Raw genomic sequence first — 70,233 nt, forward strand, 5'->3', positions numbered from 1 at the left:
AAAGATCTACCATGAATAGTTAAAAATATAAGAAAATCTACCAGCACATGAGGGAAATAAATGATTATATTTGAGTCTAAAATTTGATATTTGAACAATCTAGAACATTTTCAAGATATCGCTGTGGTTTAAATTTTATATTACTTTTCTACATTGCAAAACTTAATGCAAATATAGAAAAACATTCAAAAGAGGTATTGGAAAAACATCCTGCAATTATGCATGTTTGATTACCCAAAATACCCTCTATTTTACGAAATTAATACAGAGTCTTGCTTGAAACCTTACGATGTCAAGTTCAGTGTAATCAATCATAATTAAAAATATCAAGAAAATTAGAAAAGAGTCTTGTCACTGTGCATATGCTTGGACGATCATTATTCATTTATTTATGTGGATTCCACGTTCTAAGAGACATGAACATGATAGATCCCCATTGGCTTTCCCTTTTAAGGTGTAGGGAATCACAACAACCACATCCTCTGAACATGGTTTTGTCTTATTTTCATCAAACATAAGGAAGCAGCGAGGCAGCAACCCATCTAGATGTTAGGGTCAGACACAAAAGGTAAAGGTTAAAGGGTATGGGAATTAACAATTAACAATGTGAAGAAGAAGAGCATCATATGCTAACCCAAAAGAAAATGCCAACCAACCTGGAAAGATGATGAATTGGAAACAAGGTAGGGACAAGATAGAGAAAAAGCTTTACTTTTAAAATGATGGGTCAAAGTCATTGAGTCAGCAAAAAGTAAGATCATACAGAGTAGCTTGGGAAAGAGCATTTAGGATAGTGTTAGAAAAGAAAATATCCTAAGGGTAATGTTCTTTCTCCCCCACTTTTTTTTGGAAAAGTTTTATCTTTAAATGTTAAAAATATTTTAATATAATTTCTATATAATAAAATTTACTTTTGTAAAAAATATATATATATAGATATACATATTATACCAAGAGGGCGAAAAAAATAAGTTTATAAACTTCTTGTAATCAACCTTGGTTACAACAATATTTTTCCCTAGAAAATAGGGTAAATTGAGTTGGATTTGGTGGGTTTGCCTCGATGAACTAATTGAAATTCTTTCATTGTCAGTGTTTGATCTCTCTCTCTCTCTCTTTAATTGATCCATGTAGCTGACCTCATTAAGTCGGGATAAAGTTGAATTTATTGTTATTATTACATCTTTAAAGGATTAGAAGTAACTATTGAACAGTTGACCTATGCGTTTTATCACAAGTAAAGAGAAATGAAGGGAATTTGAAACAATCGTAAGAGAATTTTCTAATATATTGTTACTCTTAAGGTGCAATATAAATTATAACTTTATTTTTTACTTTTTAGTATAAAGTAATTTTCTATCAATGAGAGTAAAACCATGTCATTTTATATGTGTACGCGAAAAACATATAAAACAATGATATCTCTTAAGAATAACATGATGGCGGGTAAGTTGTTTTCATATAAATTTAAAAATCTTGTTTACTTCTAACTTCAAAAAGTTTTGGGAATAAAAGAAGAGGCTATCAAAAGAAGATGACATGTTTTAAATACATCTATAGAAGTGTAATTTAGAAAATTTTTAATTTTAAGGAATTAATTAAAAATGTGAGAGTACATCCAAATATTTCATTTCTTATTGAAAACGTTTGATGTATTTTTGTGTTTATACCACTTACGACTTTTATGTGGTTGATGATTTGAAGACCTTTTCTTTTTAGTCATTTTTTTTAATAAGCAATACTAATAGTCAAACATTGACAATACTCTGAATTTTAGAGTTAAAATATGAGAAATTTTTAAGACTTTTGAGTTTTCAGCATTTTAAATTTAGGGGAGAGGTTTTGTGCACAAGTATGCACCCCTTTGAATTTTTCTCATTTTAAATTTAAGGGAGAGATTTTGTCCATAGTCGTACACACAACCATTGGATAGAGGCAAGGGGCCATGTACCAGACATGGTCACGCCCATCCAACATTTAAGTGCATGACAGTGCACACATCCTTCTGCCTTAAATTTACATGTTTTTTTTTTATATATATATATATTTATACTTTCATACATGAATTGATACATCAAAATACAAATAAAATATGCTTTTCATTTATAAATATATTAGATAAGGGAGTACAATACACCATCTTATAATTATTTTTAAAAAGAATAATCACTTAGTAATTTTTTAGAAACAAAATTAGATGCATATTTATTATTATTATTTTTTTTTGTGGGAAGACCAAAGCTTTTTTATTATAAATAAAATTCTTCTACATAGATTATTAGTTTTAAGAGTGTAATGATATATATATATATAATTTTTTTTTTGTATGAAAAAATTAATTTTCCTCCAAAATATGATAACAGTAATAACTAGTTAATCACATTTGTCTTTATGAATTAACCTAATAATATTTTAACTAGTAGTTTCCTAGTCATTGCAAATACTGAACGAGAACGATAAGGAGTGCATAACACAAAAAATTGCAAAGGGATGTGATTCGTCAAGCTGGGGTAAACAAAGCCATCCGACCCTATTGTATTAAGCTTTCGAAGAAACATCTAAAAAAAATAATAATAAAATAATAGTGATAATATGCTTGCCTTTTTTTTTTCCTTCTCTCTTGGATGAGAATAATGTACTTACTTACATGCATATAGTTAGAGCAAGAGCATCTAACTAGGAAAGTATGTGTTTGGGATTCCATACCATACCCACAAGATATTGGGATCAGCACTGCTCATTCTGAAAATAAAATATGAGCTAATTTATACTTATATGTAGCATAGGGTTGTGTGCCCACTAGCTTGTCCTTGAGAGTTCTAATTAACATTTTCTATTTGGACCTATATTAGTATATCTCATTTCTACCAAAAAAATATATATTAGTATATCTCATACATGGCTGTTATCCTAATAAATGTGCTCACATATGTCTGTCACGCATGTGTAACATGGAGAAAATATGACCAAGTGTACCTACCCCATTTAAAAAAAAATAAAATTCATGTACCTACCTATCTTAGAAGGGTCTTGTCTTGTACCAAATAAATAAATTAATATATAAATAATAAAGAAAAAGTAAGAAAGATAGGAAGAGTTGTTTTTTTTTCAAGCAGTTAGGCACTTTGAATTTGTAGATTAGAATAGTAATTGAATAATTATATGAAGGAATTTTATACCAATAAGATCTCTCTGATTGTATGATTAGTAAAATTTCACCTCTTATTGTATGTGGTCGAAAGTATCTCTTTTCAGTTCAATCTAACACTCAAATGTCGTGGCTTAAGAGGTTCTTTCTTTATCATGGATGAAAAGAACTTGATCCTAATTATACTTTATTAATAACATAATCAAATATGTAATCTGCCACCCCATTAATTAGTCTCTAGGTCTGGGTGATAATATTATATAATTGAATTTTTTGATTTATTGCTTTATAAGTGATTGGATGAGAATCTTAAAACAAATTTAATGTAACTGAAAAAGGGATGTTGAGATTGATGAATAGTAAACTTGAAAAAATTAAATAAGGAAAGAACAAATTAAAGATAAATTTGGAGTATCTTGGATACAAGAAAGTTGCGAGAAATTTCCTTGAGGTGGTATGAATATGTTACAAAGATCTTTGAATACTCCAGTATGAAAGAGTGATTTGATCCAAATTGAAAGAACTAAAAGCGTCGAACGTAGATCTATATTGATTATAAAAAAGTGGTGAAGAAAGATATGCATAGCTCAAGACTCAAAGATTTAAATCACGGCTTCATAATCATTTCCAGCCAATATCAATGCGTATTGGTTGATAAGGATCGTATTGGATGGTTTTACCTTGTCATTTTGAATAATACATACTAATATACCACTACCAGATAGCATTATCGTTTTAGGGTACCTATGATATTGTTACACATCGTATCAGTCCTCTACATTAAGGATATCAAAACCAAATCGAAACTCCGAAACAATGAGATTGTTTAATTAAACGAATTTAACCGAATTAAACTATTTAAAGTGACAATAAACCATTTAAAATGGGTTAATATAACATAGCAAGTTAAGTCAATCATGATTAGAATAAATAATTGTGGTAAGAATAAAGCAGTTCCACTAAAAATTATAAAAGACATTCAAATCTTTTGAAGAAAAAATTAAAACATATAAACCATTATAACCTTAAAAGACAAACATATAACAATAAACAATACAATTCAATGTTAAATTTACACACACACACACACACACACACACACACACATATATATATATATATATATATAAAGATGTATTTCTATCATATATGATATCCATTGAAGCAATTAATAATTTAAGATGACTATTAAATTTCAAATAATGATAGACAATTACAACATATTTTTAGACAATCAATGGTAAGAAAGAGACATCTCTTTAGTAAAATGTCTCTCTATCTTTCTCTCTAAGAGATTTAGTTACAAGCTATCGAGGATGGGTTCTTTAGTTTAGGAACCTTGAATGTGGATGAAAACAATCTTGAAGTCTCTGAAGAGGAAACGACATTGATGCACTTTCATTTTAAACTCTTTCTATAGCCTTGGTTACAACCAGAGAAATCTAGAGTTCAGAAGCTTATTAACGATAATACAATCACAATAATCAATTTCATCATTGTGTAATCAAAAATGATTTTCTTATAAGGTTCATAAAAACAACAATGTAATGCTTTCATGTAAGAGAGCATATCACAAAAATAGAAAATCAATTGAACATGATTGAAAAACTTGTAGAACATATTAATTCTTGGTATTAATGGTTTGCTTAATAGTTTCAACTATTTTATTCATAGATTCTTTTACTTGACAATTTTGGGTCACTTTGTTACAGATATCCAATGTTGAAGGAATCCCTTTTTAGCTATTTCTTTTTTAAGACAGATCTAAAGACAATCACATGCATCCAGTATAAAAAGTTTGTCCATTAAAAATTATTAGAACATCTAATGTAAGTCCTACGTGCTCAATTGAATCTCCAATTAAGCGGTGGTTGTTGGGAACTTATGACTCAAAGAGAAGTAAGAGTTGATCGGATTGCATGAAAATAAAATAAGGGATAGAATTGGAGATATCTCTGAATCTGAGATCCAACCAACTCTAAAGTGAAACCTTAGTAATTGCAACCCTCAAATACTCAAAATATATAATTTAACAGTATCCATAAACCAAATTAATACCGTAGTCACTATTACTTTTTTAAAACCAAAACACCGCCAATTCCATATAAGAAACAGAACTCACGAGGATCACATTATTGAAAGAATTTCTCAACATCTACAAAAGAAAAACAACAACATAAACATTAAAACCAATGAAGCAAAAAATCCTCAAAATAAGAATGAGAGAAGCAACGAAACAAAACCCAACCAGTGGTGAGAGCCTTGATTGTCCCAGCGTGCCTTCATCTGAAATCTTTAAAGACTTCTTCAACCGATCGAGGATTATGAAGTCCAAAGGTCCTTTCATACTTGAGACAAGTTAGAGGATTAACCCAACATTAGATACGATAAACCCATAAATGAACGAAGAAAATCGAACATTTAAAAAGTATGGATTAAAAGAAAAAAAAAAAACAAACAAGCAAACAAATTTTAGAAGATAAGAAGTGCATTATAGGATCAATGAGCGAAGATGAATACCTTAAATTAAATCATTGGATGGGAAAAGAAAAAGCTAAAAAAGTGTATAAGAAACCTTGCAATAGCTTACTTGGAGCCAAAGAAATAATAGAGAAAGGGAGCTCTTGGAGCTCTCTTAGAGTAGATTGTGGGCTTTGGGAGAGAAGACCAAAGAGGTGACACAACTCTTTGATTTTGTTACCTAATAAAGGGGAGAGAAGAGGGAAGATTTTATTTCCTAATGAAGGAGAGAGAAGAGGGAAGAATTTCTTTACTAATAAATAGGATAAGAGAAAGATTGGGAACGTGTATGAGAGAGAGAGAGAGAGAGAAATAACGGATGTTGGGTAGAGATAGGAACGTGTGTGAGAGAGAGAAAAAAATATTTCTGGTTTTGCTTTCTGATGGGTAGAGATAGGAACATGTGTGAGTAGGGGTGTCAACGGTCCGGGTTGGTGTGGTTTCGGTCCGGTTCCACCGGTTTCGGTGTGAGTTTGGAAGTGATCGAAATCGACCCATTAAGGATTTATCGGTTTCGGTCCGGTGTCGGCTTCGGTGCAGTTTGGGTTCGGGTTGGTACCGGTTTGGATTTATTAGGTTCATTTCGGTTTGGATCGGTTTTTTAAATCGGTATGGAGCCATTAGGAAACAACCAAATGATGAATTGTTGAACTTCGATTTCTTAAATCGATTTGTAACCGGGTTGATTTTTGTTTTGGTCTAGTTTGGATTCGATTTTCCATACAAATGTATACAAAACTATTCAAATTTTGATTTTTTTAATGAATTTTGGAGTGTTTCGGTTTCTTACTGGTTTGGTTTCGGTTTCGGTCTGGGTTTTGAGCCGATTTCGGTTTGGTTTCGGGTTCATCCGGTTTTCGGTGCGGTTCGGTTTGGTTTTGGGGTTACAATACTCGAAACCGAACCGAACCAATAAGGCTTCGGTTCGGTTCGGTTCGGTCCGAGTTGTTATCGGTTCGGTCCGGCCGGTTTTACCGGTTCGGTTTAGGAATTGACACCCCTATGTGTGAGAGAGAAAAAAATTTCTGATTTTGCTTTCTAATAAAGGGGAGACAAGAGGGAATATTTTATTTATTAATAAATAAAATAAGAAATGTTTCAAAAAATTAATAAATACATTGGGGGAGAGAGATTCTATTTCCTAATGAATGAGAGGGAAGCATTTCTTTACTAATAAATAGGATAAGAGAAAGATTGAGTGCAAATATTTTGAGCTATTGTTGTAAGAGACAAAAAATTGAAAAATCCTGAGATATTGTAGTTGATTTTTTTGTCTTATCTGTGGTATATATAAGGAAGAATTCCATACAGTAAAAACCTTTAAAGTCGATGAAAGATCATTGAAAGATACCGTTTTTATGCAATAAATCTCTCCATAATTTTGTGCCTATTTTTTTTATTCATTTAATATGCAATAATTATAATTAATGACACCCATTTCTCCTCCATGTTTAGAGAGAGAGTGAGAGTAAGAGAATTATAGAGAGAAAATACCCATTTCTTCCACGTTTAGATTTTGTAAGGGATGGAATGAAAGATTTTATGAGCGTTTTTTTTTTATTTTTATGGTATATCTCTCTATATTTACCTTTTTAATATTTCTATAATTATTTATAATTCTCTCTATGCAGAAACTCCCTCCATTGTGCTCCACGTTTTTTTTCTTTCAAAGAGGATGAGAGAGAGAGAGAGAGAGAGAGAGAGAGAGAGAGAGAGAGAGAGAGAGAGAGAGAGAGAGAGAGAGAGAGATTTAAGGAGGAATATTATATGCTTTTTTTTAATCATTTTTAGTATTTAATTAATTAATAATTATAATTAATTATTACTCTCTCCTTTCTCCTACACGTTTAGAAAGAGAGAGAAATAGAGAATTATGGAGAGTTTATTATTATTAATTTTTTTGTTGGTATATCTCTCTCCATAATTGTTCATTCCATCCTCATTCTCTATAATTCTCTCTATTTCTCTTTCCACTCTCCCTCTTTCTCCTCCACGTTTAGAGAGAGAGAGACAGAGTAAGACTTATATAATTTATTATTATTATTTATTTTACCATTTTGAGGGGTGAGATGATGAGTGGGTTTTGGGTTTATAATTTTATGCCTTTTTAATACTTAATAATAATTATAATTATATGCCTTTTTAATACTCCACTCTTCCCTTTTCTCCTCCATGTTTAGAGTGGGAGAGAGTGGGAATTATAGAGTTTATTATTATTATTTGATTTATCTTCCATTTTTGAGGGTGAGAGGATGAGTGGGTTTAGGGTTTATAATTATATGCCTTTTTAATACTTAATAATAATTATAATTATATGCCTTTTTAATACTCCACTCTTCCCATTTCTCCTCCACGTTTAGAGTGGGAGAGAGTGAGAATTATAGAGTTTATTATTATTATTATTTGATTTATCTTCCATTTTTGGGGGGTGAGAGGATGAGTGTGTTTAGGATTTATAATTATATGCCTTTTTAATACGTAATAATTATAATTATATGCTTTTTTAATACTCCACTCTCCCCCTTTCTCCTCTACGTTTAGCGAGAGAGAGAGAGAGAGAGAGAGAGAGAAGAATTATAGAGAATTTATTATGATATTTGTTTCATATTCCATTTTGAGGGGTTTTTGGTCATTTGGGGATTTTTTTCGGTGTTTTTTGATCATTTGAGAATTTTTTTTTATAGATGTAAATGGTTTTTTTGTCATTTTCAAAAATTATACCAAAGACAAGAAATACGTACTTTTATATAATAGTATGATAGTATGATATATATTTCTGCTAATGATGGGTATCCAGGTTTTCAGCATGACAAGTCCCGTGGGTTCATACTGACCCCACAACTGCATGGACTGGGTCATACTAAGGTTGAATGAGAACTATTCAACTTTCACTGAAAACAATGAAGAACACTAAACATCCCCGTGTTATATTTACATATATTTTAATAAAAAAAAAATATTCATTTGAATAAAAAATAAATCTAATAAAATCAAACCAAATCGTTTAAACTGAGACCATTGAAACCTTTTATTAAAAAATTCCGTTTTGATTTTACTTGAAAAATCATGCATCAAACTAAACTGAACTATTTACATCAAAATCAAACCAACCAAAACCCTTAAGTATAACTACTAAAAAATATATGATTTTCAATAGAATTGATTGAAAAAAATAGATTTATACAGCTGACCCTATTTCTATTATGACAAGACTGAATTGAATTGAGTTTTGTTTGAGACTCCTAGAACAATAGAAAAGAACAATTCATTGTAAACCCCTTAAATTCTCCTTTGAGCTAAGATAGTTGGTGAAAGTTGTTTTCAAACTTGTCACAGCTTTGGCGTTTAGAAGCGAAAGTTGTAGTGAGGGGGATAGGTTAGACAACAAGTTACCAACTTGGAGATATTAGATTTGGAGTTTTAAAAGTAAAGTCGTAATCACTCACTCTCACATTCAAGGATCAGGAACTCGCAGACACGCAATCTAAGACGTTCAAACGTAACTTAAGGTGTTCTTGATCATTGAATATGGATCTCAATCCCACTCACTCTCAATGATGTCAGTATCTCCAAGATCCAAAGATCAAATTAATGGCTATGAAAGTCTTGGAATCGTTTCAACTTTCTTAACCTTCAACACTCAATTCCTTACTAATTTTTTCGTAACAGCAAATGCCACCATAAGATATTTATCACTCCTCAATCAAAGAATGGACAAAGATATATGGGGAAGGCCTACATCCTGTATATTTGACTTTTGTTCCACCAAATTATCGATCACAAAAGCAAATACTAAATGAGCGATCGAGAAATCAAGTTGGTGGGGCCTCTCCTCCTTTTTGCTGTCTATTTTATTTCTCGCGGCAGCCACTTGATTCCTTAAATGGTTCATTGTTTATAAATTGGACAGCTTGATTTGATCCTCTTGATTGGCTGTCTGATTTCTATTCTCATCCGTTCATTTCAACTTTCCATATGTAATATGTCCTCTTCTAGGTGGGTCTACCATGATTGGATTGAGTGTTTAAATTTGTTTAGTTCGGGTTAACTGGTTTGGTTCGGTCCGATTTGGTTAATCTGAGATATAAAATTAAAAATCAAACTATTTATTAAACGATTTTAATATCCCAAATCTAAATCAATTGATAAATGGTTTCGATTAAATGGGCATCTGGAAACATCGTTTGAAATTAATACATCACCTTAGCTCCTACTCATTATCTGACATATCTCAATTTTACAGTAGTTCTTCGAATGTTTTTACCATCATTGTTTCTTGAGTCAACCCTTTGCTTAATTATTCTTTTTTCGTCATAGTTTTCTTTTCATCATTTCATCATTTCTTCTGTGCATAAGAAATATATGAGAGAGAGATAGACACACCACCCACGTGTTGCATGCTACTGGGTAGCACCAATGGGAGTATGGGATGAAACAACATCATACATGAGAGATAGAGGGTTATCTCAAAAAAGGAAAGAGAAAAAATTATTATAAACATGCTAACATACATCACATAGATTACAACCCGACTTCAAAAAAAAATATCTTATTTTTTTTGTAAAATTTATTGTTGAATTGTTATTGTTGTAATTTTTTTTTTTGTTCGAATCTAAGTAGCTGACCTCATCTATTGGGATAAAGCAAATTTATGAGCTGGTGATATCTTTTTGACTTTGATCATGAAAGCAAACTGACGTGTTCCCAGCTGTGTTGTTCTAGATTTAATAAATCTAATTAAAATATTTTTCGGATAAAAGGATTATCTATAAAGTGTAAGAACGTGCCGGTTCGGTTCGTCTTTGGGTGAACCACTACAAAGTACGGATCCAATCACTTTGGTCGTAATAGTTAGCCTCCGGCTCGCTGGTCGGTTCCACCTGTGTCGGTCCGATCTGATCCAGAAGTTGACAGGACAACGATCTGTCGTTTCCTGATATACAGCTGGAAAGGATTAGAATTTAGAACGAGGACGAGAGTTCCACGTTTGTTCCAACTTAGAAAATCGTTTTTATATAAAATTAAAAATAAAAATTCTACAAAATTAATTTATAAAAATTAAAAAGCCACCTAAGTGTTAAGTATATCCACCGCTGACAAGGTGCCACGTGTGTTCACACAAAAATCAAACTCCCGTAATATCTTTCGAAGACGAATCTGTCTTCTTAAATGGACGCGTCTCTGACGTCAAATTACAGCTGTTATCTGTAACGGAAGATCCCCATCCCCCTCCCCTGCTTCTCAAATGAACAGTAAACAAACGTTCTTCTTTCCCGTTCCGTTAAAAATCATTTCTTGCTGACCTTCTATTTTTACCTTGTCCTTCGCTTTATTGACTGTCTATAAATGGGAGACATTCGTGAAAGCTTCACACAAATCAACACATTCGAAGAACTTAAGAACTACTGAAGAAGGAAACTCTTCCTCGTCTCTTCTCATCTTTTCTCGTCTCGTCTCGTCTCGTCTCGTCTGGATTCTCTGTGATCTGTTAATGGAAGACGGCCAAACGATGACAGTCTCTCCGATCAAGTTTCCGGCATCTTACTCTTCATCTTTAGGTTATTATTGTGCGATGTCGGCCGGAAAGGAAGAAGTTTCTGTTTCAGAAGGCGATGTTCGGATTCTTACTTCCGGCGGATTAAGAATTCCGATGCACGCTAGCGTTCTGGTGCGTTCATTCTCAGAATACCTTATCTAAGTTCAATTTGAAAACATAGAATCAGAAATTAAGCATTTTCTCTTTTGAAATCGGAGAGAATTAAGTTCTGAATTTTAGAATTGAATGGGAGAGAACTAATTCGTTTCTTCATAGCAATTGTTTCGCAGAGAGATAGTGATAATTGTGTTGTGAATTGATGATTGATAATTGATGACAAATGACTGATTTTCATTCGTTTTTCAATTTTTGATGTGAAATTTTAGGCTTCGGTTTCATCTGTATTGGAGAATATCTTAGATCGGCCCCGAAAAGGTCGGAACAACGAGAAGATCGTCCCAATTCTTGGCGTTCCTAGCGATGCGGTGCTCGCGTTTGTCCGATATCTCTATTCTTCCAGGTCAGACATCCGGTTCTCTAATGTCCTTACTTGGAAGCTTTAATAATTGTTACCTCATTTCTCTGTTTCCGCCGAGAGGAGTGATCTATGCTTTGTTCCAGTCATTCATGAGAAAATTAAAATCTATTCTCTGGTTCGAAACCTTGAATAGGAAAATTGGAATATTACATCCTTCTTTTTTCTCTTAAGAAACAAGATTTTTTTTTTAATGATCTTCTGTTTTTGATGTTCTTATTAGAAATCTTCTTTCGATCTCCATATTTATTAAAATTAAATTCGGAGAAATATCCTCCCCCAGATAAATTCGATTCTACTTACTCTATAACGAAATGACGAAATGGATCTGGCATGACATTACTGCAGATGCTCGGAGGATGATTTGGACAATTACGGGATCCATCTACTAACACTGTCTCACGTCTACTCGATACGCAAGCTCAAGCAGAGATGCACTAGAGGATTAGCTGCTCGTTTGAACACAGACAACGTAGTGGACATGCTTCAACTGGCAAGGCTCTGTGACGCGCCGGATCTTTACGTCAAATGCATGAAGCTGCTTTCCAAAGACTTCAAGGGCGTCGAGGAGAGCGAAGGTTGGAGGTTCTTGCAGGGTCACGACCCCTGGCTCGAGCTCGAGATCCTTCAATTCCTCGATGATGCCGAATCGGTGAGTAACGAGAATTCAAATCAATTATTCAATCTCTCCGATCCTGTAAAATAATTACTAACGAATGAACAATGGGAAATGGAAATTACAGGCGAAGAAGCGAAGGAGAAAGGAGAGGGAAGCGCAGAGTCTGTATCTGCAGCTCAGCGAAGCGATGGAGTGCCTAGAGCACATATGCACGGAAGGGTGTACGAGTGTGGGACCCTACGACAAGGAGCCGAGCAGGGACGGACCATGTAATAAGTTCTCCACGTGTCAGGGCCTGCAACTCCTGATTCGGCATTTTGCAACGTGTAGTAAGAGGGTTGACGGGGGCTGCAGCCGATGCAAGCGGATGTGGCAGCTCTTCCGTCTCCACTCCTCGATCTGCGAGTGCGACCAATTGGATTCCTGCAAGGTCCCTCTTTGCCGGTGAGTAAGACCTACCGAAAATGATTCTATTTTTTTCATTTTGGAAGGAATATTTGAGAGTGGAATGGGTTTGATAATTCCAATTGATCTTGCATTCTTGCAAAATAAATTGTTCTAAAAAAAATTCTCCGGGAACCTAGACGCTTAATCAAATTTTATTTTTTATTCTTTAATGGAAGGTCACTCTCAATTTAATTTTCCTCGATTTAGATCGATCTGGATTGGAATCGATCAAAATTAGTCCAAAAAATCCTAGAATTGAGCTTCAGAACTGAAAATCCAACAGTCCAGTCCCATAAATCCTATTGAAATTCCACATGGACGAAATTGGTTAGAATTAGTCCAAAAAGCCTTAGAATCGGTCGCTTTAGAGTGGTCGAAATCAAGATCGATCACGATTGATTTCGATCTTATTTTGATTTTTGAAGCAGGTTTGTCTATCTCCATCTTCCTTCGCTCCATGCCTCTACTCCTGACCGTCCTATGCTTTCTCTGTTTCTAGTCAGATCCAGAAAAGGTGATAATAACGTTTGTTTGGATTTTGTGTTGACAGGCAATTCAAGCTGAAAACGCAATCAGTGAAAAAAGGTGATGATGCAAGGTGGAGACTACTTGTGAGGAAAGTGAAGATGGCCAGAGTCATGTCTTCCTTGTCGTTGCCCTTGCCAATGAGAAAGCAATGGGAACAAACAAGACAACAACATCAACGGAGGAGCCATGGACGGTGAAGATGAATTCTTCCCCCTTAAAAACATTATTCTTTAAGGAAAATCCAGTTCCTTAATAAGCAAATTGTATCAAAAAAATTTTTTTTTTCTTTTAATCTTGTGATTGATACAAATGTAGATTGGGGTTTACTTCTTCTCTTTTCCTAGTTAGGATGGGTCAAGTTAGATAGTAGAAAAACCCTATAGGTTGGGTGAATACAGAGTTTATACTGTACAATGTAAACACCATTGATTTATTAGTTTCTTTCTTTCGGTATAATCTCTTCATTTTTGTTTTGTGTTGAGGGATCATTGTTGAAGTAATGAAGTGGAATCAACAATGAAATTGTTGGAAATAATTTTACATCGGCTAACTCTGAGATCTTGAATGATTTCATATACCTATATCAATTGGTTCTCTTCACCTAATAGCTTAAATTTTTGAGTTGACCACTTCTAGAAAGATTATCTTTGCAATCCATCCTCTTTGGGAGAGTTTGGATAATGACAACCTTTAACCAACTCGATAAGAAACTTAAGAGCTTGTTTTTCATGCATATTTGACTAAATAACACATCCACGATGGTTTTACATCTGCATAAATAGCCACCTCATGGTATGTTAAATGAGATTGAATTTTTTGTGTACAAGTAGATCCTTAAGTTTCTTTGCTCACATGTCAAGTTGGTTGCCTCAGTCAAATTAAAAAATATTTTTTCCCTATTAGTCTGGGGAGTGAGTTTTCGACTTAATAAACTGCAATACTTATATTCGAATAATTTCACTATAACGACAAGGAGAGGACGTCATTGTTACAGTGGCATCACCTTGATAGAACAAAACATGTTTTCTTTAATGGCATCTTCTATTCTTTCTTTGAAGAATCATTTAGATGGAAGAAGGGTTCTTACACGCTCATTATAGGAACCTATACTTACATCCAACAATTTTTACTTCTTGGACAAATATGATGTAGCATTCTCGCTTTAGATCAATTAGAGCTCCTTGAATATGTGAAAGGTCTAAATAATTTGATTGTCCATCTCAACTAAATGACCTACTATGTATATTGTTCTCCCTGTTATTTCTTCAATGGTCTTTATAGTTCAGTCCCATAATTAAAGAACTCAATTAAGAGGGGTCTGATGTAACTTTCAACATTAGGCTTTTACATCACATTACTTTGGATGGAAGGCTGGTTCAATTAAACATGAACTAGAAATAAAATGACAAGGATGATCAGGTTTTGATTAGTAATTAGTACATGCATGCACATCGTCGGGGCTCATTTTTGTCTCTCAAACCTCTTGGTAGTTGGAGGTAGGTGCAATAGTCTAAGGCTATGTTTGGTATGCACATTCTCAAAACGCATTATGGGTTTACAATGTTTTCTGGAGCCACAAAAATGTTGTTTAGTACATGTTTTTATTATTAATTTCTAGAAAAAAAAAATCAAGAATATGCCAAAAGCCCATCTTGACAAAAAATGTTGTTTGATCCATTCTTATCACTCCATAATACATTCTAAGAATGCATACCAAATACAAGCTAAGATTCTTCTCATCAACAACCAAAACAATCGTCATGGGAGACGATCTTGGCGTAAATGTTATTCACAAGCAACATAAATAGATGTTCATGCATTGACCATCAAAACAAGAGAAATTAGACTCAGAAAACCCATACGGTAACAAAAGTAAAAAAGAATGGAGTATGAGCATTAACCTTGACCATTGCTCCAACTTGCTTTATCAATACTGCAAGTCCCACACATTAATTTCCTTAGAGAACCACACATTTGATTCACTCATCCAACTGCAAGTCAAAAGCATGTGGGAAGAAACAAGATGCTACTCACATCCACCACTATACAGTGATAGTGGCCAAAGTCATGTCTTCCTTGTCTTTTACCATCCCAATGGGAGCACTAGGACTTCTTTCTTCTTAAAACATTATTCTTGAAGGAAATCCAAGTTCCTTGATTAACAAAATGTATCAATCACAAAAAAAATAAAAAATTAAAATTAAAATTAAAAAATTGTAGATTGGGGCATTTCCTTCTTTTCCTAGCTAGGATGGTTCAAGTTAATTAGTAGAAAAACTCAAGAGAGTGAGTATAGGTTGGGTGAGTACAGAGTTTTTACTTTTACAATGTAAACAAACACCAATGGTTTATTAGTTTCTTTTTTTTAGTATAATTTGTTTTGGTTCTGTTGGGGGTCATTGTTCAACGAAGTGGAATCAATAATGAATTTGTTCGAAATAATCCCACATTGGTTAATTTTGGAATCTTGGATGGTTTCATATACTGACTCATTCTCTATGCCTAGTAATTTAAATTTTTGAATTGACCACTTAACTAAAGATAATGTTTCTAATCCATGCTCCACGAGGGAGTTAGTTGTTAACTAAGTACGCTTGAATGGTCATTTGACTCCTAAAATGGGTAATGACAACATTTAACCAACTCTATAAGAAACTTAAGAGTGGCTTCCCTGGGCCATTGCTTCTCATATTTGACCAAATAATACACATCCACAATGGTTTACTTTTATGTAGAGAGATTCCTTTTTTTTTTTTTCTTTTCTTTTTGTAACACTACGTAGAGAGATTCACGGATTAGAAATTTTGAACCCTCCATGCCTGTTACAGTCAATGACTCTATGGACTCTCACTCAAGCTTCTCCTAATATTATCCCTAGAAAAGATGAATTCCTCTTAACTTTTCCCCAAAGACACCTCCCAAAAAAAAAAAAAAAAAAAAAAAAAAAAAAAAAAAAATTGTAAAACGAAGCTTTCATCTACATTTGAGAAGTAAAGGGATCAAGGTTTTTCATGGTTCATCAAAATCTCTCTCTCTCTCTCTGTTTGTATAAGTAGATCCTAAGGTCTTCTGCTCATATGTCAAGTAAATGCCTTGTTAAATAAAAAAAAAAGTATTTTTCTCCCTACTAGCCTTCTGAGTAGCCATCTCAATAAGCTACAATACTTATATTCCAAAAATTTCACAACAACAATAAGGAGAGGCTGTCACTATCACGGTGGCATCACTCTGATAGAACAGAACATGTTTTCTTCAACGCCAACTTCTTTCTTTCTTTGATGAATCATTTAGATGGAAGAAGGGTTCTTACATGCATATCATATAGGAAACTATACTCACATCCAACAGTTTTTTCTTCCTGGACAAAGATGATGTAGCATTCTCCCTTTAGATTAATTAGAGGTCCTTGAAAATGTGAAAGGTCTAATTTGATCGTTCCTCTCAACTAAATGACCTACTATGTATACAATATTACAACTCTCCCTATTATTTCTTAAAAGGTCTCTATTGTTCAGCCCTATAATTAAAGAATTGAAATTACAAATAATTTTAAAAATACTAAAAATGCTAAATAAAGAAACCACATTGATTTAAAATTTAACAAATGACTTCATGGTGTTTGAAATAGATCTGAGTTTTCCTTAAGCCACATTGAAGGAGCGGTGAAAGAGAAATGTGTCCAATTGAGAACAATGAAGGGCATTTCAGACCTTCAACTAGTATGAAAAAGTATTGATGATGGTAGAATTCTGTGTCAACCCTTCACGGGGTGAATTATTTAACTGTATTCTAAGATGGCTCTAACGTAACGCTTAACATTAGGTTGTTACATCACATTACTTTGGATGGAAGGATGGTTCTATAAAACATGAATTAGAAATAAAATGCTTAGCATGAATAGGTTCTGATTAGTAACTAGTACATGCATGCACATCGACTGTGGCTCATTTTGTCTCTTATACCTCCTGGCAGTCGGAGGGAAGCAGAGCAGCCTAAAGCTATGTTTAGAATGCATTATGGATTTACAATATACTTTGGAGCAACAAAAATGTTGTTTAGTACACATTCTCATTATGAATTTCCAGAATAAAGTCAGCCGAAAGCCTATTCGGACAAAAAATGTTGTTTGATACATTTTTATAGCTTCATAATGCACTCTAGATCCATAATGCATTCTAAGAATGCATACCTAACACAAGCTAAGATTCTTCTCAACAACAAAAACAATCGTCATGGGAGACCATCCTAGTCTAAATGTGATTCACAAGCAACAGAAAGAGATGTGCATGCATTGACCATCAAAGCAACAGAAATTACATTGAGAAAACCTGAAACACATGGTGAAAGCTAAAATTGCTAAAGACTAGTTTGCTAGCTATCACCAAGGTTTTAAAATACGGAAATGGGGATGGAATCGGTCCTTGCTGATTTTGAGAAAGCAATGGGAACAAACAAGACAACAACATCAACGGAGGAGCCATGGACGGTGAAGATGAATTATTTCCCCTTAAAAACATTATTCTTTAAGGAAAACTACTTCCTTAATTAGCAAAATGTATCAATTATTTATTTATTTATCTTGTGATTGATACACATTTGCTTCCTTTTATCTTGTGACTTGTATCGATCACAAGATAATAAAAGCAAAACAAAATTTGTAGATTTGGGTTTAGTTCTTTCTTTTCCTAGTTAGGATGGGTCAAGTTAGTAGAAAAACCCTATAGGTTGGGTGAATACAGAGTTTATACTTTACAATGTAAACACCAATGATTTATTAGTTTTTTCTTCCAGTATAATCTGTTCTTTTTTGTTTTGTGTTGAGGGGTCATTGTTCAAGTAATGAAGTGGAATCAACAATGAAATTGTTGGAAATAATCTCACATTGGCTAACTCTGAGATCTTGGATAATTTCATATACCTATATATCAATTGGTTCTCTTCACCTAACGACTTAAATTTTTGAGTTACCACTTCTAGAAAGATTATGTTTGCAATCCATGCTCTTCGACAGAGTTCATAGTTAATTAAATACAGTTGAATGGTCATTTGACTCCTAAAATGGATAATGAAAACCTTTAACCAACTTAATAAGAAACTTAAGAGCGGCTTTTCTGGGCGATTGTTTGAAGGGGTGTAAGTTTAGCCCTGATGATCTGAACCCGCCTTGAGCCCGAACCTTGTTTAACCCGACTATGTGGGCCAACCCGGACCAACCTGACCCAACCTTGTGTGGGGTTGGGCCGGGCTTGGTTTGAGGCATAGAAAACCCAGCCCGACTCTAACCCGCCCCGAGTCCAACCCTGATTATTGTTGTGCTTCGTAGAATTCAGGTGTCTCTCCTTGCCAAGGGAGTTTCTTGTGTAACAAGAATATGATAGAGAACAATATAGCCAAAAGAGAGAGCACATAGCCAAAGGGAAAACCCATCTCTGAAGAACAAGTCCTGTTTCTCTCTTACATTGGAATTTGCATTCACTTTTTGAGTTCTCTATTGCAGTAAATGGAATTATTGAAATTTAGAATTCAAAATGTTTTTTTTTTTTTTTTTTACATTAAAACATTGCACATATTGATAGGAAACAACTCCACTTGCCTAATATTTTGGCACATGGACTTCCATTGGGGCCAAGATTTAACTCAGACCATAATGTCATTGCATCCTGTTGTATGAATGAAGAAGTAACTACAACAGTACAAGGAAACTTTCCTAAGGTTTTGAAAAACCGACAAGAGAACTTCATTAGTAGAAGGGACCCTTTCTCTTTAGACTCTTAGCACATGCCAGCACTTTGAGAAATTTAGGGGGCGGGGGGTCAGTTACGATCAATGTTTTTCAGAGTTTGAAGGTGGAGGAGTGGTTTGAAGAATTATAATTGGAATTGGAATTGAAATCGGAATTGAATCGTACTTATCGAAATATGATTCCACTAAGAAATTTAGTTAGGGTCAACACGACCCAACCCTGAACCCTGTAAGGTTGGGCCTGAGTATGAACCTAGTAGGATTGGGTTGAGTTTTGGGACCTAGGGTTGGGTTAAGGTTTTGAGAAACCCGACCCAACCCGACCCTGTTTCACCCCACACTTGCTTCTCATATTTGACCAAATAACAGATCCACATTTACGTCTGCGTAGAGAGATTCACTTATTAGAAATTTTGCCCCCCTTCATGCTTATTGTCTCTGATGGTCAAAATGACTGTAGTCTGTATGGAGTATCACTCTAGCTTTTTCTAATCTCAACCCTAAAAAAAGGATGAATTCCTTTAACCTTTCCCCAAAGACACCTTAAATAAAAAAAGAATTAACATTTGACAAGCGAAGGGATCAAGGTTTTTTCATGGTTTAGCAAAATCTCTCTCTCGCCTGGCAAAATTAGTCACCAAGTGGTATATTGAATGAGGTTGATATTTTTGTGTACAAGTAGATCCTAAGGTTCTATGTTCACATGTCAAGTTGTTCCCTTAGTCAAATTAAAAGATAATTTTTTGCCTACTAACTTGTGGAGTATCCATCTAAATCAGCTGCAATACTTATATTCCAATAAATTTCACTATAACGACAAGGAGAGGTCGTCATCACAGTTGCATCACCGTGATAGAACAAAACATGTTTTCTTCAATGGCATCTTCTATTCTTTTTTGGAAGAATCATTTAGATGGAAGAAGGGTTCTTACATGCTCGTTATAAAAACCTAAATGGAGAAATTAGATTGATTTAAAATGTAACAAATGACTTTATGGTGCTTGAAATAAGAACGAGCTTTCCTTAAGTCATGATGAAAGAGAAAATCCTTCACCAACATGGCCATCATTGTAATTCCTTTAACCTTTCCCCAAAGACACCTTAAATAAAAAAAGAATTAACATTTGAGAAGCGAAGGGATCAAGGTTTTTTCATGGTTTAGCAAAATCTCTCTCTCGCCTGGCAAAATTAGTCACCAAGTGGTATATTGAATGAGGTTGATATTTTTGTGTACAAGTAGATCCTAAGGTTCTATGTTCACATGTCAAGTTGTTCCCTTAGTCAAATTAAAAGATAAATTTTTGCCTACTAACTTGTGGAGTATCCATCTAAATCAGCTGCAATACTTATATTCCAATAAATTTCACTATAACGACAAGGAGAGGTCGTCATCACAGTTGCATCACCGTGATAGAACAAAACATGTTTTCTTCAATGGCATCTTCTATTCTTTTTTGGAAGAATCATTTAGATGGAAGAAGGGTTCTTACATGCTCGTTATAAAAACCTAAATGGAGAAATTAGATTGATTTAAAATGTAACAAATGACTTTATGGTGCTTGAAATAAGAACGAGCTTTCCTTAAGTCATGATGAAAGAGAAAATCCTTCACCAACATGGCCATCATTGTAATAGGATAGGTGTCAAAGAACAGTGAAGGGCATTTCAGATCTTCAACTAGTAGAGGGTAGTGATGACGTTAAGATTTTGGTTCAAACCTCTCCGTGGGTGAATTATTTGACCATATTCTAAGAGGGGTATGATGTAACTCTCAACATTAGGTTGTTACATCACTGCTTTGGATAGAAGGATGGTTTTATAAAACATGAACTACAAATAAAATGCCAAGCATGATCAAGTTTTGATTAGCAATTAGTACACGCATGCACATCGTCCGGGGCTCATTTTCCCCCCCTCAAACCTCTTGGCAATTGGAAGTAGGTAGAACAGTCTAAGGTTATGTTTGATATGCATTCTTAAAATGCACTATAGATTTACAGTATATCCTGGAGTGAAAAAAATGTCATTTTTTAGTACACGTTCTTATTATGAAGTACTAGAATAAAGTCAAGAACATGCCAAAAGCCCATTTCCACAAAAATGTTGTTTGATCCATTTTTGTTGCTCCATAATGCATACCAAACACAAGCTAAGATTCTTCTCAACCACCAAAACAATCATTATGGGAGACTATCCTGTTCCAAATGTGATTCACTAGCAACAGAAAGAGATGTTCATGCATTGACCATCAAAACAAAAGAAATTAGGCTGAGAAAACCCATTGGGTAACAAAAGTAAAATAGAATGTAGTATAAGCATTAACCTTGACCATTGCTCCAACTTGCTTCATCAATACTGCAAGTCCTACACACTAATTTCCTTAGAGAACCACACATTTGATTCACTCATCCAACTGCAAGTCAAAAGCATGTGGGAAGAAACAAGATACTACTCACATCCACCACTATATAGTGATGGTGGCCAAGTTCATGTCTTCCTCTTTTACCATCCCAATGGGAGCACTAGGACTTCTTTCTTCTTAAAACATTATTCTTGAAGGAAAATCCAAGTTCCTTGATTAACAAAATGTATCAATCACAAGGGGGGGGGGGAATTGTAGATTGGGGCAGTTCCTTCTTTTCCTATCTAGGATGGGTCAAGTTAATTAGTAGAAAAACCCAAGTAAGAGAGTATAGGTTGGGTGATTACAGAGTTTATACTATACAATGTAAACAAATACCAATAGTTTATTAGTTTCTTTCTTTTCGTATAATCTGTTTTTGGTTGTGTTGGGGTCAGTGTTCAAGGAAGTTGAGTCAATAATGAAATTGTTCGAAATAATCCCACATCGGTAAATTTTGGAATCTTGGATGGCTTCATATGCTGACTCGTTCTCTATGCCTAGTAACTTAAATTTTTAAATTGACCACTTAAATAAAGATAATGTTTTAAACCATGCTCCATGAGAGAGTTAGTTGTTAAGTAAATACACTTGAATGGTCATTTGATGGGTAATGACAACATTTAACCAACTCTATAAGAAACTTAAGAGCGGCTTCCCTGGGCCATTGCTTCTCATATTTGATCAAATAGCACACATCCACAATGGATTACCTTTACGTAGAGGGATTCCTTTTTTTTTTTTTTTTTTTTAATATTTTTGTAACACTACGTAGAGAGATTCACGGATTAGAAATTTTGAACCCTCCATGACTGTTAGTCAATGACCCTACGGGCTATCACTCAAAGTTTCCTAATCTTAACCCTAAAAAGGATGAATTCCTCTAACTTTCCCCCAAAGATACCTCTTCAAAAAAATAAAAAATTACAAAATGAAGCTTTCATCTACATTTGAGAAGTGAAGGGATCAAGGTTTTTCATGGTTCAGCAAAATATCTCTCTCTCTCAATTTTTGTGTATAAATAGATCCTAAGGTTCTCTACTTACACGTCAAGTTGCTGCCTTGACAAATTAAAAAAATATATTTTTTTCCCTATTAGCCTTTAGATTACCCATCTCAATAAGTTACAATACTTATATTCCAAAAATTTCACTACAATGATAAGGAGAGGCCATCACTGTCACGGTGGCATCACTCTGATAGAACAAAACATGTTTTCTTCAATGCCAACTTCTTTCTTTCTTTGAAGAATCATTTAGATGGAAAAAGGGTTCTTACACGCACATTCTAGGAAACTATACTCACATCCAACAGTTTTTTCTTCCTGAACAAAGATGATGTAGCATTCTCCCTTTAGATTAATTAGAGCTCCTTGAAAATGTGAAAGGTCTAATTTGATCGTCCATCTCAACTAAATGACCTACTATGTATATAGTTCTCCCCATTATTTCTTAAAGTGTCTCTATTGCTCATCCCTATAATTAAAGAATTGATATTACAAATAATTTTAAACTACTGTAGTGCTAAATAGAGAAACCATATTGATTTAAAATTTAAGAAATGACTTTATGGTATTTGAAATAGAACCAAGTTTTCCTTAAGCCAAGGTGAAGGGAAAAGTCCTTCATCTCTGGCCATCACTGTAGTGGGATAGGTGTCTGATCGAGATCAATGAAGGGCATTTCAGACTTTCAGCTAGTAGGAAAAAGTAGTGATTAAGATAGAATTTTGCTATTCAACCATTTTCTAAGAGAGCTCTAACATAACGCTTAACATTAGGCTCACATTACTTTGGATGGAAGGATGGTTCAATAAAAACAAGAAATAGAAATAAAATGCTTACCATGAACAGGTTTTGATTAGTAACTAGTACATGCATGCACATCGTGTCGGGCTCATTTTGTCTCTTATACCTCTTGGCAGTTGGAGGTAGGCAAAGCAGTCTAAGGCTATGTTTGGTATCCATTCTCAGAATGCATTATTGATTTACAATGTATTCTGGAGCAACAAAAATTTTGTTTAGTACACATTCTTATTATGAATTTCTAGAATAAAGTCTGCCAAAAGCCTATTCCGACAGAAATGTTGTTTGATGCATTTTATAGCTCCATAATGCACTCTAGATCCATAATGCATTCAAATATGCATAACAAACACGAGCTAAGATTCTTCTCAACAACCAAAACAATTGTCATGGGAAACTATATTGGTTTAAATGTGATTCACAAGGGACAGAACGAGATGTGCATACACTGACCACCAAATCAAGAGAAATTACATTGAGAAAACCTGAAACACATGGTGAAGGCTAAAATTGCTAAAGACTGATTTGCTAGCAAGCACCAAGGTTCTCACAATATGGAATTGGGAACGTAATCAGTCCTTGTTGATTCTGATTTGGATCGAATTGGAATCCCATTCGGCCAGAATTATTTTTAAGAATCAGGAGAATCGGCTCTGAGATCCAAAAACATGGCGATTCTAGGGTATTGGGGCTTGAATAAGTTGTATCAGACTGTTTGAAATTAGGGTTATCAGGATCAATTCCAATCCAAATCAGTCAATTCACCGATCCAATTCCCTATTCTTGAACCATTGGCTAGCACCCCTGTATGAGGACCAATCAAGGGGAATGGTTAAAACTCACCAGGACATCGACAAGTACTAACCGCTCCACCGTACTCCACCCTGAAAATCTTATCACCAAGCCAAGGGTGGCACCCCATAAGGGTTGTGGTATTACTATTTTACATGCGAATTGACTTGAAAAAGAATGGTGTATTGAGCATTAAACCTAGGCCACTGTCCAACTCGCTTCATCAATAGTGCAAGTCCTACACGTTAATTTAACCACATGTTTGATTCACTCATCCAACTGCAAGTCGAAGCATTTGGGAAGAAAGGATACAACTGACACCCACCACTATAAAGAGAAAGGAAGCTCACTTGGAAATTTTTTTGACATAGCAGCGGAAGGGTGCACAAGTAGAAATATGAATATACATGTGGACCAGATTGGGGATTTCAACTATTGTGTAACTCACCGTCTTCAATCAAATTACGAGAAAAAATTGCCGAAAAATAGTTACTGTGACGCTGGGAACACTAAGTTGAACTCACTTCCAGGCTTTCCTCCCCCGGAACTGTTTACCAGAGCTGCGTTGTAGTTTCTTTTTCACTTCCCGGGTCCGTGAGACCTTGGCTCTCTTTGCAGCAAGAGGCATTGCCTTCTTGTGCTCCTTTTGTCTATTGCTCAAACCTCCCTTCTGTTGTCATTCGTACAAATGAAATTTAGTTAGATGATATTAAAGAAAGAACCTCACAACTGTCACCATGATTAAGACTAGCATTGTTTATCAAGTGAACCACAAGCTTTAAAAGTGGACTCAAACCTATTGCACCACATAATGCAGACACTATCAGAGTTCGGGTATCCTATATATTGGACCTCATAATTAATTGGAGTAGGGTTGACTACTCGAACAAAGCTGAACAGAACTACCAAGAACTTATAAACAATGACAAGGCAGTTGATTTCTCATTTTGAAGGAACATGATTCTTTGAATAATTCATCCACTCTCCTCCAACATGGGCTATAGGGGTTTAGGTCATTGAAAAGAGAAAATCTGGAACATCTTTTATTTTAAGACATGTCCTCTTAACAGTTGTAGTACTTACATGTGCACCTTCATCGCACCCCATTCTTGGGGTAGATGTATGCTTACAATTGCTAATAGTAAAATATTCTGAGAATTCAAGTAGATTGTCCCCAAAACATGTGAGTAATAAAAGAGCTACCAAAATCAAGCACATTAACATAGTAACAACATACCTTTTTCTGTTTCACAGCAGTTCGGGCTTGGTACTTCCCTCTATCCTCCCTGCCAGCTTTCACCAATGCCAACTTTTCCTCCTTGCTTATCTTTCTTCTAATGTTCACCTACAAACCAAAGATGCAAGCAGAACATACATAGTCACAAGAAAAAGTTTCAAAGTGGGAAGACAAGTATATCGGAAAAGAAATGCTACAAGTTGATTCATATGCCTTGAGAGAAAAACAAATGATTTTGAGAAACAAGCAAGGTTTTAAAAATCAGGATCAGTCTCAACTGATACTGATATGGATCGGATCAGTATCAGTGGGGATTGGACTGTATTGGCCTTTGCCCCCCCACCCCCCCCCATTATTAAAAAAAAATTGGTGTCTTAGACCATTTTTTCCTTACAACTTACCAATAGATTGGTCTGGATCAGTCTCAGACCGATCCGGGTGATCCTGACTGACCCGATACAATTTTTAAAACCACATGGGCACAGGGGAACATGGTTTAGGATTGGTATTGGCTCAGGATTCTTCTACAGGATCAGCCCAAACCAGAATGATAAGGATCAAGAAGGCGGGCGAACTTGGTCAAATTCACCGAAACCATCTCACTACTAAAATTTCAGCCCAAGATGACCATGTCATGTGGGTCCAAAGTGTGTCCACAGTAAAAGTCACATAGATACACAAGAATCCACCAAACTTGTGGCATGTCTTTGAGTACTTTTATAGATTGGCACCCATTTTGAATCACAATGTGTATTCATTTTGAACTTGAAATTTGACTGGATAAATGGGTATCATCACATGGACCCAATTTGTGTCCAACACTGCCCATACATCTATCCATTTAAAGATGGATATATAAAGCGAGAGAGGGAAAGAGAGGGTGCAGGGGTACTTACCTCAAGTTTGGAGGGATCCACTCTTTTGATACTCAACTGTTCAGAACTAGGAATCTTAAAAGTTGCCGACTTTGCATCTGAACCCTTTCTTAACAGCCCATGTTTCATCAGAGCAATCTTCGCATCTTCCTTTGCCTAATTAATTTGAATTAGAGACAATTAGTAGAAAGTGGGATATAAAGTAGCAGCGGCCTTAAGTGCAGAATTGCAACAGGACTTTACTCCTAATGGCCACTTCTGCATTTCCTACAGAAATTTTCAATAATTCTGATTGAAGCTTGGTAGCTTACCATTACAAGTTTATTTCAGAACTCAAGCTTTCTCTCGATTCGTTAAGGACTTGGGGATTTTCTCAACATTTAGAATTTAGTATTCTGGATTAATTTTGTGATCAACATCTATTGAAACCCAAAATGCCATTTACTGATGTCTATCAACTATCATACATGAATAGAATTGAAAGAATTACCATGGATTAACTTACTCAACTATTATTAGAGATAGGGAGAGAGAACATACTTTCAGTTGTTTAATTTTTTGAAAATCTTCATTTGAAAGAATAACATCAGTTGAGTCTGATGAAATATCCCCAATCTTAGCTCCTGCCAATCTCTTCAGCGCCCTTAGACTTGTATCAGCAGCATTCAGTTGTCCATCTAAATCAAAATACTTTCTTTTCTGTGATTTAGTTTTTTCCTCCACTTGTTCCTCCCCCTTGTCTCTCTCCTCGTCCTCATTATCAACATTGTCAGGACTAATCAATTGTTCCCTCATTTCTCCCGCTGTCTCATCCTCATAGTCATCATCAACATCGTCATTGTCATCACTACCTTCTTGGTCATTATCTTCATCTTCCGTTTCTGTATTGGCATCATCCTCATTCTCAGAATCAGTACCTTCTTGTTCATTATTTTCATCTCCTGTTTTTGTATTGACATCATCCTCACTCTCAGAATCCCCCAAAAATGACTGTTGTAGTTCATCATCACTTGCACACTTCTCACCATCATCAAAGCTACTGAATTTAGATTCATCATCGTCATCATCGTCGTCCTCCTCATCATCATCATTGTCACTACCACCATTATGCTGTGATAACAATTCAATACCAGGAACATCGCTTGGAACATTTACTTCTCCAAATGCTTTTGGCTTTGCCTTTGGGTCAGTAGGGCGCCCTCGGTCCTTCTTAACAAGCAGTGAAGGGCATATCTGAAGCAAACCAAAAACATTGGTCATTGACTGACCAAAGTAAACAAAACAAGAACAGGAAAAATGCAGATAAGGGCACATTACACTACCTCTCTGAATAAAGTAATCAAAGAACGTGCTGCAGAAGAAACAGCTTTCTCATGTGATTTCTTATATAACACAAGGTCTTGCAGCAAATCTTCTGTCATCAACTATTTTCCAGGAAAGAAAGGTTAAGATTTAAGAAACACCAAATCTCTGGGTAAGATCAAAAGCAGTAAAAATAAACAAGGGAAGGAAATGATAAATTGAGTGGCAAATCATCTAAACAGTTAAACAGACATGCATATCAACCGAACTGGGACATCTACAATAGCTTACAAAATGCATCGACAATTCTACACCTATAACAGCTTATATGTCAGCAAGAAATGGATAAAACAGAAAAGAAAAACATACCAAAGGCATACGTAGGCATATCTCTCTTACTGTATTCAATCCCACAGCAATTGCCTGCAAAAGTAGAGTGTATTTCATGAACCAATTAATGGTAGATCAAAAGAAATGGTCATCCAACTTAGTAGGGTATTAGAAGCACCTCTGTGCGGGAACGATCATGTACAAATTGATTTACTATTTGTCTGAATAACAGTTCAACAGCATCGGGAGGCACCTATTCACATAAAACCAGCAAGTTCATCAAAGTGATGAGAGAAGAAAATTAAGAAGAAAAAAACTTTTAAGCATGAAGAAAATGCAACGGAAAATACTAAAAGCTAAAGAACAGAAAGGAAGACCATATCATGGCAGGCATCAATTGCTGCTGCTAGTAATTCTGTGACATCACGTTGATGAGGCTGCAACCGAAAAAAAACCAAGCTCATTGTCTGAAGTAAGCAAAAGAACAAATACTTTAAAGCATCAATAATATGTAAATACCTGAACGTATTTTTGAAGAAAAGGATAGAAATTTAACAAAATCAAGCGGTGAAGTCCAACAGTTCGAGCGATTACTTTCAACATCATCATCTTAACCTGAAACACCCAAATAGGTGTGGAGTGAAAGGTAATTGTAACTTATGAGCATATGTGAAAGAAGAAAATGCCACAAAGAGTGAAGCACAGGTGATTTAGCTAAATGGATGGAGGAAATAAGCAAAATTACAATCTCAGAATGTGCCAAGCTACACTTCAGTTAATAATAAAAATTTTAAAACCCTTATCTGGCAATGCAAAATTTCAATCGTTGATAATAACAGGCATATTACAACTCCTCAATTTGAACAGATGAACACAAGCTGACTCACTTTTACAGGAACTCGAACCAAAATGCCCTGATAGAAGAAGTAAGCAACAATTTTTCCTGGAGCTTTCAACAGAGTAGGCCAGGTGACTCAATTCGGTGGAACTTGGACCTTGTCCTCGCAATGAGGAAGAATAAGTTTAGATATACTTCCATTAGGCAGAAGGAGCTCTACACTTTTTACTTTCAAGGGATGGCACTTAGTCCCATGAAATGAACTTAGGAACCACCCAGCAGGATGTTTGCTATAAGGAAATGTGGGTATTTGAAGCAGTACTGAAGACATATCATCACAGGAGGACCAAGAAAGCCCAGGTTTAGCATGGCCCAGCCTATTTTAAGGCTTGGGTCCTCTTTGTTTTATGTTTTAGTCCATTTGTTTTATGTTTTCAGCCTAGTTTTTAAGGCGCTGGCGCCCCTAAGGCGACGCCTTAGCAGCGCCTTGGCGATGATACGGTCTAGAGATGGTAAGGCAGTGCTCCGCCTTACGTGAAGTGGCGCCTTATGGGGGGTTTTTTTTTTAAACACATTTTAAAATTACTTGATGAAGATTCCAAACATAAATTTTTTATTGGTAGGTGTATGATTTTGTTAACACTTGAGATGTATGGGATCAGCTTTATTCCACCCAAAATAACCAAAACAAACAAAACAAAATCACGATGCACAAACAGGGTTTGGATTTTGTCAAGGGTTTTAAGAAAGGGCTTTGAGAAGGAATCAAGGAACAAGGAAGAATCACTGATCTAGGAGACCATTTTGCTCCAGCAGCGGTGAACTTCATTCTTCTTTGACAGGAGTAGAAATATAGTGGATGATCTTAGGGCTTAGGCACTCATTTTAGCATCATAGAAGTAAGTATAATAAATACTTGTATTTTTTATGCCTTCTTTTCTTTATATTTATAATTTTGTTTTATAATTATGTATTTATATTATATGTTAATATGCTATGATGATTGATGATTGATGATTGAATATTGAATATTGAATATTGATGATTGATGATTGATGAAGATGAACATAGTTTATTCACTTTTTTGATTTGTTTTCTTGATGAATATCTTACATTGGTATGAATATGAACCTTTAAAATTTATTTAACATATGAGTAATAGGATTCAACTAGGATTTGAGCAAAATAGATTGGTTTTATAAAAAAGTTACACAGGAACGCTTTAGTCAATAAGGCGACGCTTTATGCCCGCCTTATTACTAAGGCGCTCCGAAAGACCCTCAAACGCCTCCGTCGCCTTACCGCCTTAAAAACTATGGTTTTCAGTTGTTTTGAGTCAGATGGTTGAAGCGGTGGTTCATTTGGATCAGTTTAAGTTAGAAATTTATTTGATTGTCTTTCAAGTGTAATGTTGGGTCCACCTCTTCTTAAAGGTCATGTAGAGTGTAGACTTTAAAGAGAAGTTGGCCAAGCATGTAGGAATCGGGTAGGGGGCTTCCAAGCCCGACTCCAACTCTATTTGTCGGGTTTTTATAAATAAGATACATGGGGTCTTCCACCCACGATTTGTTTTAAGAATAACTGCTGTTTCTCTGCTCCTTTGCATGGAGGGTTCCATCCTTGTGGAATCAAGTTGTGACTGGTGTGAATCCAGCCAACACCTTGCAGCAGGAAGCCCCGGTGACATTGCTCTTGCTCTATTTTACTTCAAGGTACCGTTCTGCAATTCTATCGTCTGTTATTCTGTCCAGATTTCATTCTTACCATTCATCAATCCTACTCTCACTAGGATTGCTGATTTGAAGGTGATTTAGGTTTTGCTGATCTCAGTTCTGATTTCAGAACTGTAATGTCAAAATTATACCCTTTCAGATTCTGTTTTCAGTTTTCAAACTTGTTGGTTAATTCATAAAGTCCAGTAGGATTGCTTTAGCTCTTGAAACTTGAATTCAATGCATGTAACTGTCTATTCAGTTCAGTGAAATTATTACCATAAATTGATATTCTGTTGAGTTTAATAATCCTTGTGGGACCAACCAACCACAGTTTCATGAATCAACCGCAGCTTCTCTAAATGACACTTCTTAACTACCCAACATTCCACCCCATACATCATAGCCAGTCATACAACAATCCTATAAAACTTTCCTTTAAGGTTTAAACGTATACATCGGTCACACAGCACTCTGGTCGCGCCTCTCCACTTCATCCATCCCACTTAATATGTTCTGAGTTTTCCTTTATATTGGCCATGTAATATGATTCTGGAATTTCAGAATGAGAATGAATTAAAAGTTTGAATTGCAGTAAAGTGTTGTGTGGCCTGCTGACTGATTGCATGTTCTTCCTTTTCTTTATGATCTTCCCTCTCCCATTTCCAAGTATGTGACTGAATCATTGGCCTCTTGTCCTTCTTCCTCCTCCTTTTCTTTTTTCCCTATTACCATACCCTGTTCTGTGCACAACAGCGCCTTCAATTGGGAGCTAATCTCCCTCACCCCTTATTCTTTTCCTCCCATCTTCTAGGCGCAGGGTCACTTGCCCGGTGCGACCTGAGCCCTTGAATGCCATGCCTGAAATCCACTCCTATTGGGGGTTATTTTGTTGCAACTGAAACCCAACCTGTCCCTACAGCTGCCTGTAATGTCAGAGGTTGCCTTTAGATCGGTGTTTATTGGTTGGTGCCCATGTGGTCTCGATTTGATAGAACAAGGAATTACCATCCCCCGGATAAACTGTTTCAGCAATTTAGTGGCCTGGATCAAGGGCTGAACAAATCGGGTAATGTAGGACTAGATTGGACACCCAACTAGATCCAAATCTGCAGGAACTTTTAGACTAAAAAACAACCAAACCAGTCTCAAATAGATAGCAGAAAATCAGACTTGAAACGCAGTCTAGAATTACTATCGGTCTCTAGAACAGTAACACAGAGAACAAATAGTATAGCAGCCCTTAGAATTATACCAGAGATAAAATAAGACCATTAACAGATTTGAATAACAGAATACACAATCTGCAGTCCAGGAATCAGCAGCAACACTAACAGAAATATCAGCTTCAGGAAATAGCAGTTTCAGTCCACTAGAAGACAAAAAAAAGAGATTTTGAATATCTCTTCAATGGCTGAGCAGAATCAGCCAATATGTGGATCGAACGTCATTGGTATAGGGAGGAACAATCGATCAAAAATCTGACCCAATCAGAAGACCAGATCAGGTCCTTCCAGTAGGGGCGGATACTCTGTTTTGCAGAGTTCTCTTGGCAGCAGAAATTTAAGATATAAATACTTGGATCAATGAGCAGCAATAGGATACTTGAGGAAGCTTGGAAAGAAAAAAATACTTGAAGAACGAAGATCCTCCTGGGCTTCACACCGCAAGGAGTCATTGGATCGAACACCAACCCATCACTGTGATCAGACACAGAAGTTCTCTTGCAGAGAAAACAGCAGCAGCAGAAAAATAGTTTTTGTCAAAATCGTGGCTCATAAAAGAGTCCTCTTCTTTATTTATAATGACAGGGAAGGTTTACAAATAATAGCAACTCAGAGTTACTAAAAATTGATTACAAGAAGTTACTAAAAACTGGAAATTAGAATCTAATGAAAATAGAAACTAGTCCTGACAGAAATTAGAAACTAACAATGACTTGAAATTAGAAACTAATTTAGGACTTCAAACTAGAAACTAAACAACTAATTAGTAACCCCATCAGCAGCACTAAATAACTAATTATTAACCCCATCAACAACCCAAATCGTGGGCTGACTTTGACCAGATCTGGGTCGACCCAGTCAACCACTTGGGTCGACCTTGGTCTTGGTTCTCCTTGTGTGAACCCTTGTCGGTACTGCATCATCAGGACGAACTCCTCTGTTGGAATCTGAGAATCAACGGTTGAAGAAGACATTGGGTCTTTGAAATTACAAGTAATGACAACTAATGTTATTTACACCAAACCCCATGTTTTCTGATGTTAATTCTGTTCAGCCCCCACTCTCCATGTTCCAATTCCAAGAATACCCCTCGCATTAACATGTTAAAGTCCATTCAGTTGTTTCCTTCTTTTATAATTGATTCTCATAAATAACAACACTCACTTATGGACTTCAACCTATTTACAGTACCGCCACTTCCCTTATAAGCTTGATATTTTTCAGATTTGCCACTATCCCTTGTTATTAACATATTTTAAGTTTGGTGGGCCCATAAGAGAACCGATAAGGTTTTCGAACCGGGGTTCTGCATCACATTTTAGGGTTTGCTCAGCTCCCAATAAAATCCATTTTATATAAGAAACTACAACAAAGAAATAAGGCAGAAATGCAAAAGATACTACCCAAAAGATGAAGAAGAAGAAGAAGTTGCACATCATGTACCTCAAAACGTTCATTGCAAGCTTGAAGACGAGAAAACAACTTCTCTGCAAATCCCTACATGCACAATGCAAGTAAGAATTTGTAATGATGCAGTACATCATGCGCAAGCTGGAATTGAAATAACTAACCTGTGCATCTTTCAAATGGCCAAGTGGTGAATAATAACTTGAATTCTTGGTTTGAGAAATTCTCTGCTGCCTTTCCATGCTTCGGGTGGCACGCTTCAGTTTTGCTAACTTTTTCTTCTTACTTCTAGATGTACCTTTGTTATGTGCCTAAAGGTGAGGGAACCAAAAACATGGTTATAAAATAAATAAAATGGTTTATTCGAAGTTGAGGAGCTAAAACATATGCTTCATAAGAATAAGATGGTGGATACTTGCCGCAAATTCTATTCATTAGGTATTGAATGCAAACAAATAGATACCATTTCACAAGAAAATGCCCAAATACTGTTCTCTGAACCATTGGATGCACTTCTAATTTTGGCAACCCATTCCATACATCTTAAAGGCCTTGTGACCAAAGTTGCAACCAGGTATGATCACCCTAAACCAGGTTGCTGAATTGTTGTTAATTAGGGTTAATGATTGACAGCTGTTCTAGATCTTTGTAGGCTATTGGTTCCCAGCTTCAGGTAATAAGATAGCCATTAGGGGGGAGAAAGAGCACTAAGCTTCCTCGTGAAACTAACTGAAGTACATCCCAATTCTAGACTAAGCCATAAGTAAATCTTAACCAATTCAAATAACAAAAGTCCGTAAGAAAATAAGAGAGGGTCTCCAATGCTGCTAGTTGTTGGGTTTTTTTTTGGGGGGGTTGGGGGTGGGGGGTGGGGGGGGAGAATCTCCCTCACTAAACCAACTGGGGTGCAAGAATTGGTTTTGTCAGTAGGGGGCACCCATTGTCAGGGAGAAGAGAGAATGTCAGGGATGCGAGAGGCATGGGAATGTGGAGATCTTTTTCCCAAGAATAAAATAACAAAAAAAGAGCTCCATCTAAATTCCAAAAACACAAACAACGAAAAATATAGCAGTTTGCAAGATAACCTTGTAGACATCCTCCCTGCTAATAACAACGTGGGGCTTTTCAGAAGTCATATCATCTTCACTGCTTGAGCCTTCACCGTCATCAGCTTCAATCTTCTCAAAACCAAGAAGGAATGATAAAGCAGCAATCATGATCCTGAAAGATACAGATTCCAATTCCCTTAATTGTGCTAAAGTGATAATAAGTTAATAACAACAGAGTTGTCGATGATATTTGTACCTTGAAGATGAATGAAAACATGCAGTGCAAATTGCATTTGCTGTCCTATCATCAAACCAAACCCTTCTCCGATGAAGATCACAAAGTACAGTAAGGGACCTTTTAGCTTTTGATTCGTCTTCTTGCTGATGCAATAGACAATTCTAGACTTAGTATGGATCAACTTTGACGAAAAAAAAAGCAAGCAAAAAATAAGAACAAGAGATCCCATTTAAAAGCATGGAGAATTAAATAAAAAAAAGAACATGAAAAAAGAATAGAAAATCAAAAACAAATACATATGAGGAAACTTAGGAGTAACACCAAAAGGTGACAAGCATTGGGTGGAACCAAGGGGGCACCGGTTGAGGGGGTAATTGCCCCTTGAAATTTTGGTTTTCTATATCTTCTCAATATGATTTAAATGAGGCAGCATTATAACACGAGTTGCACCCCCGTCTTTTGCTCCCCCACCCCCAAGGTCCAACCCTCAAACTGGGGAAAAAAATTATAAGGGGAGGGAAAACCTATTAACCATGTTTTGTCCCACTATTTTATTTGCTTCTCCTCCCTCAAATCTCATTAACAAAAATTAAATAACAACACTCTTTCCATTCTGCCACTCCAATCTTTTGTACCCAAATTCTCTTCTCTTGAAGCCCCCCCCTCTTTTATAGCGAGTTTAGATCCTCTCCCTATGTGGGGGGGTCACCACATGAGTCCGGCCCTTCATCACCCTCTGACATGAATCAGACCCTCCTCTGACCACAAGTTAAAGGGGGCCTGATTCTCAATGGAGGGCTGGATCCCATGTGGGGACTGATCCGGACTTTTTTATAGCAAATAAAAATAAGTAAGTAGAAGAAGATAGAATAGACCACTTCATCTAGTACTATTTAAATCAAATTCTTTGTCATTTGTCAATACTATTTCTCTTAGTTTTCATTTTCAATTCTGAAATAAGTTCAATTCATCATTTCCCCCCCTTCTTGCAAATCAATTCAACTCATCAAAGTCATCCTGATTTCATTAAATTTTAGTTTTCTCTTTTTGTTCCCTCTTTCATTCTCTCTCTTTATCTCAATAAGCTTCTTTTATTTTGATATAAGGAGACTTTTTTGCCAAAGTAGTTAAAATTGATACAAGGCAACCTCACTCGATATCAATCGAGCTGATTTTGATTCCAAATATTTGCTTTTATTCTGCTCTACTTTTTCATCCTTATCCCCCTAATTTTGATCTTCCTGAGTTTTGGGGGGTATTTTTTTTAATACAAAAAGTGGGAAAAAAAATTTACAATGGTCCATTGATCTTTAAAGGCCATGAGATCTTGGTCCAAATGAATAATTGCACTTCTAAATCCTTTTTTAATAACTAATCCATCTAAATTCTTTCTTCTTTTTTTTTTTCTGACAATTATATGTTAGCATTTTTGTTCAAAACACAGTTTTTCTGGGAAGGCAACCTTTTATAAGCTTTGACAGGTTTGCATCTTGATCTGAGCAACATGAAGGGATGATGTGGCCAAATGTTAGATTTTGGCCCCACCTGAAGCATATGAAAAAGGCTTTATGTTTACTACGTGGACTTTTCTTTAGGAAAAGGTTTTTCTAGTCTAGCAAAACTAGAGGGTTTCTTTAATCTGGCACCAATATTTTCTACATGGCAAATTGGACAGAGCTGAAATTTTGTAGATAGGTAGACTCCAAAGGCCCCTACTTACATGTCAAGTTTCAACCAAAACAGAGTTGGCCAAGTGGAGAAATAAAGCTCTGAGAAACCAGTGAAAAAAAATGAAAGTGGAGAAATAAAGCTCTGAGAAACCAATGAAAAAAAAATGATGTTTTCTAAAAAGAAATGGATAGCTGAAAATGCAAGGGAATATACCAATACATGAGAAGGTCTATGATTGAATATGAGTGACCTGGCACGCAGCCAATCTAGAGCATCACATAAAATCAATATTGGCACATTACCCTTCCAAATGGAAAACCTTAATGCTGGACTAGAGAAACTCTCTAGCCTTTCCATTCTATAATCTCACACAAGTACAGATAACAGGGCCTAAATTTTCTAGAGCATCCCAATTTTCCACGAGGCATTAGGACACATGTCCATATCCCACCAAACTCTATCTTTTAGCAATAGGGCTTAGCCCCCTTGAAAGAGAATTCTGGCTCGCCATTGGTTACAAGATGAGAGAAATCCAGTTTAAAGGTTCAAATATGTGCAACTAAGATAAATGAATGCACTCATAAGTAGGAACAATATGCTGCAACTTGGGGTGGTAAAAGCTTAAAAGAACTTCAAGAATCCAATCCTGATCCTAGATAAAGGGGTGAGCAAAGAAGTTCGTTCCTGAGAACAAGGTTTCAAGGATTAGCGAGTCCTGATCCAGATAGCTTGATGGAGATGGAGATCATGATCATGGGGGATTGATCCAACCTGCATTACACAGTGAATCATCCAATCACCTGATAGGATCAAATTGATTACAATGGGACTTTCAATCTTGTCAGAGGATCGGCCAATCTGGTTCAGATCATATAGACATTGGTTAGGCCAACGTACAATCAAATCTCAATCCCTCAATCCATGGCATGCTAGTAAACAATAGATGGCCTAAAATAGGGTGGACTTGTAGAAAACGCACATTCAAGTCTGAGAACGGTTACTTTGTGCAAAAATGCCGAAGGTTAAGACCCGCATTGGGTTACAGCCCTTTCTACCAGAACAGGATTGCTATGGCTAACCCCAACTAGTCTAGGATAAGACTTAATGAGTTTACTTGAGTCAGGTTGTTCGATTAACAATGAAACTGCTCACTCCACAATATATTTCAGACACAATAGAAACAACATTACTATGAGAATTTTTACCAACCTGTATCATTGCAAATAGGATGTTCTGAAGTTTCCGATTATTGGCTTCATTCTTATGCTTCTGGTTCATGCGTCGGATACTATGAACAACATGAGAGAAGGCCAGTTTTCTTATAGCCCTGTCCCCTAAAGTTTGAAGTTCCATGAATAAAGCAAGATTGTCCCCAATATCAACAACCTGTTAAACAAAGAAATGTAACATAGTTGGGGAAGTACAGACAAAAGAATGTAAGCTAAATAAATCTCCAGTGGTATCTTTCTACAAGTCCGCTAGCTGGTGGATATAATCCCCATCCTGCAAACCAAAAAAACTTTTCAGGGGTGATTAAATAGTGAATCGGTGAGGGAATCGGTCAGTGCCATTCTGATCTGGATGAGATTGGAATCAGCTGGAATAAGTCCCAAAAAACCCTAGATTCAGCCCTTGGGTCTGAAATTTCAATGATTCTAGGGTTTTGGTCCATGAATCAGCCATACCTAGTCGTCAAGATCCGAATCAGGTGATTCACCGATTCCTGATTCTTGAAACCTTGGGGTGAGAGAAAAAGAAAAGTAAAAACTCTTGGGAGTCCAAGTAAAGGCTTGAATGAGGTAGCTAACTATATTGCTTACAATTAATCAGTGGATGTTGGTTAGTATGGCACTCAATATTAATTGTCCATGGCCAGCTCAACTATGGCGAACTTGCGTTACATAAGCTTATGTGCAATACCTTACGGTTCATAAGAAGAATACCTTACGGTTCATAAGAAGAATAAGGGCTTGTACAACATGGCCGCGGAGAGACGACGGAAGTGAACGAGCGGAAGAGCGGAGTAAGTCGGCGAGCTGCTTAGGGAATTGAGAGAGATGCTTTGGGTAGAAGGGAGTAACGTGAGCGAGGAACATGACCATGTCACCAAGGTCCTTCGCGACGGAGACGTCACCACCAACGCCACCTATGGAAGTGAAATTGAAAGCGGCCTGTTGTTCGAAAAGCTGAAGAGATGAATCGAAGTGACGGTAGAGGAGGAGTAGCTCGGACTCGTAGCCCTCAGGGTCACACTTCATCTTCGTTTGCAGGGATGGAAGGCTCAGCTTCTCTGCGCTTCGACCAGATGCAACGAGTGAGTCCGGAGATAAATCCGGGAGCCCATGGCAAGAAGGAGACGACATAGTTTCTCCTCTATCGTTGCAAATTGCTGGCTTCTCCAAGAACGTTTCTTCTCTGTGCTGTTTCGTCTCTCTCTTCGTGAAGGAAATGCCGTAGCCGATGCTCTCGCTTCGAGTGCCGCCACTCTTCAGTCGCTGGTTCTGTTTTTTCTCTTCCCCTACCCTTTCCTTGTACCCCTTCTGTTAGGGCCCGTTTCTTTAGCGGGCAATTGATGGGGTGGGATCTATGGAGCGGGATAGTAGTACGAAATATCCCACCCCATGTGATCTGTAACCGTTTGATTATAAGGGGTGGTATTTTGGGAAGACAATCTAAAAACTTGTGCTTTTGCTTGTCGGCCGACTTGTATGGCTATTTCTCCCACCCAAGGATTAAAGTATTGGTATCGATCGTCATATCGATCAGTCAAAATTAAGATATGTATCGGAAGATATCGTATCATATCGGAGATACGCTAAGATACGCTAAAGATACGCACATAAATGGATAGGAAACACTTTTTTATACACATTTGCATAAAAAAATAGTTAAAAAAAGTTATATATAACATGTATTATGCATAAACAGTAAATTGAGAGTATCGCACTAAGAATCCAAGGTTTGTAATTGTCCCATAAATGTAAAATCCTTGTTCCCAACCTTGATTTCCACTTTAGTTAGAGAGAAAAATGGTTGGCAACAACTTTGGAACAAAAACACCTCAAAAAATTATGATTTCTAAAAAATTACCCATTTTGGTCATTTTATGACCGTATCGGTATGTATCGGTGTGTATCGGTCGATACATACCGATACGCACTGATACGTATTGATACATATCGATACATACCGAAACGTACATTTCACTTCAATTTTGAATTTTTCATAGAGTATCGGTACGTATCGGTGCTTATCGGTGGTGTATCGGTGCATATCGGTGCGTATCGTAGGATACGTATCGATACATAAGGATTTTAAAATTTTCATGATACGTATCGGTATGTATCGTGCCGATGCCTACCGATACGACACGATACGCACCGATACTTAAAACCATGCTCCCGCCCCAGCCTCTTCCAAAACTTTGCTGAGAAAGCCGTTGGAGATTGCGATAGCTACGCACTCAAGGCAACTGCAATATGGAACCGCTCTCTCTGTAACCCCTGCAACTCATATTTCCCCTTTCCTTCCTCTATCTCACTCACTCTCCCTCCTCAATACTCCCTTTCCACCTGGGCTGCATTTAAAAAAAAAGCATGGGATTTATGGGCAGAGGATCCACCTCTCTCAGCCGTCGGCACCACGACCAGCATCCCTAACACTGCAACATCAACATGAAAAAAGAAAGAAAGAAAGAGAGGAGGGGAACAGTAAAAACCAGAGAATTAGAGCATGGACTCTTCCAAAATCAAAAGAAAAAAAATTAAAAATCCCCAAATCACAAACACAGGAAACCTAATTTAAAAATCTCTACCATCAAAACCAACCCATTAATGGAGCTGGAGAACCTAAATCAGAATCCCAACCTTGCAAACTCCTTGGCTCCATTTACTTCCTCGTCTGGAACCGTTCTCTCTGCAACCCAAAACCTGAAACCCATTGCCGTGACTCTTCATCTCTCTATCTCAAACATTTCGCCTCACCGCACATGACAACCAAATAAGGCATGAAATTAATAAAGTTGGGTGAACGTTTTCCCTTTACTTTACTATCCTCTCCGTCACCCACACTAACATGTGGGTCCCATCTCCATAACAATTACATTCCAACATCTCCGCTAAACAAACGGGCCTTTAGGGATCATAGTTAGCAAATTCGGATTTGGGAATTATTCGGGCAGAGAATTATTCCGAATAATTCGATTGATTAATTTAAGAATTCAGTCAAAAAAGCGGTTTGGGATTTTTTTTTTGTTTTGTTTCTGTTTTTGTTTTTTTGTTTTGTTTTGTTTTTTTAAATACTGTTTAAGTGGACCAAATAATTCGGTTTAATCCGGTTCGATCCAAATTATTCGTGTTTTATATTCACTTTTGAAAAAATTGTGAATTTTACCGAATTTTATTTTTAATTCGGATTCGGTCAGGATATTTTATTAAATTCGAAAAAATTCGGTTCGGCCGAATAATTCACGAATTATTCGGCCGAATTGATAACTAGGTTAGGGATTGTGTGGGAACGTTGTTTCCTCGTTTCTAATAAAGTATACTTACCCAAAAAAAAAAAAAAAACTTGCTATCTAATTGCCCAACAGAGGAAGAGCCTCTTGGCATGGTGGTGCACCTGGTGGCTGCCAATGTAGTGGAGCACCATCATAAGTCTAGGGAGGGGCCACTTGTTCGACTCTCCCTCTGCCCTCCCCAACCCATACTGGCCTATGGGCCCTCGATAGGAGCTGGTAAAAAAATACTATCTAATGGAATAGGTAGATGGTGGCTTTTATGGCACAAGTTAAAGGCTGAAGATTTGAAATTATGATCTCTTGGAGTATGTACTTTACAAGCAACACCCTGTTCGGGGAGGGGGGTGCCTCATAGCACAAATGTGAAAGACAAGAGAGTTGGTCCCTTGACCTCCTAGGGGCATGCACTCTACTAGTAAAATCACTGACCAATTGAGCAGCAATTGTTTCACATGCCCCAACCAATTGAGCAAATACAAATTAAAAAATTGGGATTGTATCATAGAATCAATTGAGGCCAATCCCGATTTTGAGAAAGCCAAAATTGCCCATCCTTCTATGGGAATGAAAAATGTTAGGTGTTGTTTGTTTGACATAGAAAAATGGGGTGAGAAATTCATTAGAGTATTTGATTAGATGGGATATAAAACTTACCAAACAACATCATTAAATGTGTTTTTTATTTTAATTTTAATCTTAATTTGTTTGATTATAATTATTATTAGGAGATGTGGCTCCCCAATTACACCCACCCCAATGACCTTACTCTCTTTCAACTCTTTCAAAGTGACACAGTTCATGGAGTTGAGTCTCTCTCCTCCGACTAACCTGGCTTCGACAAGTCAGGTACAAACCACCAAACCAAGCTGGTTTTTAACTTGAAGCAAACGACTTATCCATGACCTAGTTTTCACATTACGAACCAAAATCCTAGTTGGGCTTGGCCGCGGGAGACAGAATCAGTTCCAACGGTCAGCTTCGCCAAGACAGGATGAGACTCCAACAGTTACCAAGAAACCCTGCAATGTCTGGCACGAAAGACGAGCTTCGTTCCAGAGCATTTTCGAACAGTTCCCGGGTACTTTTATCCCTATCGTTACAAGTCGTTAACTAGAGGAAGATTGTAATTTAATTGATCCCGTCTAATCTACTGTTTAGAGTGAGTCCTCAGCTGAAATCTGTTTGGATCATCTTCTCCGATAAATTTCAGCTACCGCATTTTCTTTTCGATCAGGTATCTTGCAATCGAATCTGCAACCCTAAATTAGATATTAGGCACCGTCAAATTGAGCCAAGGGTTTGAACTTTGAACCCACCGAGCTAGACTGTAAGTGTCTCCTTCAGACGTTCCTTTTCGGCACACATGAAATGGATATCTTAATCAATTATCCTGCCATGAATTTTGCAATTGTTCCATCGTTACACAGAAATAATTTGCATCCTTGCATCGGAATTGGCGGCAATCCAATTCCATGAATCAGCGAAAAAAAAAATCATTCCAGAACAATCAATTCTGATTCGAATCGTCCCGATTCCTAGAACCCTGTGGCTGAATGGATAGGAGTCTCCAGCCATCTCTAGGACAAAAAAAGGAAACGAAAAGAAGAAGAAGAAGATTGTCCTAAAGTATTTTGATTTTTTTGTTAAAAAATAGCTGCTAGTTTATATACACAGTGTATAGATCACAATATTTTGTATCGACCTCTATCGATTCATAATTTTCTCTATTTCTTCGGAAAGTACCTACAGTGCAACTTATGGTTGATACTTGATACAGTGTTCTCTTTTACCACCAGGGCATTCCTCAACCAAAGCATTGTGGTAAAACCTTTATGTCAGAATTGCTTACTAGAAGATGGGCATTGCTTAGTCCAGATACAAAAATCCACCAAATAACACTGTCTGAAATGCAATTACAGCAGGGAGGAATGGCATCTGTCAGGTATACCTTTTCAAATAATACGCAGCCATCTTTAGGTGACATGATGGAGAAGAACAAGCAAGGACTATCCTTTTATGTTGTGAGGGATGATTTGTTGCATCCTTTGGTGAATGGTAATAAGGCGAGAAAACTGGATGGCTTGCTTCCAATTTTGGAACATCTTTTGGTTACTGATGTGGTGAGATGCTATCCCTTGGTACTCAAATTTCGCAGATTACTCATTTATGGTTCAGAATATAGATGCCGTCCCTTCTCATGTTTCCATTCTCTAATTCTTATTCTTGGAGAATGATATTTTAAGGGTAAATGTGTTATACATTCAGTTAAGTTTGGGCCATCTCACCCTGAGATTCTCTAACATGGAACGAATTGCATAATTTGGATGACTATAGCTATATGTTCTGCTGGTTTACTCTGGGGTTTGGATGTTTAAAAAAATATGAGGATCTCTTGTAAGTAGTTTATCTACTAAAAGGGAGTTGTTTCTGTCCATGATTTCCCACCTACAATCCTCTACCCATGCTTCCTAGATTTTTTGTTTTCTTTTGAAAAATGAAAGATTTGAAATTGGGTTTTCTTGTGTATTTCACACTTTCAGTTTTTTCAAAGACAAGTCAACATTATTTCTGACATTTCACCTTCTCTCTCAGTCTTAATCACTCCATGAACCCTAAATCCCCCCCCCCTTTGGCTTTATTTCTTTATTTCTTTGTAACTCATGCGTACGCCACACCACTCCACATGTGTTAAATGTAAAGGTTTCTTTCTTGTGGGAAGAAAGAAATATGATATTATTGATGATGTCCTTATCGTTTTTTAGGAATGTCCAACCCCAAATAACATCCTCTTGGGACATTTCTTAGGTCACATGTGGAGGTTGTCAGAGTGCACACACAGCGGCCATTGGTACGGAATCTCCATATCTTGTTTTCTGACGTGCAGCCTTTATTTCCTGAGTAAAATGAGCCTTGTATCACTAAGAAGGTTAATATTGCATGTTGTGTAGCTTTTTCTTGTGCAGAGAGAGGGCTGAAGTCACATTTACTTCTACGAGGAGAACAACCTGAGGTTCTGACAGCATACAACCTGATATCCACTATGTATGGGAATGTCACTTACATTCCAAGATCAATTTATGCGAAGAGAGCAGAAATGCTGGAAAGGCATGCTGATTTTGTGGCAGGTGGTGGTTCTGTGATACAGTTAACTGATATACTCAATACATCATTTGCTTCTTGGAACTCTGAGGAAGTAGCCTTTGCACAAGTAGAAGCTTTGAGAAGCACTGTTACATCATGTGGAGCTGGAAAATATCCTAGAAAAGTTATTATAATTAATGAAGGTGCAGGGGATGCCATAGGATTATTAGGTAGGATAGCTTCTTGGTATCTTGGTGATCTTCTTATCGTAGCTGTATAAATGTATTTAAGGTTGTATAACTTGCACATGTGGCATTTATGATATAACATGCATATGGCCCTTGCCCTTGACTCCTCTGCACCCAGGTGTTAAGTCTGACATGTCTTATATGTTGAAAATGCCACAATGTAGTGCACAGAAACCAGGCATCTGTATAAAACCCAAGTAACAGATACTGTTTGCAAACCATGAAACCCACCAAATGATCATAACAACCCCATCTTTTCATTCTTGGATTCATCACGCTCTTTTGCAGAGTTGGAAAATATGGAAAAGATCATCTGACAGAGTTTGGTTTACTGTGAAATCTCTTTCATGGCCATATTGATTAGCGATTCCTCCCCTAGTTATGTTTGATTTTTGCAGCATGATCAATCTGATAAACATTTGTTTCATTGTCATCATTCAACCTCATGTTAGTACCCAACCTACTGTCATTTTGTTTTGGAATGGAGGTTGTTGGTGAAGTTACCATTATTTCTACAATTATGACTCACAAATGTTTCCTCTTACAGGTGTCATTCGCCTTGTGGAGTACCTCTCCCAAACTCATTTATTTGGGAAAGAACAGCCCATAAAACTGGTTGTGGATGCTGGTACTGGGACCACAGCAATTGGTTTAGCTATTGGGGCCAGATGTTTAGGGTTTGTTCCAGTTTGCACTAACTCTTGTTTCTAAACTGGAAGAAGCTTTGATCATTTTGTGCCTTTCTTCTGATGAGTTGAAGATGTGTAGAAGCATTCAACAGGGTCAGCACTAAACATGTCTAATAGTAATTTTGCTTCATATCAGACTGCCATGGGAAGTAACTGCAGTGATGCTGGCGGATTCTGTCGAAGGGTACAAGAAGCAGGAGGAACGCTTGATTTCTGATTTCAAGATGTATTGTGTTTTGCATCCTTCTGACCATGCTTTTGATGGACTGGATGGTGGAATTGTGCATTGGGTAGAACGCATCCATCGAAGAAAGTAAACTAGAACGCATCCATCGAAGAAAGTAAACTCCTTGCATCTCAATTATTCATTTCAGTATATTGTGTCGTTTTCCGATTTAGCTTTCCATCTTATCTGCGTTTAAGGTCATGTAATATGTCATCTATGCTACATGAACACTTGATATCATCATATCATAATCATCAAATAACAACAATAGTTATATTAGTAATACAAACCTTTTGAGCATCAATAGTATCATTGGATTGTGTACTCATCTTGATATAATGACCAGTCAACAGCAAAAAGGCACATTATTGGCAGTATATCTTCTTGTATGAGTGGAGGGAATTATGGCACTAAACACCCCATCATTCAACAACAAAGAAACAACAACAACAAAAAACTCAGCCTTATCCCAACTTAATGGGGTCGGCTACAAGGATCTATGCAAAACAAAGTAGGGAAAAACACTCATTATGCTCAATCGATATATAATCTTATGTTGTCAGTAGATTTTGACTTCTTAATTGGAAATGGAAACCAGAGATCTGATTTGTCTGGTTGGACCTTGTAATGCTTCAAGAGGTCAAATATTTGTGGGACTAGTGAAACCCCCCCCCCCCCCAACCAAAAAAAAAAAAAAAAGGAAAAAAGAAGGAACCAGATGAAGTCAAATCAGGAATTGCTAAGTTTGCAAATTTGTTGCCTACTCCGATGACCATACTTCAAACTGGATTGTGAAGTTAGTTTGGATCTCAAAGATGGTAAAATATTCTGCCTGCCTAAACTTATGTGTTGCAGTCCTATACAGCTGAAGAAAGTAACTGCTGGTGATACTCATGTGCTTAGCTCATAAGCTGAATCATGACTACCAGTTGCTACCAATATAGCTTATTAGCTTGCTACTTTGAAGCCCCTTTTGTGCACAAATTGTTTCTTTGGTAGTTATATTTATGCATCTGAACCTTATTTTTTATCCTGTAAGTTGATGTTTGGAGTGATTTGACCTCAACTTATCTGGCCAATTGTCATTGCTGAAATTTATGTGATCTGTGTCTATATCAAATGCTGCCCTATTTGAAATGTTGAAGTTTAAGTGCCCATATGTCCATAAGCTGGCTGGTGTGGTAACTTTTATATTTAAGGAGAGGTTGCATACTTTTCAGATTTGGCAATGTGTTGGAGGGGGAAGTAGAGGCATGCCAACAAATTGCGAAGCAAACTGGTGTTCTTGTGGATCCTATCTACACCTTGGCTGCTTGGGAACATGCGACATTCCTTTGCCAGAAGACTTCTGATAGGGATACCAAAGTGGTGGTGCTTCACACTGGGGGAACACTTGGCATGTTTGGATTGGCACAAAGGTACAAATCTATTTTCCAATCACTCAGAAGCACAAATCCCACTTCCGTTTAATAGGGTAATTTTTATGTAATTAGCCACATTGTACCAAGTTGTCTGCATGATTATGTCAATGGAATACCTCAGTTAGCATCTCTGATGTAGTTTGTAAAGAAATCAATCTGCCAGTGGTTTTGATACTTGAGAGGTTTATCTTAGTTTTATGTTGCAGCCAACAGTTTCCAGAGCAAGGCTAACCTTTTTTTTTTGGTTGGGGGGTTGGGAGTTGGTTTGTCTCGATCTTTCACATTCAATGATCTAGTCAAGCACTTGAACTAATGGAGGACTGAACCAGATTGGGAATCAAATCAGAGAGGACAGTCAAGAACCCAAGTTTTGCATTTCACCCAAAACTATAGATCAACTAGCTATTGAGTGGACCTACCATGTGAGGCCCTTGATACATACATTAACTGACACAGATAACTCTGTTCAATAAGAGAGGGTAGTAAGCACTACATGGCTAGCGATCGTACATATCTTGCTGAACAAAATCCACGACTGCCTTACAATGTGTCCAGACTTATTGTCTTCTTGGTACCTTTAACTGATTTGCTTGTTTGATAGCATGACAGATTGCCTTGGCCTCCATCTCAATGGGTGTGAGTCTGCTAGGAATTGCTTGGTCCTGCTAAGACATTCACACTGATGATTTCTAATAAGGGATGCTGCTGCAGATGCTTTAGTAGCTGGGTTGAAAGCCCCATAGTGGTTGAGGATAGAACAACTATCACTTGAGAAATTCCAGGTTACATTGGATTAAGTAAAAAAAAAAAAGAAAGAAAAAAAAAGGCATACCCGTGCACAAGGCTCCTACATGTGCATGGTCCGGGGTTACATTGGATTGAATATGGCTAATAATATCAAGCATATCAACTTGATCACACTTTTTTGGGGTGTATGATTATGAAATACATTCACTAAAAAGCTCAAAGGGAAACAACGACTTCAACTAGCGAAGGAGGGAAACGCATCAGCCAACAAAAGGAAACCTCTCAATCTGGGCAAACTTAGCAATGGAATGAGCTACTTTACTTACGTTACTGTCACACCAAAAGAACTTCAAAGTTGAAAAACATGAAGAAATATCTATAATGTCAATGATTTAACTCCTAATATCCCAATCAACACTCCCGAGGGAGGCAGCCGAGCATTGAATAATAATGTTGTTAGCATCTGAGTAAACTAATAGCTCTCTAACAACTGCCTAGTGCAGTTGGTGTCCAAAAAGCCCACGCTCACAAGTAGGTGCTGTTACCTACTTCCCCTTACCTAAAAAAAAGTCATTCAACACCTCTAATCAGACTGATAGCTTGAGGCTCTTTAGCTTATCAAGAGTCGATATCGACACTTGATCGATCTAGATTGATTATTCATTCGTATCATATCAAGGGTAAAATTGTAAAATATGTATTTTCTTTTGAAAAAAAAAAGGATAAAAATGATCGATACCCATTGATCCGGATCTGTATCAATACCTAAATCCATGGTTGATAGTCAAATATGAGAACAAAGTATGGTGGGCTAAGAAAGGATGGCTTTTCAATAATTTTTTTCCCTAGATTTTTTGTATTATTCAATCATAGACATGAATGATGCCCTTAATATTGGAAAAATATCCTCTTCGACACTACCTACCCGTCCAAGGGCTGAACCTGTTAGTGCTTGGACATGCATTTCCAAATGTTGATAGGTGTTGGAATGCATGACCAAACCCTCCCAACCCTTGGATTGTCGATGCATGATCGTTAGAGGATGCAGTTGTTGGGGAGGAGTCGGATCCATATCATTGAATTGCTTTTCAGAGAAATGCGTTGGCAATACACAATAGATTTATTCCCACCTGAACACAATGGGAATTGTATATAGGGAGAAAGAATGGTCCCTTGTCACTTGGTTCCTATGCTAGCGCAAGAGCCAATGAGAGAGGAACACAGGAGCCAATGAGAAAGCAAAAGGAAGCAACTACAATGCAAGGGCAGGCGGTCTTTTTAATAACTACATGTGAAAACAAAACAGAAATGGAACAGCCCCTGAAACCAACCTAACAAAGGACTAGACCAAAACAAAACGGACCAAAATCGAACTTCTGCATAATGGTTGGTTTCACTTTGGCCCATTACCATCCCAAAACCAATTCAACGAGATTGATTCACTCCTAAGGAGAAGCCGAGAGGGTGGTTTAAATACCTCGTACATGTGGAGGCTTCCTTTGACAGACCTCTTTGGAGCCTACCCTCTACTAGCATGGCAACGGCAAATTGAGCTTGTAGTTGTTTCACGGGTTGAGTTGAGTAAATTCTAAGCAAGGATTTGATTCACAACATTAGTACCCACTGATATCGATATGTATCCGCTCAATTTCAAATCAAAATAATACATTTTTCCTTTTTTTTTTTTAATGGGCAAGAGGTCATTGTCTATTGCGTTTTTTTTTTTTTTTTTTTTGGAAAAGGAAAAGGAAAAAATTTTAAAAATTTACAAAGAGAAAATAATGGAAGGAGAGCAAGATGGACCCTCCACAAGCTATCTATGGCGAGGGTGTTCACATCCAAAAACATCTCTAGATACACATCTAACAACTTCAACAAGAAGATCATCAAAAGCAAGGACTACCCTACCAATGTCGGGGTGTAACTTAGCCAAAATATCAGCAGATTGATTAGCTTCATGGTAAATGACTCTTATAGCAAAGTGTGTGAAGCAAGAGAGAAGCTTATTGATATGCTCTAATAACCACCATACCTTCCAAGGGCCACTCTTGACCTTGTTAATATAATCAATAGAACTTTTAGAGTCAGATTGAATAATGATTCTTTGAAACCCCAACTTGATTGCCTCCTCTAACCCAACTATGATAGCCTATAACTCATGGGTGATCGTTGTAGAAGGAGGAGCCAATCCAGCTATGGCAAAGATGACAACGCCACAACTGTTATGAGCCAAACACCCAAAACCAGCTCCATGTTGATCTAAAGACACATCGCAGTTGATAGCCAGAACATCACCAGGAGGGGGAACCTAAGAAACCCATTGTAAAGAGGGAGACCTGAACGATGGGTAAATTCCCCAAGAGTTACAAAAACTACGAGCACGTGGAGTATCTTGAGAAAAGGTGGGAATTCCAAAAAGTTTTCCCCTAACTTCATTCTTTATAATTCTAATCATAGCCAAAGGGTCAATACGATTAGAAGAGAAGGTTCGCATATTTTGTTCTTGTCAAAAGTGATATATAGATGCATAGAAAGCAAGCTTCATAACCTGGGAGCAATAGGAGTTGCTGGCAAAATGTTTAATAGTCCATTGGATTTCATCAGCCCAAGAGGAGGGGGAAGATGCTCTAAAAATTTGACATGTATGCAAGATCTCATTCTATAATGCTGAAGAATAATTACAAGCAAAGAATAGATGGTTGTGACTGTCCATACATTGCACACATAACAGACATGTAGAATCAACTTGAACACCCCATGCCCGTAACCTCCTGTCCTTAGTTGTGAGGGCTTTAGATAAGGCAAACCAAGAGATAAAGTTGTATCTCAGAATGTGAAGGGGAAACCAAATGAGAGCAGCCCAATCAACTTTGTTTCTTTGCATCCGGTTCTTATCCCAAGCATAGAGCAGAGAGAAATGACCATTTGCATTGGGCTGCCAAATAATATAATCTAGTTGTAGTGATAAGAGAGATTTGGGGCCATAGGTGGGAGGTCACACAAGAAATTATCACGAGGGGGGAAGACCAATTCCCTTCATGATTTAGAAGCACTGAAAGCTTGTCATCCTGATATCTTCCCAATGATAGGTTGCATGGCCTTACAATGGTCAGTGTGGACTAATGAGAATGTATTTAGAGACATCAACATGAATAAATCGTATCATATTGTATCGACTGATCCACGTCACTATCTGATACTGATTTCTAAAATCGGGCTTCTCACTCCACAAATATATATATATATATATATATTTTTTTTTTAAATTTATTATTATTATTATTTTAATTTTAAATTTGAATAATTGAATCTGAATCGTGTCATATTTCACGTCCACATTCGTGAAAGGTATTTCATGTTAAATATCTTCAATGGGAATTCAAAATTGTATTAATCGCTCATTTGCATCTTCTTTTGTCGAAGGGGACAATCCACAATGTCGAGCGGCGCCACGGCAATGGGGAATCGTACAACTTCACCGCAGGATCCCGACATGGATCTGAAGGACCGCCCAGGTCTCGAGTTCGCCCAGTTCGCCGCGGGGTGTTTCTGGGGAGTGGAACTGGCGTTTCAACGCGTAGAAGGTGTGGTGAAGACGGAGGTTGGGTATTCTCAGGGTCACGCCGCCGATCCCACCTACCAACTGGTCTGCACCGGAACCACCAACCACGCCGAAATCGTCAGGGTCCAATTTGATCCCTCTGTGTGCCCCTACACCAACCTTCTCTTCCTGTTCTGGTCTCGCCACGATCCCACCACTCTGAATCGCCAGGTGCAAAATTACTAATTCTTCTTCTTCCTTTTAATTGCAACTGTGAAGGATTTCAACCTATATCTATGTCTTCTTCTACTCTAAAACTAAGGGAGTAAGAAATGGGGCGGCAGTCCGGCGGGATATTGATCGGAATGGGGTGGAGGGCCGGCGAACTGGCAAAGCCGCGTGGTGGTCGGGATTCGCGGATCATGTGACCCCACCAGGATAGGATGCTCAACTTGGTCAACTACCTCTGGCTCAGCCAGATTTAAAATAACCCGGAATTGGGTCCAACCGACTGAATCTGAATCGTCCATATTGCGCCCTAACCCTAGAATCTGAATCAGAACCGGGATATACCTCGTTCAATTCCACAGATTCGATTTCATTTTTCTTTATCCGTGTCTGAGTCTATGGTTCATAAATTCCCATTTGAATATACTAGGCTAGGAAATCATTTGTCTAGCTATGTGACCTTTTTTGCCATGGGAAAATGCATTCTCAGATGGCCAGTGCAAAAGATCAAGGTCCAAAACCCACATTTTTTTTTTTTTTGGTGTTAGTTCATCAAATCAGCTAGTGTTTTTCGGATAATCAAATAGAATTTATTAGGAAAATGTTTTTCTGGGTGGTTATTACACCTTCATGCTGAGTGGATAATACGTGGTTAATTAGATCTTGTGTTATATGTAAGACTTTTTTTTGATTGGTCACACAGTGCACGTGCTTGAGGGGGTTAAGGGTGTCAATCGATTTTGGTTTCAAGGCTGAATCCATCAATTTAAATTGATAGAATAAGAAACAGAGTAATTATATATGATAAATTTTATTCTTTTTTTTTTTTTAGAATTCTATTCCTTTTTTATGTTTACAAAAAAGGTTTGGACAATTATGACCTTAACAAAAAAGGTTTTTTTTAATCATTTTTAAATTATTTAATAAACAAATTGTGTAAAACACTAAATATGAAACCAAATAAAAATCAGACACCAAGTCAATTTGATTCTGATTTGGAAAAGAGGCTCTTCTTTTATTTTGATTCAGCTTTAATTTTCATATGGTATTTCTTGAACCAAATAAAAATATCGAAACCGAACCAATTGACATCCTTACCTCAAGTAAGGTACTTTCCATTTTGTATTACCATCAGCCTTCAAAATTATGAAATTGGGCTGGCTTCCTGAGGAGTGACTAGCTTTAAAAACAATTGGATTTTGTCTTCAAGTTTCAAGCTCAAAATATAATTAGGAATAACAAAAGGAGTAAGCAATTTTTTTTTTTCTTTTGGAAAAAATAAATACTCATTTCATGAACGTATATATGTACTTGGTAGGGTGGTGATGTGGGCTCACAGTACCGATCCGGAATCTACTACTACAGTGAGACCCAAGCTCAGTTGCCCCAGGAATCCAAGGAAGCAAAGCAAAAGGAGATAATAGGTAAAAACATAGTTACAGAGATTCTTCCTGCGAAGAAGTTCTACCGTGCAGAAGAGTCTCATCAGCAATATCTGGAGAAAGGTGGACGAAACGGGTCAAAGCAATCGGCTAGGAAAGGTTGCAATGACCCTATCAGATGCTATGGTTGATGGTCATAAGTATTCTCAGTAGTCCTGCATGTTTCCTAACGTCAGTTTGGAATCTAGATTCCAAAATCAATCATGAACTTTTTCTGTAATAAAATTGCAATGCTTATTGAATCTTTCTTTTGACCCAAGCTGGTCTGGGCTAGGGTTAAGTGTTTTTTTTTCCCTCATACGTTTAAGAGGACATTACTAATGTGCATAATTTTATGGGTATCAACTATCAACAATAGAATGATAGGTGCACATGAGTATCAATCGGGATGAGATTTTTGATTTCACAAGGGTGGAGCATTATTTTGTACCATAGAGGTGTCAAATTTCGGCCGGAGTTGGTTGGGCTTACTGAAACACTGGTTTAGTCAAGACCATGTTGAACCCTGACATGCTGGCTTTGGTCAAGGGGCTTTTATGAAACCAGTGGAATCTGACCAGATCGGCAAAACTGAACCAGCTGATAAAAATGGGAAAAAGTAAAAAAAATCGTAAAAAGACCGAACCTGACCAGACCAAAGGTAGCCTTCAGCTTAAGGGTTTGGTTTTGGGTTTGCCTCATTATCAGCCCAAAACTGGTCATTCAAACAAAACCAAAATTGAACCAGACCAAACTGATTGACACCACTAATTCTGCCTAAGCTTTCATATTCATCCGCTAGTGATCGTACTTCCTCTCTCATTTTCCTTTTTTTTTTCCTATGCGTAATTGGCCAACCCATTGAACACTAGTAGGGTCAATGATCAGCTGTTCATAAGGTTTAATCCCACAATATCCTCCTTTAGATGACACCTCTTCAAGTCGATGGTCGTACTTTGGATGACAGCTCTTCAAGCCGACAGGGTCCTCTCTCATTCTCCAAACGTAGCCGTGTGGCCTTGAAAAACTGTTGGAATTTAAATGATAATTTAATTTAAATTATTATAAGATTCAAATTACCTTTTGGTTTCTTGTGTCTTTTTAGATTTGACCATCTTTTTATCTTCTTGTATGACCTCTCATATAACTATCTTTATGTATTTATAAATAATACTTAATGTGGTCTCTTCATTTTTAGGACTTTATCTCTTCATCTTAAGGACTCTTTTACTTCACTTTATGAGAGCCTTTGTCTCTTCATTTTGAGGGACCTTATCTCTTTCTCTTCTTGTGAGAGATTTGAATGAAGGACCTTATCTCTTCATTTTCTTGTGAGAGACTTGAACGAGAGACCTTATCTCTTCATTTCTTTTGTAGAAGCCTCTTTTCTTCTATAAATAGAGGGGATCTCTGGGCATTAAATACACCAATTGCAATTACAAAGTTCACTCAAGTTATGGTGTGTTGTGAGGATTGAGATATTATTTTACTCTTATTTTGAGTGTCTATGCTTAAGTGTATTTTGAGTTTTTCATCTTTAGTTTAAACACAACGTTGGAGTACTCGAAGGGGTGGTCTAGTAGTTGGGTGCACAACTACTAGGCAGGTCTAATAGTTGAGTGCACAACTATTAGGGATGCCATTGGGTTATTTCATTTTGGAGGCCGATTCGTGACTCACCCGGTTGCACCATTGGGGGCGTCCACGGTCTTAAGGAGAGTGTCAAGTGACACGACTGAGCCCGTCTATATTGCTAACATATTGATTCGTAACTCACCCGATTGCACCATTGGGGGTGTCTACGGTTTTAAGGAGAGTGTCAAGTGACACGACTGAGCCCGTCTATATTGTTAATATATTTTGTTATAGAATGAGGGATCTTATCTCTTCCTCTTCTTGTGAGAGACTTGAATGAGAGACTTTTCTAGAAGCCTCTTTTCTTCTATAAATAGAGGGGATCTCTGGGCATTGAATACACCAATTGCAATTACAAAGTTCACTCAAGCTATGGTGTATTGTGATGATTGAGATATTATTTTACTCTTATTTTGAGTGTCTATGGTTAAGTGTATTTTGAGTTTTTCATCTTTAGTTTGAACACAATGTTGGAGTATTCGAAGTGGTGGTGTAGTAGTTGAGTGCACAACTAATAGGGGTGCCATTGGGCTATTTCATCTTGGAGGCCGATTCGTAACTCACCCGATTGCACCATTAGGTGCGTTTACTGTCTTAAGGAGAGTGTCAAGTGACACGACTGAGCCTGTCTATATTGCTGTCGTAGTGCTCAAGCGCTGAGAATATATAAGAGCTATATCTTTTTCAGCCGTTGATTTTTTATAAAGGCAATCGTAATCGTTCATTGTCTTTACGGTCACAGAGGGAAGGTTGCAGTGATCTGCTACTCTGCAACTCCGACGAAATGCCTCAAATCTATTCTGCAGGTGGTGATCTCTCTCCCTTCGGCACCTCTTCATACGTAGCCCGTCCTTCCCTCTCCCCTCCACCTAGTAAACCTAGCAGCCCATGTCTAGGAAGAAGAAGGAGATGCTTCCGCACAATTATAGACGGTATGGGGCAAATTGGAGTTATTCCAAACACAAGAGAACAAAATCAACTAAGCAAAACAGGTTACAAGCTAAGAGATTTTTTCCAGTTTGGATTGCAATTACTGTTCTTCTTCTGATAAGAAATCCATCTGCATTGACGAAGAAAGTAAGAATTCAATAAACTAAGAGAGCAATGTCGATTTGGAGGGTTTTATGGAAAAGAGATGATCACAAAGGAACCCACTAAAACCCTTCATCAAGGTAGTCCTCCAATTGATCTGGTTGGAATTCGAGTCAAGCAAAACCAGTTCAAAGAAGACATGCTCTGCGAGAAGTTCGATAAGCCGCGTTTCTCTATGGTGGATCAAGGGGAGGAAGTCACTGGATGTATTTGGATCCCCAATTAGAGAACTGAAATTGAATAATCGGGACAGAGGATTGAATTTATTACCTTGGGATGGAGTTCCCAAATAAAAATTGTCTGCAATTCTAATCTTGTACAATTCTGTACAATAACCCTTGACAGGGTGACACATGGATAAAGTGGTTTGAACGATTCAGATTAATCCTACATTGATCCAACTCCAAGCACCGGTGATAAAGCTAGTAGTGAAAAATACCAACCGTTCTCTATTTGCAATGGCAATGAAGACGAAGAAGAGGGAGATGGGCCGGCGAGACACTGAGATGGGGTGGGGGTGGGGGTGAGGGCAGAGAGGGCAGGGTGTGGGACTTGGTCGGGGTGGGGGAGTGGGAGACGGAGAGGAGCCGAAAATAGCGGGGGGAAGAGAGACGTGTAACAACCAACGTTGGCGATTAATGGAGGGTTGGATTTCGGAAATTGGATCAATTGTTTATATTGATTGGAGTGTTGTTAATTTTCGAGCGCTGCTGCCACTCACCTTATAGGATATAGGGTAAAAGAGGTGACATTAAAGCCAAATCATCCCTTTCGACGACCACAAGTCCACAATGCTTTTCTTGAAAACAAGGATTTGGGGGACAATATTTCGATATGATACTGATTTGAATCGATAGATATCGATCTATTTTATTCTTATTTTAAAAAAATATTATTTTTTTTACCATTTTACTTAAGAAAAGATATGGGACACTAATCTAGATCAGAGATTGAAAATCAATCTCAACTTATACCAATCCGAGACGGTCAATTACAGACGGATACTTGAAACTATGCCAAGAAAAAAGGAAAAAACAAAACCATTAGTTGATGGAGATTAACTCGGTAATATTTTTCATGCTTGAGGGGAGGGAGAAACCGAGGAATTGATGGGCTTGAGATGGTGATTGTCGTATCCCTTTGGTCATCGTGTTAAATAAAGATGCGTAAGACAGTTGACAATTGATACACAGCTTTTCTTTCAAACTCACACTTTGTCGACCTCTAAGTGGTAAGAATTTGGAAACAGGAATAGGCAAAAAATCAAACAAAGCTTAAAGAACAACATATTAATGAGTAATGATACGAGTATTAGAAAAATATTTTTTATCTGAGAGAGGATTTTCTTTTAAAAACCTGGTGAGTTGAGAGAGTCATGTTATGCACCTAATTGGAAAGTTATCCGTAGCTCATGTGTAACTATATTCTGAAAAATTAATAAAATAGTGTCACATAATAGATATTTAGGTCTTAAGAAGAGTGTCCTCATTAGCACATCTACGAACAAGAAGAAAGGACAAGTAAATAATCAAATAACCTTCAAATCAAGAGAGGGATTAGAGAATTCTTCTGCTACTTATCATCGTCATCATCATTCTCAGGTCTCACCATCTCGTCCAGTCCACTGCTTATCAAGGTCAACTTGGTCTTGTCGCTGATAGTTATAGGTTCGATAAGCTGCTTCCCATCTCGAGGCGGTGAAACACCATAGGCAAGTATTTGTCTAACTCACACTTAAAATGTGATTTCTTAAAGTGCTCCTTCAATGCTTGCAAACCCTAAAACTACTACACCATCACAAAGAATTTAATGAATGAGTAGAAAAAGGAAGGAATCAATGATGTGTAAATATATATATATATATATATATATTTATACTTGTATTCGGGCATAACTCACTTGACCAATCTTCTTGGAGTTGAAGAACTACCATGGCTTCACGTGGAAGGCTTTGTAGAGCCTCAGTATCACCTGGGAAGAGGTAAAGTTCATGAATCCATATCCACACGCCATTGAAGATTGAAATTAAGTTTTGCTAGATTTTATGAGAAATTGAAGAAAATCAAAGGAGAGAATTAAGATTAGTACATGAAATCGATAGGGCGATGGAGAAAATCGTTTGAAGACAAAGGCTGACCGACGCCCGTCACCTCTGTCAGAAATATGCACATTAAATAGTGTATACAGTGGTTGTCTAGCATCTTTAACAGTAGTTTCCGAGTGAAATTGTTGCATATGTTCTTGACATCATAATCAGATTGTTTTTTAAGCTATCCAATATTCAAGAACCTAGAAGTCCCATGAGAGAAAGTAACTCAGCTGAGATAAGGATGTCAATTGATCTGGTTTTGATTTTTTTTTTTGTTTAGTTCAAGATATAACAAATGAAAATCGAAATTGAACCAAAATAAAATAGTAGTCTAATTTTCAAATCAGAATGGAATGGACTTGGTTCAATTTCGGTTTGATTTTTATTTTGTTTCATATTTGGTGTTTTACCCAATTTGTATATTAAATAATTTAAGACAAAAAAAAAAAAAAACTCTTAGTTTGTTAAAGGCCATAATTCACTAAACCTTTATGTAAACATAAAAAAAGAATAGAATTTTACATAGTTGATCCCGTTACTCGATTGCTTTTCCGAAATAAAAACGAGATGTGGGCTTTTTAAGGAACTTCTTTGTATGACTTGCTATAAAACATACCTGTGAAAAGAATGAATTTAATATAAGAATTATACAACTTGATTTTTTTATTTTTTATTTTTTATTTTTATTTTATTATTATTATTTTTTTAAATATAGGAAAGGAGTTGAAGTAAGTATTACAAGTGTTAATAATAATCTTGTCCAAGATAGAACAACAACCGAGTCATCCAAATTCTACAAGCTCATTAGTAAATCAAATAGATCAAACTCAAAACAACAATAGAAAAATAACTCAAGATCCAACTTGAATAATATTTATAATAGATCCACAAGATAAACAAGACTAAATATAATACCACGACTCCATCAATCAATGAATTTGAACATCAATGGCAAAAAAATTAGATCGTATTTTCCCTTAGGAGCGGGGACAAGAATAAGTTGAAATGGGAGGCATTTAGGGCTTAAACAGTAAAGCATGAGGAACTACCAAAGAAGAATCACTTTCCTCAACTACATCATCTTAAATATAAACACCAACTGTTGTTCACTCATTACATTAGGCAATGGTATCTTGATACACGGTTGCCTTCTAGCATTTTTGGCAACAAAATTTCATTTTACAGGTGCCAAAAGCCATCGCTAAAGATGCCTTTTCTTGTAATGACTTGTCAACCAAAATTTTATTTCATTTTATTTTTAATTTCTAACAGATGAAATATACTATCTATGTTTGTAATCAGATTAATTGAAACAACATGATTTTTATCATTCAAGAAAATAAAAAAAGTAATTTGTATGGCCAATTTATGTACACTTACCTTAAGTATCATATAATTGGTTTCCTCCAATGTTTCAATCTTGAATTTGAAGTTTGCATTGTCATAATTATTTTCTGTCTTCATAGCAACAAACATCTCGATTGAGATAGGAATTAGAAAAATAATGTCATATGATCACCTTAGGGAGATAAGTTTTTATAGACAAATATTATGCAACAATGTCTAATAATTTTGTGTATGCGTTACTCATATGAATTGCATGCATTTCACTAACTGTTTGTTGTCATGCATGTTATAAAGGTATGAGATTTCTATGTTTTCTGTTACCTATCATGAATAAATGATGTTAAGACTTTGTCAGCAAGGAATGGGTCCAAGTGAAAAAAAAGATTGGTTTTAATGTCCAATTAGTGCAAGTGGTCCAAACATGGTTTCAAATATCAGTATTGTATCGTCTGTATCAGCCGTATGATAGTGGTATCAGTCGAGACCGATATTGATATCTTACCAATTCAGATCGATAAACCAGGTATCACAGTAAAAAATGTACAATTTTTTTTTTTTTTTTAAACAAGCACAAAAATGACCATTGTGCACCGATTTGATTCAATCTGGATCAATATGGGCAGATATTGATACTAATATTGATACATAAATCCATGAGTCCAAATTATGGTTTCCTGGATAAAGAAAGTGGGGTTCAACTACGCCCAACGGATTGGCCCCCTAGCAGCCAAATACTCTTCTGCACGGTAGAGTTCATCCCATTTCTGATCTGCATCCCAATCCCACCCTCTGATCTTTGTTTGCGGTGGCGGAATTACAAGGGAAGGTGGGGAGTGGTTGTCGGACGAAAAGCAAGGAGTGGAGGCGGGGAGAAGAGTCGTAGGCGTGAGGTGAATGAGTTTGTTAGGGGTAAAAGTGTCCTATTACTAGGCATACAACGTTAGGCGTATGGTGAGAACTTTCTGGGTATTTTTATAATACGTAAACTTATTTTGTATAAATCTTTTGAACAAAACATAACATGGGTATTTCTATAAAGACAAATCCAATTATGAATAATCACATAATTTTCCCAATATTTGTTGTGCTTGAAACTTTTGAAAGACACAATCTGATTGTTTTTTAAGCTAGCCAATGGTCAAGAACCCAGCCCAATTTCATAAATTTGAAGCCTGATGGTGGTACAAGAGGGAAAGTAACTCAGTTAAGATAAGGATGTCAATTGATCTGGTTTTTATTTATTTTTATTTGGTTCAGGAAATAATATATGAAAATTAAAATTGAATCAAAATCGAGTAGGAATTTATTTTTCAAATCAGAATCAAATTGACTTGGTTCAATTTCGGCCCGGTTTTTATTTGGCTTCATATTTAACGTTTTACACAATTTTTTAGTAAATAATTTTAAATTGATTAAAAAAAAAAAACTCTTATTTGTTAAGGCCATAATTCACTAAATTTTTTCTAAACATTAAAAAGGAATAGAATTTATTATTTACATTGATTAAAAAATTATAAAATATATAATTTACTCTATTTTTTATTCTATCGGTTTAAATTGATCGTTTTAGTCTTGAAATCGAATCGAACCAAGTCAAAAAATGATTGAATTCAAAACCAAAAAGATTTGTTTATGTTTAGTTTATTTCAGATTCAAACGGACAGTATCAATTTCAGTTATCAGTTTCCATTCTAAATTGACACATTACAATGTGGCCAATCATAAAAGTCCATGACAAGATTTAATTTATCATATATTGTCCACTTGGCAGGAAGGGTAGCCATCTAGAAAAAAAAATATTTTTTCCCTTAGATTCTGTATGGTTATCCGAAAAAACACTACCTCATTTGAAGAAGACAAAAAAAAAAAACGAGTATAGGCTCTGGACTTAGATCTTTTGCACTGGCCAACCAGTGCACATTGCTAACCAATTAACATGTTAAGTTTCTATCGAATGGTATTCTCCATATGGTGGAATAAAAGCCAAAAAATATATTTTGAGAGATATATAAGAAATTTTTTAGCACGGCAAATGATTTTCTGAACTAGCATATTCAAATGGAATTTATAAACCCACTAAGGTATCACATAGAGACTCACAAGAGAGCAAAATAAGGGATTCATGAGGGGCTAGACAAGACCTAATGAGGGGAACAGTTTAGGTTCATAAAATGTAAAATTTCAATTTTAATACATCTCACATATCAGTATGTGCTATTTCGAGAAGAGAAATTATCAATCTGTTGATACGTGCACGGTAAAGAGAGGGAGAGAAAGTATGCGATAGAGAGAAAATAGGAGAAATAAAATAGGGTTTTGACTAATTAGGAGGTGCCTGCCTAATTGGGAGGTAGCCGCCTCTTCTCAAGATAAAATTCAGAGAGATAATTTAAGATAATTTTTCATTGCTCTATTCTATTCCATATTAGTTTCTATTAAATAAGATAAACAAGTAGTTACAAACCTTGCTTCATGTATTCTCATACAATACACTCTATCTACGCTCCACTCTATCATGACAATAACTCCTACCCACATACAAATACAATAATAATAATAATGATAATAATAATAATAATAATAATAATAATAATAATAATAATAATAATTATTATTATTATTATTTTTATTATTGTTATTATATAACAATAATAACAATAATAATTATAATTATAATTATAATTATAATAAGGAAGTTAGGTACGTAACATATGCAATGGTTTGGTTTGTCTAGCTTCTCCGGCCAATAGCAGTTTCTGACTACTAATTTGTTGGGTTATGTTCCTGATCATGACGGTGGTCTAGTACATAGCTCTAAAATTTGATAGCGAATCACCCACCACCTAATTTTGTTGAAATGTTCTTAGACCACCCGTGATGATCAGGAACAATACCGAGTTGTTCCTCAAGCAAGGGGCTTTGTAGAGCCTCATGTAAGCTATGATTATACAGAGTTGTTTTCCTATTGCTATTGATGAGCTACAAGTAACTTTTACTTGATTCAGTTTTATTGTTGGGATGAGTTTCTAACTCAATGCCAGGCCGCTAGCTAGTTGGGTGTGCGCTAGCTCCCTAAAAGTCCGTGAATACATTACGTAGACTTTTGTCTTTCTTGTTTTTGACAGTTCTTGAGATAACGTAAGAGAGAGAGAGACACCCTTTTATGTGTTATTAAAAAGTTTATAATGGAAAACATTCTTTCATATGTTGGTGCATATCCAATGCCTTGAACCATATTTATTATTTTTCTAATTGTTAGCGCAGTTAGAACTTAGAATCATCACCTATCAATGTGACTATATTTTACCTTTTTTTTTTTTATCAAAATATTTTACCTAAAATTAGATGATGATTACCATGTTTGTACATTTACTATTTATATACGATTAAGGTATGGCTTTGGCTTGGAGGTTTACAGTGCTTAGTGGAGTACCTATGTGAGGATTGGTCTTTTGATCAACTCCAAGTGCATCGGTGCTTAGTTTATACCAATTTACTTGTTTCCAAACAAGTGTGACCTTGATCCATCCGTGGGTTACAAAGATTGTTAAGGCGAATTGAGGATTGTATGGATAGACACGGTACCAGGTTCGATTCTCCGTCTATGGGTTGCTAAGCTAGCCCGAACACATTGGTTAACAAAAAAAAAAAAAAAAAATGAAAGTTTAGTAAGAAATAATCACACCTAATAGGTAACATATAGTTTATTGTGTAAATCGATGATTATATGGGGTGAACCAAAGAGGGTAAGCCTTGGCAAGGGATCTTCACCTCAGGAAGTGTGTGGTTCAATGTTTGACTCTTCTTACCTCCTTGAGGTTGAGGTTACTTATATGGGGGTGTTTAGTGCTTTCACTAATTGCGGTGAAAATTGAAAAGTTGAGTTGTCAATCAACCCTATGATTCATTAGAAAAAAAATAATAATAATAAAATAAATAAAATTTATAGGGTTGTTACCCTATTACTATTGATGTACTACAAATAAATATTACTTGATTCAATTTGGTAGTTAGTGAAACTTCTAACTCAATTGCAAGTAGCGAGGTAGTTGAGCATTAACACAAGAAATCCAAGAAAGATCAAAGGTTCAACAACCCTCTAATCAATCCTTCACTTTTCTTGATATAATAGTGAATATGTTGGAAGTTAATAATAAGTGGCAGCCCAATGGCCTTAGCTCCCTTGGGGATCCCCATCTAGCCCCAGTGTAGATCATGCCCCTTAAAAAGAAAAAAATAAAATAAAATAAAATAAAAAACAAGGATTAAAGTATCGGTATCGATCGTCGTATCGATTGGTCAAAATTAAGATACGTATCGAAGGGTATCGTATCGTATCGGAGATACACTAAGATACGCTAAAGATACACACATAAATGGATAAGAAACATTTTTTTAAACACTTTTGCATAAAGAATTTGTTAAAAAAAGCTATTGATAACATGTATTATGCATAAACACTAAATTGAGGGTACCGTACTAAGAATTCAAGGTCTGTAGTTGTCCCATAAATATAAAATCCTTGTTCCCAACCTTGATTTCCACTTTAGTTAGAGAGAAATATGGCTGACAGCAACTTTGGAACAAAAACCCTTCAAAAAATCGTTTTTTTCTGAAAAATTACCCATATTGGCCATTATATGACCGTAGCGCCGATACGTATCGATACTCACCGATACATACCGATATATATCGATACTCACCGATACGTGCTGATATATACCGATACGTACCAATCGATACATATCGATACTCACCGATACGTTCCAATACATACCGAAACGTACATTTTACCTCAATTTTATATTTTTCATAGAGTCGTATCGAGGCATGTCGTGTCGTATTGTATCGATGTGTATTAGTGGTGTATTGATGCATCGGTATGTATTGTAGGATATATATCGATACGAAATGATTTAAAAAATTCAATGTATCGTATCGGCCGACTAAATTTAAGATACGTATCGGAGGGTATCGTATCGGTATCATAGATAGTTAAAACCATGATAAAAAATAAAAAAATTAATTTTTTCTGATATAAAAAAAGTGGGGAGGGTTCTCAACATTGAAGTTAGGGGATATTTTACAAGGGGTTTGCATCACTCATCGCCAACTTCAGTCGTTCAGTAAACTGCTTATGATGGTCAACTTGTGCTGGCCGCCGATTTTTACAGGTTCAGCCAGATGCTTCCCTTCATGAGGCGGTGAAAACAACGCCCGCAAGTGTTCTACTTCCACTCAAACTATGCATTGTCAGATATTATAAGGGAGAGATACCCTTTTATCTGTTACTAAAAAGTTTGTGAAAAGGATGTGTGCATCATGGGGTCACTCCAATATGTTTGTTGTTCCCCTTTTTCCATGTTTTAGTGTTACTCGCACCTTTCCATGTGTTAGAAAATTTTCAGCTCCACCTGTTAGAAAACATTCCTCCGTATATGTTGGTGCAGACCCAACACATTAGAAAACATTCCTCCATATGTATGTATGTTTGTATGGGAGAGCCAACGGTTATTAGTATCGCAGAATGAACCTTCCCTCATCACCGCTTGAGTCGGTCGGTTGTGGGTATAAGTCAGCATATGATCTACCATCACTCACTGGTCTTACAGAAGCGTTACTTGTCCCATGAAGGTTCAACTTAGGGGCTATGACCACTACCATGGAGCAGCATTTTCGCTTACAAAAATGAAGTATGTAAAGGAGAAGGTTTTGACGGTTTGTAAAAGGCACCATGGCTTCTATACCATTGTAATGATCAATTGCGCACGTGAAAACATCAGCACTAATGAAACCATATTTATTATTTTTTAATTGGTAAGGCAGTCTCAATCACCTACCTATGTGTTTATACTTCACTTACTGATGAGGGTATTTCTTCCAAACCACGGCATGGACAAGGACCGGTCCTGACCAATGCTCCACCTCGGCCCTCCATCAGGCCGTGCCGCCACCTCAGCCTTCATCAGGTCACGCTACCACCTCAGCCCTACATCAGGCTGTGCTGTTACCTACGCATCTCATCAGGCCGTGCTACCACCTCGGCCCTCTATATAGCCGTGCTGCCACCTCGGCCTACATACAACCATGTTGTCACCTCGGTATCTCATCATGCCGTGCTACGACCTCGGCATCTCATCAGGCCGTGCTACCACCTCGGGCCTCCATATAGCCGTGTTGCCACCTTGGCCTACATACAGTCGTGCTGCCACCTCGGCCTACATACAGTAGTGCTGCCACCTCGGCCCAACGTCAATAACAAGGATTTCTAGAAACGTGCTTTCGTCCACCCCTACAATCAAGGAACGCAATCCCTATTCAGAAGGACGAGACTCTATCCACTACATGTCACCATAGACTCTATCCCTTACAAGGTTGGCCTTTCCGAGATAAGAAGAGAATATTCCCCTAGGACCCAGAATATTCCCAGAATCACAGAGCCACTTTCCTCAAGGACTCCATGCCTAAACATGACTCTTCACAATCGTCTCCCACTCTCCCTCCATCAGCAGCCTATAAATACCAAGGTAAGCCTCCATCATGGGGATCGATCACTTCTCTTTTGACTGAATATTCTCTTGAGCATCTGTTGTCGGAAGATCTGACTTAGGCATCGGAGAGTCTCCTGTCGGGTCAGCTCGGCTCTCCCCTGTCTTCTCTTCTGTGCAGGTCGGCTGAATCATCAGGACTGTAGGGAAGATCACCCGGTCAATTTTTACCGCATCACTTACAATTTTATTTTTTCTTGAGAAAAGACTGGGTATATCATTGGTATAATTAGACCTATGTCTATATTTCTCTTCCCCCAAAAAAGACCTATTTGCCCCTCTTATCCCAATCCTTTTATTGGTTGAACTACTAGCGGCACAATTACCCTCTTCCTTTCTTTCCCTTTTTTTTTTTTTTTAATATTTTTTATCTACAGTTAGGTGATGACTATCCATGGGTGTATATTTTACATACGATTAAGGTGATGATAAATGTCTTTTAGCCTCATCATTGATAGCCCAAATATAACCCGGTTACCTACCTACCAAACCAAATTACCGCATGTCCATGCCTGGTCTATGCAGTCCCGACTATATAATGCAAGGCATTGAATAGATCAGGCCCGTCTGAAACCAACTAGGATAGATTGATTGACACCTCTAAATTGCTTGCTAGGTGTTGGGTCTCTGGTGTAAGTCATATACATTTGGGTGGGCCCATTTGTGAAAAGTGTGGACCATTGTCGTATCGTATCATTGTCTACATATTACATGGTTGTAAGGTTGTAATGTGCTTTTAGCCAGGGCCGCTGGGGTAAGGTAAGCTAGTACTTTTTTTGCCGATCACTCCCTTCCTCACATGAATGATCTCGCTGCCCTTTTATGATCAATTTCATCCATTGGTGTGTACTCCTCTATACCAATTGCTCAGCAATCCTTTCCCTATGTTCTAATATATTTTTTCGGCTTGATTTGGTATTGGGCCAAGAATCTGCCAATGAGAAAGAGCATGAAGTGCATCTATTTGGGCCCAATCATGGCCCAACGGCAGACCTACTTATTAATCCCATCTATCCCAGAAAACTATTCTTTAAAATAGTCACATCAGAGACCTTACACCTTGGTTGGTGAATCACAGCCAAGTCTAGCAATCATAGAGTCGGGCTAGAGCAGGAATCTGGACCGGATTAATGGGCTAAAGTCCCTGGGTTTATCAGACTACCAAGTGATTCAGGTGGAACCTCAGCCCAGCCCAGACCGAAGACTTGTTATGTTGGAGGTCCATAATTTTTTCCTTGGGCCTGAACTTAATATTTGCCACCCTTACTAGACACAAGTTATTAGCACTTTGCTCCTCTCTATAGAGCCAGGGACCAGAGAATGATCCCACGCCTGGTAGTAATTGGGCACATGTCCAGAGGTCACCTCAACCATGGGATGTATAAACAATGGTTTGGATAAACATTGTGTAAATATTCAAAGAGATTCCTAAGCTATCTGACAAAGTGTTGATTAATTTTTGTACACTTAAAAGATGAATAAAATATTATATTGTGAGATAGCATAAGAAACAACAACTTGGCTCGAATAACCCTTCACCTTCAATGTTCTTTTCAATAAGTTTCATCTTTTATATTAGATCTTCAAGGCGTTAGTTTTCCATAATTAGACAATGCCCTTTTGATTGATAATTGAAAGTACCAGGGGATCCAATCTCTACGGTTCAATGAACTTGGATGGAGTTGAAGGGTACAGCCGGATAGAGAGGATCGAAAATTGGGTTCTATATGTGTACGAGTTTCATCCCATTCGATCTACCATATGGTGGATATATACTATCTATAGATTCCATATGGATGTGGTATCTAGAAAATAATCTATAATGAAATTTGGGGATTCCCGATAGTGACAATTGATTGGTCTGGTCTGATTTTGATTGAGTTGAATCAGTTTTACACATATACCGGACCAAAAGCAAATTAAAACTTATATGAAGAACCAATCTCTACGGTTCATATTGCTTTAACGTATGAAGTAGTTAAAGCAGAGGGGTTGAGTTGAATTACATTCTGCCATGGCCGTCTGGGAAAGTAATGAACGAAATTTTTAAATGCTTCCTGAGAATTCTTTTGCCATTCAATCCCAAAAAAGCAGCAGCCGCATCTCTGATATCAAAGAACTCCACGAACCAACGGTGCCTCTGCAATGGCGCTTCTCTCAGTTCCTTCACAGCCCCTGAATTAGAGAATTAGGTCGAATAAAAATCGAGGGGAAAATAAGAAAAAAAAAACCCATTACATTGGGAAAAGAAAGCTAGGCTTCCAAGAATAATGATGGGTTTAAGGTTTGGAGAAGACTAATTAGTTCTTCTGTTCAATATTATAATAATCCCTCAAGACCCATCTCGATCCATTAACAAATCCTTTCAGAAATGAAGAAAAAGAAGAGAAAACCCAAAAAAAGATCAAGAATTCATACCATAAGATTCAAAAATTTCAAGTACTCCACTGGAAGAGACCACCGGATCCAAGTAACGAACCATAAGGATTCCTTGATTACTGCCGGCGGAAGTCCTAGGAACATAAAATTGAGCCCAGATAGCACAACCAGCGACAAGGCCATCAGCCAATGGAGGCAACGGTGGCGGAAAATTCAGTGACCCTAAAGCGGCATAATGTAGCCTCATCCTGTACTGCTGCTGTATGTGTCGATTCTGTATCGCCGCCAACGCCGTCGCCGAATGCCTCAGATCATAGAAGTGAACAGTAACAATTCCTTCCTGCAACCTCTCCATCTCAACCGACTTCACCTCCCCAAACACTTGTAAATCTGTACGGATCGTCGTTTCACTCACGTGCGTGGGCACCGTACAGAGAAGGAGAGTTCTAGTGGGCGTCGCTAAAGGCAGGGGAAGCGTCGACGGTGGTACTGGTTGAGGCAGCCACTGGTATTGGTAGTACATGGTCTCATTGTAGTTGGACATCATTGGATGATACATTTGCATTTCCGGTGGTGGAAAGAACGGAACCTGGGTCGGCGGAAAATAGGTTCTTGGCCTGAATTGCTGCGCCTGAGGATGCGTCTCCAAGTGTCCAAGAAATGTACCAATTCGGGTTCTTGCCGGAGAAGAAGAAGAAGAAGAAGAAGAAGAAGAAAATTTTGCGAGAGTATTACGGCTCTAAAGATTTGGTTCTCAAGAATCCAAGATTGGTTTTGGTTCTCTGTCGAGTGTCGACTCGATATGGAATCCTATATATATATAATCTGGGAGAAAGAAAGAAAGCTGCAACCGTTCTCTGAAGTCTAAACAAAGGGATTCACCAGCGGAGACTAACGAGACAAATCTGGCGCAGCGGCAATTTAAAGTCACACCCAGTTGCTCACGGCCCATTCTCATCTTCCCAAGCTAGCTATCTATACACTTCATTGCCCACGGCCCCTGTTGCCCTCTCCATTGGCTCGGGATTTTCTGAAATCATACACCACTCTCCTTCCGTTGGTGCAAATGACCAGTGACTTTGGGTGATTTTTTCTTTTGGGGGTTGGGAAGAGTTCGCTACCTGGTTGCGTGGTTTCTGCATTAGCGTGGGCCAGTAAAAATTCATACTATCAATATAAATGAGATTTTTTTTTTTTTTTTTTTTTTTTTGAGAGTAGGAAAGTAATTTCATAGGCTCAAGCATGTTTTCAAGTATTGGTTGAGATCGATCCCTAATCTTTGACAAATCCGGATCAGTTACTTGTATCGTTTTAACAGTAAAACAATAATAATAATAAAAAATATCGTCTTAAGGGTAAAACAATAATAATAAAAAAAAAAAAAAAACTTTTTTGAAAAGCAAAGAGAAAAAATTACCAATATGCATTGATCCTCTTCGATACAGTTCCTGATCGAATACTGATACTGATATTGAGAACTAAAATGGGCTCAAATCTCTGGTACAAGATGCATAAAGTACTATTCTACGCTAAAGATGCTTATGCGTGCCATCTCATTGGTTTAAATTCCTTTGAATTTACAATGGTACCCTCTTTTTTTTAAAGTTTTAAAGAAAAATTTTAAGGGAATAATGATGATGGTTTTGGCAGTACCAACTAAGGGTACAACAGGGTCGATTTGGGTCAAGCTTCTTAAAACCCTAGCCCAACCCTAAATCTCCTTAACTGGGCCCAAACCCGCCCTCGCCTTGACCTTGACTCAGGCCGGAAAACTTCAACTCAGGCCCAACCCTTACCCCCCTGATTGACCCCGATTTTTCAGAGTCAGGCCGGGATGACCCTGATTGATTCTGGTTTGCCATCAAGGGTTGGGTATACTTTGATCCTGACCTTGCAAAAAAAAAAGTCACAAATTGCTTGTCATGAGGAAAACATCTTAAAGCAAACATTCAAACAATACAAATAACTCCAACTATTATGATAAACAAAGATGAGATCATCCTATATAAGAAAGCAAATAATCCAAAAAATTTCAATTATTCGTCAGATCATCTTTAGCAAGGCAAACAATTTGAAGATCTCAAAACCCTTGTCATGTCAAGCAAAGAAGAGAACATCCTAAGAAAACAAAAAATCCAAAGTCAACGTCAGAGGCAAAAATTGGGGTTGGGTCAGGCCAAAATCATGGCTAAAATTAGGGTAAAAAAATCAGGGCCGGGTTCAGGGTAGGCTAGGTGGGTCAAAAACATCAACCCTTACCCACCCTAACCCTGACTCAAGGTCAGAATTTTTAAGGTCGGGTTGGCCCTCAGGGCCAAAATTTTTAAGTTGGTACTTGCTCAGGATTAGGGCGGGCCAAGGCCGGTTTCAGGCCATCAAGGGCAAACTACACCCCTAATGGTCCTTTCGCTGAAACTCCACAGATGCTAACTTCCACCTCATCAAAACCTTGATGCAAGATAAGTATCTCCTCAAATTAATTAGTCAACAACTGTACATGAGGCACTTGATGCATTATTTTTTTAAGATTTTTTTGTTTTTTTTTTTTTTCTTTTTCTTTTAACGGGTTAAAGAACCAGTTTGTGTAGATGAGACATGAACAAGGGAGATCCTAATTAGGCACGTCTTGTATCATAAATGAGATGAAAGATGGGTGAATAAAAAAATCTCTTCATCTACTACTTAAATCAATTTGACCATAAAGATAAATTTTCCACTTCATTCACGAACAGCAAATTTACATTATCAGATTTCCTACAAACTTGTTAATAGTTTAGAGTGTCCATTGTCAAGCAAGCTGGTTGTGGGATGTCTAAGGAACTATCCCTACTTTCTTATGATGAAAAGACTCTTATAGCTTTTTTGCCTAACAAGCGAAAAAGATGCTGAGAAAAAATAGGAGAGAGAAAGCTTCGTATTGTCCCATATCAACAAAGCCCACGGCTAGAACTCTAATATTATTATGTTTAGAGATGGATAACCACCCTACCCTCCCGTTAGGTGAAAAAGATGCTCAGAGAGAGAGAGAGAGAGAGAGAGAGAGAGAGAGAGAGAGAGAGTCTTCT

The 70,233-nt window shown here is 37.0% G+C and overlaps 5 protein-coding genes across 15 annotated transcripts; 3 read left to right on the plus strand and 2 right to left on the minus strand.

Moving 5' to 3' along the window:
• Positions 1-11,021: 11,021 nt before the first annotated feature.
• LOC122078710 (BTB/POZ and TAZ domain-containing protein 1-like) lies at positions 11,022-13,786 on the plus strand. The gene is made up of 5 exons (XM_042644813.1): positions 11,022-11,336; positions 11,591-11,724; positions 12,088-12,391; positions 12,483-12,802; positions 13,356-13,786. The coding sequence occupies exons 1-5, from the start codon at positions 11,160-11,162 to the stop codon at positions 13,528-13,530; spliced, it is 1,110 nt and encodes a 369-aa protein (XP_042500747.1). The 5' UTR covers positions 11,022-11,159; the 3' UTR covers positions 13,531-13,786.
• A 10,448-nt stretch (positions 13,787-24,234) lies between these two features.
• LOC122079352 (protein SDA1 homolog) lies at positions 24,235-38,681 on the minus strand. 3 transcript variants are annotated; one of them, XM_042645747.1, is made up of 16 exons: positions 38,638-38,681; positions 37,901-38,364; positions 37,167-37,343; positions 34,305-34,429; positions 34,085-34,220; positions 33,164-33,310; positions 33,036-33,089; positions 28,336-28,431; positions 28,194-28,253; positions 27,995-28,069; positions 27,856-27,909; positions 27,507-27,608; positions 26,725-27,417; positions 26,206-26,340; positions 25,310-25,417; positions 24,235-24,742 (listed from the first exon to the last, which is right to left on the minus strand). In XM_042645747.1, the coding sequence occupies exons 2-16, from the start codon at positions 38,318-38,320 to the stop codon at positions 24,593-24,595; spliced, it is 2,532 nt and encodes an 843-aa protein (XP_042501681.1). In that variant the 5' UTR covers positions 38,321-38,364; positions 38,638-38,681; the 3' UTR covers positions 24,235-24,592. The 3 variants fall into 3 exon arrangements, with proteins under 3 accessions (XP_042501681.1, XP_042501680.1, XP_042501682.1); XM_042645746.1 differs by lacking the exon at positions 38,638-38,681 and having other exon boundaries at positions 37,901-38,513; XM_042645748.1 differs by lacking the exon at positions 38,638-38,681 and having other exon boundaries at positions 37,878-37,963.
• A 2,580-nt stretch (positions 38,682-41,261) lies between these two features.
• On the plus strand, positions 41,262-46,366 carry LOC122078617 (D-cysteine desulfhydrase 2, mitochondrial-like). Of its 9 annotated transcripts, none has more exons than XM_042644682.1 (8): positions 41,446-41,554; positions 42,273-42,297; positions 42,396-42,596; positions 43,282-43,324; positions 43,425-43,787; positions 44,353-44,482; positions 44,631-44,807; positions 45,941-46,366. In XM_042644682.1, exons 3-8 carry the CDS (start codon positions 42,405-42,407, stop codon positions 46,188-46,190), a joined length of 1,155 nt encoding a protein of 384 aa, XP_042500616.1. In that variant the 5' UTR covers positions 41,446-41,554; positions 42,273-42,297; positions 42,396-42,404; the 3' UTR covers positions 46,191-46,366. The 9 variants fall into 9 exon arrangements, with proteins under 9 accessions (XP_042500608.1, XP_042500614.1, XP_042500609.1 ...); XM_042644677.1 differs by adding an exon at positions 41,711-41,803 and having other exon boundaries at positions 41,470-41,554; positions 42,273-42,596; XM_042644674.1 differs by having other exon boundaries at positions 41,262-41,554; positions 42,273-42,596.
• Positions 46,367-50,262: 3,896 nt separating this feature from the next.
• LOC122078901 (peptide methionine sulfoxide reductase-like) lies at positions 50,263-52,414 on the plus strand. The gene is made up of 2 exons (XM_042645098.1): positions 50,263-50,660; positions 51,976-52,414. The coding sequence occupies exons 1-2, from the start codon at positions 50,325-50,327 to the stop codon at positions 52,228-52,230; spliced, it is 591 nt and encodes a 196-aa protein (XP_042501032.1). The 5' UTR covers positions 50,263-50,324; the 3' UTR covers positions 52,231-52,414.
• Positions 52,415-66,632: 14,218 nt separating this feature from the next.
• On the minus strand, positions 66,633-68,008 carry LOC122078170 (protein terminal ear1 homolog). The gene is made up of 2 exons (XM_042644043.1): positions 67,208-68,008; positions 66,633-66,964 (listed from the first exon to the last, which is right to left on the minus strand). The coding sequence occupies exons 1-2, from the start codon at positions 67,731-67,733 to the stop codon at positions 66,792-66,794; spliced, it is 699 nt and encodes a 232-aa protein (XP_042499977.1). The 5' UTR covers positions 67,734-68,008; the 3' UTR covers positions 66,633-66,791.
• Between the last annotated feature and the right edge of the window lie 2,225 nt (positions 68,009-70,233).

This window comes from Macadamia integrifolia, chromosome 5, assembly GCF_013358625.1.
Source record: "Macadamia integrifolia cultivar HAES 741 chromosome 5, SCU_Mint_v3, whole genome shotgun sequence".
NCBI lineage: Eukaryota > Viridiplantae > Streptophyta > Magnoliopsida > Proteales > Proteaceae > Macadamia > Macadamia integrifolia.

Coding starts and splice junctions, on each gene's coding strand:
- LOC122078710 (XM_042644813.1), top strand. CDS start 11,160: ATGGAAGACGGCCAAACGATGACAGTCTCTCCGATCAAGTTTCCGGCA. Junction 11,337..11,590: donor CGATGCACGCTAGCGTTCTG/GTGCGTTCATTC, acceptor GTGAAATTTTAG/GCTTCGGTTTCATCTGTATT. Junction 12,392..12,482: donor TCCTCGATGATGCCGAATCG/GTGAGTAACGAG, acceptor TGGAAATTACAG/GCGAAGAAGCGAAGGAGAAA.
- LOC122079352 (XM_042645747.1), bottom strand. CDS start 38,320: ATGTCGTCTCCTTCTTGCCATGGGCTCCCGGATTTATCTCCGGACTCA. Junction 26,341..26,724: donor AAAAAATTAAACAACTGAAA/GTATGTTCTCTC, acceptor CAAATTAATTAG/GCAAAGGAAGATGCGAAGAT. Junction 24,743..25,309: donor CTGCTGTGAAACAGAAAAAG/GTATGTTGTTAC, acceptor GAATGACAACAG/AAGGGAGGTTTGAGCAATAG.
- LOC122078617 (XM_042644674.1), top strand. CDS start 41,468: ATGAGACTCCAACAGTTACCAAGAAACCCTGCAATGTCTGGCACGAAA. Junction 41,555..42,272: donor CATTTTCGAACAGTTCCCGG/GTACTTTTATCC, acceptor TTTTACCACCAG/GGCATTCCTCAACCAAAGCA. Junction 42,597..43,281: donor ATCTTTTGGTTACTGATGTG/GTGAGATGCTAT, acceptor GACATTTCTTAG/GTCACATGTGGAGGTTGTCA.
- LOC122078901 (XM_042645098.1), top strand. CDS start 50,325: ATGTCGAGCGGCGCCACGGCAATGGGGAATCGTACAACTTCACCGCAG. Junction 50,661..51,975: donor CCACCACTCTGAATCGCCAG/GTGCAAAATTAC, acceptor TGTACTTGGTAG/GGTGGTGATGTGGGCTCACA.
- LOC122078170 (XM_042644043.1), bottom strand. CDS start 67,733: ATGCAAATGTATCATCCAATGATGTCCAACTACAATGAGACCATGTAC. Junction 66,965..67,207: donor TGAAATTTTTGAATCTTATG/GTATGAATTCTT, acceptor TCTCTAATTCAG/GGGCTGTGAAGGAACTGAGA.